We start from the raw sequence: 66,812 nt of genomic DNA on the forward strand, positions 1-66,812 counted from the left end.
GAGGATCCTCAGCGGATGTGATATTGTTAAGAACTCTGGTGAAACCTCATCAGTTGCTCGTCATCGTGGTTGAGGAGTCGACCGTAAGCGCCCTTCACAGAACCCTCAAAAGGTTTGCGACCGAATGCAGGCTCTTTCGTAATGCGGTGTACACTTTGTGCTTCACTGACGAGCGCCAGAAACTTCTCGGGATTTTACTCGGTATCGGAGATCGAGCGTGTCGCTTCCGCCTTCACTCACAGCGACCAATAGTCTTCGGGACATGGCCAGCGACCTGCGTAGCACCCGAATGTGTTTTATGGCGGCCCAATGCTCATCGATATTCCTAGGCAATTTACTCAGTGAATCTGCGGTCCGATAAGCATTCTCAAGCGACAGCTGGACGATACAAGCGATCGATGTTGAACTTGAGGGGTCACAGCTTTCCAATTCTGCGAGAAGTGGCTGACGAAACACGCAAGCAGTTATGCACCCTTTCCAGACAGATGTCAGCGGATCTTTTGTTACACACATTTTAGGAGACAGCTCCTAAATCTACTGCTGATCGCAAACTAGACGATCTGATTGCTCGTGTGATATCGGTTAGCTGAAACGCAATTGACCTTATAGCAGGCTCTGTGCGCAAACAAAGTGTCACCAATGACGAGGCGGTGGAAGCTGCAGAAAATCCACAAACCTCCCACCATTATTGTTACAGTCGCCAAAACTGTGCTTCCCCTTCACACGTCCGAGCAAAGTTTTGTCGGAGTTCACCTGGGCATTCAGATTATCCATCACGATCACAATGTCACTTTTAAGAAGCCTCTCTTGAACTTCGTGTAATTGCTCGTACAAAGCATACTTCTCCACTATATCAGAAGTCTCCGTTGGTGCTAAGAGAAAGCGCCTTGCGACACCGGATTCGCATCTGCTATCACTCGGTTTTCCAGAGCACAAAAGCACATTTTCATAAGTATCGCAAGAGGGAGATGAGTGCTCCCTAGATTCCCACCATATTACTTCGCTTAGGACCAGAACATCCAGCTTATATCGTTGGAATTACCACTGGAATTGCAAAAAGCGAGCATTCTGAAGACCTTCGCTACCATTTTCGAGGAGAATGCGCACATTCCAAGACTCCAAACATTCTTCGTTTTCGATACGCAAAGGTAAAAGCGTGAGGTCAGTCGTTATCCGTGGCATTATTGAAAATTCGGTAGCAGTAAAATTTTAAAATCTGCAGATTGCTAGCCCATAAATTTCTATCCCTTTTAGTCACCTCTCACGACAAGCTTTGAATGTATTCTTAGGCCCCAAATCACAGCCAGATGCTTTGAAGTGTTAAACAATTGCAATTTTATATTGAAATAATAATAATAATAATCGTTGGCACAACAATCCATGTTGGATCAGGGCCTTGAAGTGTGTTAGAGCACTTCATTCAAGACCGTAACGGTACACTAGGAGGCAATGTGGTCAGCATTGCGCTCGCCCGAGATTATTATCCTGATTTGACTCAGGTACTCATTCACAGCTGAGTCGACTGGTATCCGACGTCAAATCACGATACAAATTCCACTGCCACCAGTGAGATTTGAACCGCGGCCTTCCGTACGACAACCTTGCGCTCTAACCACTCAGCTATCCGGACACCACTATATTGAAAGGTTTGCAAAAACCGCCAATTCTCTCCCTCCCACTTCTCTCACCTGTTCTTGCGGATGGTTACCAAATTCCAACATTCTTGCGTCTGCGGAAAATACAAAAAAATTCATAGGGTAAGCAAATAGAGACGTTTCTTCTCTTGTCATTAATCTGATATTGTGAGTTGTGTTCACATCACAATCTTCCTTTCTTCCGCTCTTCCTGGGAGAGGTGGAATAGAATATTGTAGCAGGCCAGGTTTAGCCTATAGATATTTCTCCTTTGCGGCTGGAATCTCCTTTTTCAGAGCAGTTTACTTCCGAGTTTACTGGAATATTAGCCAACAGTGCCATCGACTGTCCAGCAGTAGTTGGATTTCCAATTCCTCTCATTGTAGGAGTTACTGTATTCTCTTTTCTGATTAATCGCGCCGTAGACACTATGTGCAATCTTTCCACTGAAGTGGAGAGTATGACTTGCACAGATTTCTCCACAGGGGAACATAAATGTGGTGAGGTCTGCAAAATTTGAGCCTCGGCCGCGACTTGATTACTCCAAGTCGAAGTTGGTTTCGAAATCTGTGACTGCTTACCACTTACTTCATCATCATCATCAACGGCGCAACACCCGGTATCCGGTCTAGGCCTGCCTTAATAAGGAACTCCCGGTTTTGCGCTGAAGTCCACCAATTCGATATCCCTAAAAGCTGTCTGGCGCCCTGGCCTACGCCATCGCTCCATCTTAGGCAGGGTCTGCCTCGTTTTCTTTTTCCACTTACTTGGAAGGTTAAAATCAGTAGTATCCATATTAAAGTGTTTTGGACACTCTTAATGTAGAAGCTACTTTCGTTACTTTCCTTACGGTTTTTTTGATTAGCATTGACCTGGTGGTTGTTCATTGCTCCAGAGAGTCAGTCAGTCAGTATATTGTTACATAAGTTTCATAAAAGTAATTCCTTTGTTTTCTACAGTTTTTAAGTAAAACTATTCAAAGTTTGCAGTTTAACTATAGATTTATTGTTGTCTTAAGAATTGCGGGCACGTGTTTCGGATACAACATGTGTCCTTCTTCAGTGCTGGCTTTGTAACAATTATTATTAATCATTAAACAAGTCGGAATACCGAAAGCTCGTGCTTCGGGTATTAAGGTTTTGTGTTCATCTTATGTAAGAAACTTCAACGGATATTTTTCTATCTGTATAAAGCTACAAATCCAAAATATTCCTTCATCATTCATTCGTTCATTCTTTTCCAAACTTCAAGATATACGTACATATTACAGCCATAGATATTATACTCACACTAAACAAACAAACTGTCTATTTCCGAATACTGTACATATATATGCACCTATAGAAATTTATCGTACCCATATTTCCGATTTACTTTGTGCAGAAAAGCATACATATTTACATATATATCATATTAAATACGGCAGGTTTTATGTATAAATATACCTTCTGAATTAGACACTACCCGTAAACTTCATTAGCACGCATATACAATATACCTACATACACACATGTCTGTTTGGAGTATGCATTTTGAGGCCCAGATTTAGTAGAGATGTGCCACTGTGATTTTTTTCAAATTTTTCGGTTGGGTAGGTTCTGAGAACGAGACCGTTTACACTTTTTGATGGTAATATTTTGCGCTCTCACTCCTCTATGTTTCAACCGATATCAAACATGGAACCAGTTTCGAAAATTACTAATTGAGCCCTTTCATTTGATACCCCACATGACCACATTTTATGAAAAAAAATTTCCATCCTCCATTCACATGTATGGGGAGTCCTCTCTTAAACTTAACACAAAATGGCGCCACTTACTGCGTGTAAAGGGAACAGCAGATCACATGCTCTTACCAATTTGTGACACAATTGGTCAAGCCATTTTCGAATAAATCGGGTGTGACCGGCACACAGACAGACATCGACTCGATTCTAATAAGGTTTTGTTTCACACAAAACCTTAAAAACCAGCACTGAAGGGCACATGTTGTGTCCGAAACACGTGTCTACAATTTTTAAAAAACAATAAATCTATAGTTGAACTGGAAACTTTTCCTTTGACTGGTTTTACTTAATTCTTACATAATATATAATAATATTTTTTTATTTACATGTTATTTGGTTTACTTTGCCAAAACGCGTTTCTCCTAACATTTTTATGAAAACTCAGCTCACTTTGGGTTCAGTATAAGGGTTAAAAAGGCTCCCCCATAAATGTCTACTTTTCTCACATTTTACAACCTTCATCATCAAAGGCTCCAACCCAACATTTCCCCGACAAAAAATTCCAGACATCACTATCAGCTGTTTTTTACCACCGTCAAGTCTGTCAAGCCCAGCGCCAAGCACGTCACCGCGACCCCGGCAACCAAAAACTACGTAACCCAAACAATCGAAAGGGAACTTTAAACTTTGTTGCTGCAGCTGAGGGTGGTGAGTGGTGCGATAACGGGATGAGTCGATCCAACTAGCTGCGCTCCGCCATCGATGTTGACCTTTGAAAACGAGTTGAGATTACTCTTATCGGCGGCGAAATTCGAGCGGACCACGTCCAAGAGTATCACATCCCAGTGAAATGACCGCAGCCGGTAGTACCGCTTGCTCCGGTTCCCTTGTCAAAAATTTGATTCCGCGTATTCGTTGAATGCCTTTGTTCGGTGCTTGTTGTCCGTGTCAGTGATTTTGGTATAAAGGATAGCGACAATGACTTTCATTGACTTCGTCCTGAACGTGATGGACCCCTTCGGGGTGATCCGCAACCGAATCCTCAAGCCGTTTTTCGAGTTTTCCCTGTCGATATACGACCATTACCGCAGCAGAACCAAGGAAGGCGTTCTAACAATTCGTGATTTGATATTTCGAATGGCCATCGTCGCCTTGGCAATCGCAATCATTATCTGGACAGCAGTTTTCATGTATGTCGCGTTCTATTACACCCACATGCCGGCAATTGCGCACACCCGTCCAGTGAACATGCAATTCGAGTAAGTAATTAATTTAGAAGGTATTATTGTATGCGAAAATGGGTGCCAAATCATTTTGCGAAATTGCCAGTGGAGCGCCGGAGCTCCATTTATATTTGCTTGTGTGGCAGACTGTTCTCCGGAGTAGGGAGCGATGTTGATTGACGCCCACAGGTTGGAAGTTGCTTATGCATTGATTTAACGACCACATATTATGGTCCCCATTTGCATATAACGTTTTTCACATATTCGATTTAAACTGTCCTGGCCGAATTTTAAGGAGTCGTGTCGCATACCCCATACTAGATCATCGAGCCATTTTCCTATTTACTAACAATTTTTTCCTAAAGGACATGCTCATACGACACCAGTGGCCTATGCTCGTTCCCGCATGCTCATGTTTCGCTAACGAAAAAGCAGCAGCTTCTGATGGTCGGCCAGTCGTACCGGATTTTCGTTTACATCGACATGCCTGAATCCCCCCAAAATCAAAAGCTGGGTGAGTCTTAATGTCTTTTGCACCAATTACCGAAAATGAATCAACAAGTTGTTTCCGAAGGAATGTTCCTGGTGTGTGCTGACCTTCGTGACGCCAGTTCTAAACTTCGCGGACATTCCTGTCGATCGGCCATGCTGCGCTACAAATCGCCGCTCCTACAACAAATTTCCACTTGGCTTCTGAGCCCACTCTTGATACTGGGCTTACGCGAAGAATATCAGAACATTCCAGTAGAATTGTTCTCGAATTACAACGAAGAACAGTTGCACCCCGTAACTGATGTCTACATCGAGGTGCAGTCAAAGGCGATTCAGTTCTATTCCGTCTCATTGCATATCATTGCCGACTTCACAGGACTCCGCTATGTCATGTTCCATTGGCCAACTGTATCTGCTATCATTGGTAAGTTTGTCTTCAAAACCTTCCCATTTTCATCAATTAACTAACGGCTTTACCCCTTCCTTACGTCTCCACCAACAGGTATCAGTTCGAACCTCTTCTTCATTTTGATGATCTTTCTACTAAGCTGGTATCACTGGTCTGATACCAAGTGGATTGTAGATGCCCGCGAACATTACCAAAAGTTCCGTAAAACAAAATCCGATCTTTCGACAACCACCATCGACGATAGCAACAACATCCTGGACGATGATGATTTGAGTATCTTAGAGGAGAAATCTTCGAACAAATCGGATGATATTGAAGAAGTGAGCGGAGCGAGTGGAGTGGAAGGCGGTGGCGAGGAGGAGGAAGTCGAAAGTGCCGAGATTAGACAGAGGAAGTTAACGCAGACTGAGTATGGATTTTAAATCTAGTGATCTAAGACACGAATTATATTTTTCCTAAAGATTGTGCTTGAGTAGCGAACCAAAGGTAACTTTAGTACTAATTTATATCTAAAATTTAGTTTTACAAGAAATAACTGCAATTCAATTGCTGGCAGCTCTGCATGCAGCTCCTGCAGAACAAAAAATCACTTTCAGCAATAACATCTCGCTCTATCCAAAAGAAAGATTTAAACCCTAAGATGGTCTTTTAATTTAAGTTTTTTGCCATGAATGTTTTTGATATTTTTACATGAATATGTTAATCTCTCTAGTGTAAGTTTACATTCTGCCGCTTCTTATTTAACCTCCACACCTAGAACTTTGCATGGAAATATACACAAAAATGTGGGCCAATGCCTACTTTAGAGGTGGAGCCAACTACTTCTTACTAAGTGTTTTTGATAGGATTCTTGGTTTATGATGTGCATCTTTGTGATTACTCGAACTCCGAGAAAATAAAAGTAGTAACGTGTAAATACGTTGTTTTACTACCATCAAATTGAATTATGATTTTCCTATGTATCCCAATACCGAAACGAAGGCAAGTCTACGGTATATGCCATTGGCGAATTGGAAATAATATGTAACATTTGGCTTGGTCAAAGGACACATGACCTAACGAAGCGAATAACGATGACCAAAGCCTTATCGACTTCGCCGGCAGTAAAAGCATAGTTTAGTTGGCTACTTGCCTGCTTGGAACCCAATAGCCAGACAAACACCACATTCTCGTCGATACTCTCCTCGGTGCGAATTGCATCAAGTCACTTCTTTTTTCTATCAAGCAAAGCCTGGCGGCCAAATGGCAGTATAGGTTCCAGGGCGAAAACATGGATTTGTACCTACAATGGATCTTCACATGGTGATCGGATGGTTCTTTCTAAACGAAAAGCTATAAAATGAGAAAGATGGAGGTGAGTATAGCGCGCGAAGCCATAAAAGGAGCCTCGGAGTAAATGAACCCGGCAACGGAAACGGACAAACAATTTACTCATTTTCTACGTACGCAACAACTGTGACCCCACGTTAGGCGCCAACGCTATTACGATGAGAGTCCAGCATTGCATCACCTTGACACCGGTTTGGTGACCTGTCAAACAACCAAACTCCCCTAGCAGGTTTGCCAATCGTGGACACTGACTGCGCGAGATAATATAAGGAACCAGACAGCTGGAGCTAACCCGAATGCTAGCAGTTCGGCGAGATGAGGGCCGAGGTTCTTGGTTAATTGTTTAATTTTATCAGATTTCAATGAAAATTCGATCGGCGGGTTCCACTTGTTCGCTATTTGTAACATGAATGGGTCGCCCACCACTGCCTTCAATAGTTAGTGATAATGAGTTCTTAGTTCGGCAGCCTTCGGCCGGAAATTAGCAAACACTCTCTATGATTTGCTTCCTGACAAACAAATTAGTCAAAAGTTCCGACAAATTCAATTCTTCCGGCTAATCGGCTTAGTTGTTTATCAGATTTACTGCACAGTTAGCTGCACTGCACTATTAAACGGTTTGACCCTGGTTGACAAGCGAAAAACAGACAAAAAATTCAGACCGAGACCGCGACATGGTGTTCACGAACACTTTACAACACTCGTTCTTCCATTTCTCTTCTTCTCCTCTCCAGCCCTGTATGGCGACAAAGGAGAAAAAGGCAGCCACAACAGTAAATTTCCCGAAGCTTGAAAACTCGAATTTGAAATATCCAAACCTCGAAAGTGGCTAGAAAAATTATATCGACATAACAAACACGCGCTTCCTGTTCATCAAAGTAGCTGATGTAACAGGATTACAAAAGATGCGCTGGACAGGGACCAGTTTCCTGAAGAAGAGCCACTACACCATATACTATAGGGGCCATCCTGTAAACCATATACTCGAAGTAGGTTTTTTAGTCAGCCAAAAAATGAAACCTGCTGCTGTCGGTTTTGAAAACATGAGCGAAAAGTATTGCATAACGGCGGCATAACGACCGATATCCGATGTAGGCCTGCTTTAATAAGGAACTCCAGACATCCCGATTTTTGCGCCGAGGTCTACCAATTCCATATCCCTAAAAGCTGTCTGGCGTCCTGACCTACGTCATCGCTCCATCTTAGGCAGGGTCTGCCTCGTCTTCTTTTTCTACCATAGATATTGCCCTTATAGATTTTCCGGGCTGGATCATCCTCATCATACGGATTAAGTGACCCGCCGACCGTAACCTATTGAGCCGGATTTTATCCACAACCAGACGGTCATGGTATCGCTCATAGATTTCGTCGTTATGTAGGCTACGGAATCGTCCATCCTCATGTAGGGGCCAAAAATTCTTCGGAGGATTCTTTTCTCGAACGCGGCCAAGAGTTCAGAGTTTTTTTGTTAAGAACCCAAATCTCCGGGGAATATATGAGGACTGGCAAGATCATTGTCTTGTACAGTAAGAGCTTTGACCCTATGGTGTGACGTTTCGAGCGAAACAGTTTTTGTAAGCTGAAATAGGCTCTGTTGGCTGACAACAACCGTGCGCGGATTTCATCATCGTAGCTGTTATCGGTTGTGATTTTCGACGCTAGATAGGAGACATTTTCAACGATCTCAAAGTTGTAGTCTCCTATCCTCATCGTTTTCGTTTGATCAGTCCGACTCGATGTTGTTCGTTCTTTCGGTTTTCACGCTGACGTTGCCACCAGGTACTTCATCTTGCCTGGATTAATGTGCAGCACAAGACCTCACGCCGCCTCCTCGTTCTGGATGAAAGTAGTCTCGGGTTGTTGTTCCCATGATGTTAATATCGTGAGCGTATGCCAGTAGTTGGGTGGACTTGAAGAGGGTGGTGCCTCTCGCATTTTCATCGGCATCGCGAATCACCTTCACCAGTGCCAGATTAAAGAGGCCGCATGATAGGGCATCCCTTTGTTTTAGACCGTTGATGTCGAATGGTCCCGCTAGCGATCCTGCTGCTTTTATCTGGCCTCGCACATTGGACAGGGTCAGCCTAGTCAGTCTTCTCAATTTCGCCGGGATATCAAATTCTCTCATGACCGTGTACAGTTTTACCCTGGCTGTGTTGTCCTAGGTAGCTTTAAAGTCGATGGAAAGATGATGCAACTGATGGCCATATTCCAACAGTTTTTCCATCTGTTACTGGGGTGAAATCTTTTTGGTATGGACCAATGATGTTCTGAGCTTATGAGGCTGTCTAACCTAGCAAGAGAGCTGAGAATATCTTATAGGTGGTACTCAGCAACGTGATACCCCTGTAATTGTTGCATTGCATGATATCCGCTATTCTATGTATGAGACAGATAATGCCCCGTTGCCAGTCCTCAGGCATTGATTCGCTGTCCCATACTTTGAGCATCAGTTGATGAACCCCTTGGTGTAATTGGTCGCCTCCATATTTAATCAATTCGGCTGTAATTCCGGCTCCTGGTGACTTATGAATTACACGGACTGTTTCTTCTATGCTTGGTGGTGGCAGCATTTGTCCATCGTCTTCAGTTGACGGGACCTCCAACTCGCCGATGAGCATCGAGGTGTATAATGCTTCATCCTGCTGACTTGTTGGTAAAACTCCCGCGCCTGGTACGGCTGCTCCCTGGACTTTTCTAGTTCACAGACTTGTTGGTTCTCCCAGGTTTCCATTTGCCATCGGTTAAGTTGCTTCTCCGCTCGATGGAGTTCGTGATAACTCCCTGCGCGGGCCCGCTTTCTTTGAGAATGCAACATTACTTGGTATGCGAAACCTTAAAAAGAATAAACAGACTTGTTCTTATTTTATCTCCACAACTACTGAATCTGCATCAAGACGTGGCTTAAAAACGATAGCAAGCTTTGAAATGCGAATCCTCTGGACGAATCCAGGATTGTATCGCCAATTGGTTTTTTTTCTATGACTCATAGTGAGCGTTCGCGTTCGATGTACACGGTCTTTTCCTTCGACCATAAACATTTTATTTATATTATTTTAGAGTGAAATCTTAGCTATGATCCAACGTTTATTTCAATACCCTAGCTATCATAGTATTTCAGTTATCGCGATTTTAGTATTTTAAAGAAGAATTTTTCCTCTAAATTAAAGTGCCTGTGGCAACTAAGGAGTTAAGAAATAAAAAAAATACTTTATATTTTTGCTTCAAATTACATGAGAAATCACCTGATATACCGTTTGTCCAGTTGTTTCGAACCATCCTGTATAACACATACACAATAGTTTTATTTACTTTAAAACGCTTGAAACAAAACGCATACAAATAAAGAAACTTTGATTCTCCCTAATACATGACCTAAACGCGAAAAATAAATTCTCAAAAAACAACGTCACGATAAAAGAATAGTTTTAAGTGGATGGAATATTTAATCTAAAAAGAGATCACGAAATTCGGCAAAGATCGATTCCCAAGATGAATTTTTAAGGACAAAACTCAAGGAGATCAACCACATGGAAAGCGATGGAATAGATAGAAGAACTCTACCGGCGAAGATCGCTTCAAAGATATAACCGGGAAATCAAAGCTCTATATATAGCTCCATCGCATACTAAATTATAACCTTTACCATGACAATCAGCGCAATAGGAACTAATTACAAATGGGAATAAGGAAAAATAATGTTGAATGAAACAAAAGCATATTTGACTTTTAATATTGTTGGTACAAATTTTCAGTTCGATTCTTCTGCAGCTAAGCCAACACCAACATCAAGCTGAGACAGGTCAATATCCTCTGTGGTACTACCATATGGTGGTAGCACACTGAAAATAACCCCAATCGGAATACTCTAGCCTAACACAAACCCATTGAAGAACTCCAAGGTAAGTCATACGAACAATAGACAAATTCCTGCAAATGATAGTTCTAAAAGCAGAGCGAAGTATTATCTTAGCCTGTTGATGCAAAATATAACCAAAAACCATTTACGCATGCAACGATTTCATATATTTTTCTCGTATAAAAACTTTTTCAAAATACAACGGAATTCCATTCCAATCTGGTAGTTTAAGATTATTGAAATTTACATGTTTATTGAAAGGAGTATATCTCAATTGTGCTCCGCGTTAATAAACAACTTAAAGTTGAACAACAGCACGAATGCTCTTTCCTTGGTGCATCAAATCAAAAGCTTCATTAATCTTATCCAATGGCATTGTATGCGTAACAAATTCATCGACCATCAGCTTTCCACTCAAGTACTCCTCAACCAATTTCGGTACAGAATCGATACTCTTCCATCCGCCAAAAGCTGTTCCTTTCCATGTGCGTCCAGTTACCAGTTGGAATGGTCGAGTGCTTATCTCTTGTCCTGCAGCAGCAACACCAATGATAACTGATGTTCCCCAACCTTTATGGCATGATTCCAAGGCGGCACGCATTGTGTTCACGTTGCCAATGCATTCAAATGTATAATCAAAGCCACCGTCGGTTAATTCAACAAGAACATCTTGAATTGGACGTCCCTCGTGATCTTTCGGATTAACGAAATCAGTGCATCCGAATTTCTTCGCCACTTCAAACTTATCTGGATTAAGGTCGATACCGTAAACTTTCGATGCACCTGCTGCACGGCAGCCCATGGCCACGGCTAAGCCAACGGCACCTAGACCCCAAACAGCACATACGCTTCCTGGTTCAACCTGAAATTAAAAATTGTAAGATTTCTGTAATGAATGTCATATTTCAAAGAGAATTTATGTTAAGTTTAGATTGTTGTCATGAACATTTCTGAAGTTGAGACAAAAGCTAAAATTATCGGGTTAAAGTTTGACGAGATGCCGCGTAGGCACCAATATTTACCCTTATAAATAAGTGGAAGGTGCTCTGCCCGATCAATTTTCCGCGGTCAAAAAAAAAAATATATTTTTTTCAGTTAGCTCCATTGTATAACTAGAGCGCAACAAAAAATATTGCTGGTCTCTATTGATAACCCAGATAGAATTTAACAATTATTTCCGACTCGTGACCAAAAGATACCCAAACCAGTAAATGAACCTATTAAGTATCAAAGTAATTGAGAAATGGGTACCAACTTCAATACTGACAGGGGAGACGCAGAAATACAAATTCATTATTATGAGCATCGAAAAGTAAACTGTAAGCTGAAACACCGAAGATCGTAGAGAAAGTCTTCAAGACTACTAACTCAGGAAGATGCCACCGGACCCGATAAGTATTAAATGTACCATCATGTTATGAGGAGCAGAAATCCATGGTCCTGTACTGAATAGCAACTGTTAGCAACTCAGACGGGCCTCAGTAATTGACACTGAAACTAGTAACCAAGCGGTCGCTCAATGCCTAGGCACCACGAGGAACGCTTCCTTCTAAGCATAAACATAACGATCCCTTAGTTATTATTTCATCTATTGGTTCATATTCCATAATATAAGGCCGTTCGAGAGACAGCTGGAATTTTTTTACTCGAGACAGACGTTTCAGTTATTTTTTATTAATGAAAAAACGGTCAAATCCATTTACACGTTTAGAGAGGAGGAGGAGGAGAGGATTCTTCCAATTCGAATGCTATGAGTCGGGTCACAGCAGTGAATAATTTCGAAACAGATAGAACTTACCATCATGTATTTGCAAAATTTGAGGAGAGCCCATATATCGCTTACAATTTGCGCTGATTTAAAGATGGTGACCGGGGGAAGGACACCCACTGCAGGTGAGATTGTTTTCATAATGTAATGAATTCGTTGAACTGATTTGATTGCGATGTGTATTACAAGTGAAGGAATTATATAATATGGATTTGAATAAATAGGAAAAACGAAGACACAACCAAACATTCTGTAAACGATTAATGACGTCAATGCTACATAGACTCGAATATTTCTTTTAAATGTTGCACCAAGCTCCTTATAGAAGTTTGTAGTTAACCATCGAGGTATTGAATGCTAAATTGCTCCTTACACATTGACACAGTTCGCCAAAATATGATTAAGACATATTTCTTTCAATGGGCAAATCGACAACGGAAAGAAGTTTTAAGTTGCCTGCAAAAGGCAGGGGAAATTTGATATAGAAAATCAATGTGATAATAATACGCTATGATATCATACGGTTAATACATTTATGCGAACGCGAGAGCTTTGACCCACTATAACTTTATTAACAATTGTAAGATTTACACCGAAATTTTCAGTATTATGTATCTATATTATGTATTTTGTTGTTTGGATGTATCTATGGCGATTTCTTCCCAAATATAAGAATATACTATTATTAATTTTACTTAAACAAATAGCGGAATGTCTCTCTCTCTCATAATAAAGCAGCATTACATTTTTTCTGTTTCTTTGGTCGAACAATTCCTGGGCATGAGTGGATGTTGAGAACTTATCTATATTTTAAACTATTTTTATACCTCTTCCCCTCTCTGAAAAGCCCCTTACATGCAGAGGAGTGTAGAACAGAGGTACAAATTAAGAAAACTCATAAATCCGCAGGGACATAAACAAGGCAGAAGAGCGGTGTCCGGATATGGATGAATAAATCCTGTTCGAATTCATAAAGGAAAAGTGTAATGTGCACGACCATCGAAAACATGGTTAAAGCCTCGTTAAACCTCGTTTTTTAGATTCCCTAACACGTAGAAATCATTTGGTTTGAGATGAGGACTTGGAGCAGGTTATGCAACCGATCCGTACTGTACAACCTTGCTTTGTCGCAACTGATTGCTTCCTGGTTTAAAATACGTTTGATTTGTTCCACGTCAAGACCACATTTCTTCCCATTTAATACGTAATCTAACATAATGGGACAACTTTATAGATTTATAAGTACCGTTACAATACATTTTGAAATTTAAATGAAAAATCGATTTTAAAATTCCGTTAAAATTTGAACAGTTTCGAAATAAGGGTGACCTTGGCAATTGGAATGGTGTCAAATCTCAAATTAAGTATTTGGGAGTGGAAAATTGTGATTTTGTTGGGCATGTCAAACTTTTTGACACAAAGAAACCCATAACTCTGTAACGATAGTAGATATGGTGGTCATTCCATGGAAAAATTTCATTCAAACGAGTATTGCAATCCACCATTAAAATTTGTACGATCATCGTCAACGGAACACCCTATATATCATAGTATTCATAGTGCCCACCAGTCAATTTTCCCCTAAATAAACTGTGAAGCTTGCCGAAGGGGTGGTTGTCGGGTTGGTTTTTCCAAGGGATTTTGAGGGTTATACGTTCACAGAGTTGTTGTCACAAGGCCACAATCTTAAAGGCGAGGTTGTAAGAGAGACAACAAATAACTTAACACATAATGGAGGCATTCAACGATGCTATGTCAAACGGCAAGTCCTCACCAATATGTAGTCAAAATGCTGGTTAAGCGATCGGGATAATAAAGTTCCCGATTACCATCCATTCTTAACATTCTTAATAGGCCAGACTGGTCAATCAATATGATTATGGTATGCATGGTGGAAGGAGTTTTCCAGGTTCAGTGGAGATACAGATACTAGTTTTTATCCACCGAAGCGCAATAGCCATCAGGAGCCCAATCTTCATATCGCCCGATCTACCTTATACACACAATAGAGTAAATCTTAAGAGAATTTTTCACAGAATATAGAGTGGGATTACAATTTACTTTTCGCCAAGCCCATTCTGCGGTTGACCCAATTGACATGGCATTGAAGTTAACTCGAAACACAAAAGACTTGAAAAAACGCAAAGGCACGTTAGGTGTCAAAAATACGTTCAGTTCCACGAGGTAGCGATGTACATACTGGAAGCTCATTGGCTAAAACGAGTGCGCCTGGTTACTTGATTGAGTGATCGGAAGTTGCCTATCAGTAAAGACATTTTAAAGGAGTAGACTACCATCGCGGAAATTCTACAGTGCTCAATTCTGACTCCTCTCTTGCACCTAAAAATGGATTCAAAGCTGGTTATCAAGCACCTAGGGATGATGAATCGTGTTAAGCTCAATTTCAAACATATCGATTACGCTCGAGAATAAGCAACAAATACTAACATATCATATGTGTGTATGCATAAGGTGGGGAACAGGTTCAGCTTTTCAGCCATCAGTATAAAGAACTCTGCCGGGCATTGTTCAGGTCTATCACAGTTTTCGCTATGCTTGAGGCTAACTTTATAATATAATGACCCCTAACATCGACGAAGCCGATCATTTAGAGGAAGGTAAACATAAACTACTGCTTAGTGGCATTAAGAGTGGTCTCTGTGGATCTCCCGGTGAGGCGCGTTGTCGAGTAAAAGAAAATGTATATATTTGAAAAAGGCGAAGAGTATATAGAGGATAGCTGCAAGACAAGAATTATTGAAAAATCGACAGCAGCGGTGGAATAGCTGACAAAGGAATCGCTGGATGCGCACACTGATCATTCGTAATCCAGCGTCAGAACGGCGAAATTAACTATCACTTAACACATTTATTGATGGAATGCACGTTCAATTTAGTAAGGTTTTTACTCTACATAAAAAAAATGAAAACAAGACTGAATAAAAGAGGGAGACCTGTGAAATCACTCACGATGGCAAAAAGGAAGCCGAAAGATAACAATTGAAGGCAGTCATCCCACACTAGGCAAGGCAGAAATCAGCAGAGGATAGGAGACTATACGATTGGAGTTTAGAATTAATGAGGGAGTAGTTTAAAGTCTCAGGAGATTTCATAGCAAAGTTCGTAACTCTAACAAATTGATGACAGTCGAGCCCCGACACTGAAATCCATATTACTTTTTTATAATTGTGTGTCCAAAACAAGCAGAAATTCTTTTCTTTTACCGTACTTTTCAAGAATTATAATCATTGGAAGTTTTCGGCTAACATAACATCAACTTTTTTGTGTAGTGGAATAACACGGGCTTCTCTTCCACATATTTGGGAAAATACCGCCAGAAGGACTTTCGTTGTTGAAGGGAACAGATATGTATTAAGATTTTCTTGAAAAAAATCAACATAGTGTGCGCCGTGACAAAAAGGTAAAAATTTGGTATTGCACTAGACAGGAACGCGGAAACTCACGCAGATCGCAATGATGTCAGAAGTGTATTCCGCATCACAACAGAACTTGCATGTAATTGTAAATCTTTCGATGACTAATCCACAATGATGAACAGCTGAAGAGGCGGAAGAAACACTTCTCCTCAATTCTAAACTTTCCCAGAAGATGGAAGAAGGCAATGATGGTTAAGACTCCAAAGAAGGGCACCAGTTTTGTTTGCCACAACTGGACGGGTATCTGCGTCCTTCCTGCCATCGCAAAGATAAGAGCTAAAATAATCCTAGAACGCATCAAAGAACATCTTGAAAGCGCGATCGACAGAGAGTAAGCTAGTTTGCGCTCTGGGTTCTTCTGCGTTAACTACATCAACACCCTATGGATCACTTTAGTACAATACGTGGAATTTAGATATTCGCTTAACCTGCCTTTCATCGATTTCGAGAAGGCTTTCGACAGCGTGAACAGTGAGTGTATCTGGCAAACTCTGCGCAGGAAGGACATTCCCAAGAAATTACCACTGAGGTAAAATCTCGGAGGATTTTGAGGTCAAAGCAGCGGTTATCGGCGACGTTCTTCATGCTGCCTTATCCGGAAGACGTGGAGGAGTTAAATGAACAATCACATCTTTCATCAAACACCTCGATTACACTAATCACATCTGTTTGTTTTTTCATCAGGTCAAATGGTCCTCGATTTGGGAAAAAAAGCCAAAATCTGAAAAAGCATTTATCTCAACATTAAGATCAAGCTAAGACCTAAACTGTTACTCAAAAGTTCCAAATCTGGATCGGCAATGGATAGATCACACATTAGGGAAGACCGACAATTGCATTGCTGATTACCCCATACAGTGCAACCCACTCTCTCAAGATGGCCGAGGAGTGAATCCATCCCAAGGGCACATGGTGCTAAACAGTAGAAGAGCAATGTGGATGTCTCGGGAAGTCCTGTAAGGGGTTGAAGCACATTACAGCGCACCGTGTATGATGCCGGGTAGGTGTAGTTGACGACAACCATATTAGGGAACGATTTAGAAATTAATGGGGATCACAACCGGAGTTAGCCACTAATATTGTCAGTAAGAAATTCAAAAATAGAAAAGTTTAGAAAAAGGGGATGGTCAGAGGCACTAGGTGAAAAATATTCACAGCAGTAGACATAGAAGCAGAACAAAGCGGAAAATTGATTGTGAAGTGTGATTGAGAATCGAAAATCAGCTCAGCAAAGGGGGAAGTTAACAAGAAATGATAGGGGCGGATATGTTATCTTAGAGAAAAAATAACTAAAATTCATGTTTGAGAGGACCTTTAAAACTCATTAAATATTGCGCATGGAATTGTTTCATTTAAATATTCGCAGAACCCGCAAAAAGATGAAATTAGAAAAGTAGTTGGAGCAACGGAAATAGTAGACAAGATTTCTAGGGTGAATCAGGCAGGGTATTTTTACACGTGTGGATGAGAGTGAGAAACACGAATTGAAAGGAGACAGTATGTGCCCAATATTACTGCTATCCTTTAGCCCGAAACTTTAAAAGTTGAAAGTTCATAATCAATTTTTTTCTGGAAGCACTTAAACTCTTATCAACAAATTGATAAGGTTGAGAACCGAAACTGTATTGCGCAACGTCACTAAAGCAAAAACAGATACTAACCTTGGCTGTATTTAGAGCTGCTCCGTAACCAGTGGGGATTCCACATCCAAGGAGGCAAATTTTATCCAAAGGCGCCTTTTCGTTCACCTGAAAGGAAGGAAGGTATGAAAAATCATTCTATGTCCTCTTGAACTCATATCAGTGAAATATGCGTCTTACCTTAGCCAGTGAAATAGCACAAACCACTGTATATTCTGAAAACGTGGATGTCCCCATGAAGTGGAAAACTTGCTTTCCTTTGCACTTGAAACGTGTTGTTCCATCGGGCATGACTCCTCGGCCCTGAGTGGTTCGAACCTTTTGGCAAAGATTCGTCTTTGGGTTCTTGCAGAATTTACACTCTCTGCATTGGGGAACATACAACGGGACGACATGATCGCCAGGCTTGAAGCCGGTGACACCATCCCCAACACTTTCCACAATTCCAGCGCCCTCGTGTCCTAGGATAACAGGAAAGACTCCTTCCGAATCGAAACCTCCCAATGTGTAGGCATCTGTGTGACATACACCGGTTGCGGTGATACGGATACGGACCTCACCCGCAGCTGGGGGTGCAACTTCAACCTCTTCGATTGAAAGGGGTTTCTTGGGTTCCCAAGCAACTGCTGCTTTGCATTTGATTACCTGCAATGGAAAATTACCAAAATTGTTGGACAAAATTTATTGAAAAGAACTGAGCTGGTTTCTTGCCTGTCCGAAAGTTGACATTTCTAATGGAAAATTTTACAACGAGCTGGGAATGATGACTTGAACCTTCCTGACCGGGATCAGAACAACTTTTAACACCCGCTAACCAATTCAAGATTATAGTAACGTAATAGAACTTACCGGCATGTGTTGCGCGCTCTCTTTCAAAGTGCTGCCATTTAGAATTTCGACAATAACGATAGAATTCAAATTTCGCCATTATTAACCAATTTTCAAAAAGGATCTATTTACCTTGTCTTCATAAAATAGTTCATTACATTTCTCATCGTTCTGAAGAAGATTCTTTTCATTTTCTGTTCTAAATTATTAGTGAAAGCGGTAAATTTCATAGACTACTTTCATAGCTAACTATAACTCATCCAAATAGTGTTGAGGCACAGTGTAGGGTGTAGTTGAAATGTCCTCTCCATAGTCTCTGTTTGGAAGCTCGAAGAAGAAGCGATGCGTGTGCAAAAACGTATAACAGTTCCGCGTATTTTGAACGTACCCTTCTGGCCTAGCATTGAATTCACTTATAGGAAAGTTGTAATTTGACAGTCTAATTGGATTGTGTTGATGTTATTCATATTGACAATTCAACTACAAAGTGCTCGCCTTGTTGTGGTCCACGCCGGTTGCAGCTGTTGTTTTTTGTGGTCAATACTAGACAACGTCGTAGAAATAGTGCCGTGAATTTATCCAGACTGAGTGCAGATAATCCGAAATAGTGAAATGGTCCAGTGTGAAGAATTGAAAGATGACGATCGGCCGTCAAACACGCTGGAATATTTCTCCGAGCTATCGGAAGTTCTGGGTATGATTGACGGCCTCAAGGAGTGTTCGGATTCGTCCTTTGAGAAAGAATACGAGAAATTTTCGGAAATACTATCTAGGTAATGGTCAACTTTTTCTTTAACTCTTTCACTAATGAGGGTGGTATTTGATGATTCATCCCTGATTGCACAACCTCATCTGGATTTGGTTAAAAGTCAATTTAAAAGTTGAAAAAAAAATAAACCTCATTCCAGGAGAAGATTTGGAGTATTCACGTTACCTAGATATGAGCTATGGAGTTTGTCGTGACGGGATCCACAGGCAATATTATTAAGTTTGTTGTTTGTTAAGATTTAGGGTTAGCTGACGGTATTTAGGTGAGACAATAAGAGTAGATCAGTCCCACAAGGTCGGCTGGTAGGCAGTACCTATAAGCGCTGTATTCGCTTTAGTTAGTTAATGACTTCCTTGTTTGTCTTCTTTTCTGATCATTTCGGTGCTGATTTCAGCTAATCATCATCATCACCAAAGTTGCAACAACCAGTTTCCGGTCTAGGCGTGCCTTAATAAGGAACTCCAGACATACCAGTTTTGCGCCGGGGTCCATCAATTCTATATCCCTAAAAGCTGTCTGTCGTCCTGACCTACGCCATTGCTCCAACTCAGGCAGGGTCTGCCCCGTTTTCTTTTTCTACCATGGGTATTGCCCTTATAAACTTTCCGGGTTGGATCATCCTCTCCCATATGGATTAGGTGGCCTCCCCACCGCAGCCTATTGAGCCGGGTTTTATCCACAACCGGACGGTCATGGTATCGCTCACAGATTTCGTCATTCTGAGCATTTGTGCTGAGATTCGATTCACTCTTTTTAAATATTATATTCCTTTGTAAGCTTCTGGATATTGCAAGGGTGCCTATTCCACAGTGAGAAATTGACCATTTATTGGATATTGGGAAATTATTTCGTTTCAAGAATATGGAACCGATAAACTTTTGCCACCTTTCTGACTAATTTTTAATTTGGGAGTTATAAAGCCTTTCATCGCTCTCGTTCGCACTAGGTCGGCTGGGTTAAGCTCCCGAAATGTCTGTCAGTCTCAAGTGATTGAAATGCTTCCTTTTTCCCACAGCCTCCAAAAATCCCACCTTCAGAGGTTAACTTCGCGGTTGTCCTCGCTCTTTCATCATCATCATCAATGGCGCAACAACCGATATCCGGTCTAGGCCTGCCTTAATAAGGAACTCCAGACATCCCGTTTTTGCGCCGAGGTCCACCAATTCGATATCCCTAAAACCTGTCTGGCGTCCTGGCCTACGCCATCGCTCCATCTTAGGCAGATCTGCCTCGTCTTCTTTTTCTACCATAGATATTGCCCTTATAGACTTTCTGGGCTGGATCATCCTCATCCATACGGATTAAGTGACCAGCCCGCCGTAACCTATTGAGCCGGATTTTATTCACAACCTGACGGTCATGATATCGCTCATAGATTTCGTCATTGTGTAGGCTTCGAAATCATGTAGGGGGCCAAAAATTCTTCGGAGGATTCTTCTCTCGAACGCGGCCAAGAGTTCAGAGTTTTTTTGTTAAGAACCCAAGTCTCCGGGGAATACATAAGGACTGGCAAGATCATTGTCTTGTACAGTAAGAGCTTTGACCCTATGGTGTGACGTTTCGAGCGAAACAGTTTTTGTAAGCTGAAATAGGCTCTGTTGGCAGCCAACAACCGTGCGTGAATTTGGGAATTTAGTCATCGTAACTGTTATCGGTTCTGGTTTTCGACCCTAGATAGGAGAAATTATCAACGGTCTCAAAGTTGTAGTCTTCTATCTTTATTCTTCCCGTTTGACCAGTGCGGTTTGATGTTCGTTTGTTGGTTTTTGGCGCTGACGTTGCCATTATATACTTTGTCTTACCTTCAATGATGTGCAGCCCAAAATCTCGCGCTGCCTGCTCGATCTGGATGAAGGTAGTTTGTACGTCTCGGGTCGTTCTTCCCATGATGTCGATATCGTCAGCATACGCCCGTAGTGGGGTGAACTTAAAGAGGATCGTACCTTTTGCATTTGCCTCAGCATCACGGACCACTTTCTCGTGGGCCAAGTTAAAGAGGACGCATGATAAGGTATCCCCTTGTCGTAGACAGTTGTTGATATCGAACGGTCTCGAGAGTGATCCTGCTGCTTTTATCTGGCCTCGCACATTGGTCAGGGTCATCCTAGTCAGTCTTATCAATTTCTCTCGGGATACCGAATTCTCTCATTCCCACACCTTGAGCACAAGTTGATAAGCCACTTGGTGTAATTGGTCGCCTCCATAATTTTAATATATATATATTTATTTAACCAATTCTGCTTCCATCCGTTCCATCGGCTCCTGACGACTTATGGTTTTTAAGCCGATGAATTGCACGGACTGTTTCTCCTAAACTTGTTGGTGGCAGTATTTATCCGTCGTCTTCAGTTGGCGGGACCTCCAACTCGCCGATGTTCTGGTTGTTCAGTAGCTCATCAAAGTACTCAACCCATCGCTCCAATATGTCCATTCTGCCGGAAATCAGATTTCCCTCTTTGTCTCGGCAGGATGAGCATCGAGGTGTATAAGGCTTCATCCTGCTGACTTGTTAGTAAAACTTCCACGCCTGGTGTAGTGGCTCCCTGTACTTTTCGAGTTCACAGACTTGTTGGTTCTCCCGGGCTTCCTTTTTCCGTCTGTGAAGTCGCTTCTCCGTTCGACGGAGTTCGTGATAAGTCTCTGCGCGTGCCCACGTTCTTTGAGAATGCAACATTACTCGGTATGCAGCATTCTTCCGTTCTGTTGCTAGCTTAAATTCATCGTCAAACCAGCTGTTCCGACTCTTTTGCGGCTGGGTACTTGGCTGTGTTTATGATAACGTTCTTCAGGTGATTGTGAAGATCTTTTGTTGATGCTTCATCTCCAGGATCTCTGTTGACTGCGGCTATTGCAGCATCCATTTCCTTCTTACAGGTGTTGCGGAGGTCTGTGTTGTGAATGGCTTAAGTGTTAACTCTCACCTGTTTGTCAGAGGGCATTCTCGGTGGTGTTGTTATTCGAGCTCGGAGCACCATGCCAACGAGATAGTGACCCGAGTCTATATTGCCTATATTGCCCCCCGCGTATGCTGCCCCAGCCATCGATACGGTTTTTCCTAACCAGAATCTTACTAAGTCTCATAGATTCATTGGTGCTTTCAACGTTTTGACAATAGTCCAATCTTCAGGCAGCCCTTGCATGCCTGCTAGTATTGTGCTTGCAGTAGATGTTGCAGAACTCTCTGGTCACCTTCCGGTTGGACCGGCCTCAAGGAGATGTTGAAAATGGCACTTGAGGTGTTCTAAATGCTCAGATTCAGTGGAAGACGCAACCAGAAGATCATCCAACAACAAAAGTGGAAGTTTCGCAGCACAGAGAAAATTATTCTCTGAAAGGTTTGCATTGCATTAGGTTTAGGGACCATATGCAATTACGAAGACCAACAGCTGTCTAAAGGTCTACAATTATCTTGGTTAAGAAATTCTTCGAATTCTCTCCGCGCAACTTTGGACTAAAAATATTAATGTGGTGCTGAACATCGTGATTAATGGGCTCAGAGAGACTACACTTGATTTTGCGGAATTTTTGTAGAAGTGGGTGAATACGGCGTTCGATAAAATGTTCCAAAACATTAAAGAAGAGTGTTAAGCGCGTACGATGAGATACTCCCTAATGGCCTATGGAAAGTTTCGAGGTCAATGAGGGACGTGTTGTGTGGATCCAATAGCAATTCATAGTGGCACAGGAAGTCTGCGCCTAAGATGGGAATACCGATACTTGCGATAATAACATACCAAGGAAGCGCATGTCGAAGCTTTACACCCATGTCTCCCTGTAGCCATACGTGCGAATTCCGGCGGCAACGCCTGTATCTGTAGTGGTGCCGACTCAAGGGGTAGTAAATCGTCAGGCGGCGTGGTGTTGCATTTCGAGTAGCCGTCACCAGAGCTCCCGGCGAGGCTAGCAGTGTAAAGAAGCAGTAAAAGGGCTGGTATATTTTGTGGCCTTTTCGGCGAACTTGTGGTGGTACAAGTACGTCCGGGTACTTGCCGAAGGTCTTGACGACCAATTCAATCGCCCTTTTAAAAAGATCATGATCTATTCCGTCTCCCCTAATGCAAAACACCTACTGCCTCTGTCAATTTAGAACCGATGGTTATCAATGCTGCCACCGACTGCTGCATCTGAGCCAGGTCGTGGACCTGATGGATTTTGCCTGCGGTGTCGGCCAACGTGTCCAGAGTCCTCCAATTCACTCATATCAGAATGGCCTGTGTCCTATTCACGTTTTTTCATTCGTACATAGTTAAAATTTCAAAATATTCCTTGACATATTCAACTACGCCGTTCATATTAGTTCACTTCAAATCATGATGAAATCATTCACGTTGACGTAAAATACTACTTTCCTCAAACATTTCGAAATTTTGTATTATGTTATTACTTACAACGGCTCTAGGATGAACTTAAGAGGCGCTTTCGGGTAAATTTTTAAAATAGGTAATATGCTATTATTAACTTTATTTGAGTAGATATCGTAATAGGATGCATTTTGAGGCCTAGATTTGTGATTTTTTTCAGATTATGCGATCCGATAAGTTCTAAGAAAAAGAGCCGTTAGACTTTTCAGGGCCTACGTTTTACATCCTCACACCTCATATTTCACTCAATGTCAGAAATAAGACTAGTTTCGAAAAGCGGTAATTAAGCCCTTTCATTTAATACCCCACATGACTATATTCTGTGAAAAAAATGTTATAGCCCCTCCTTTCGAATGTATCCTCCTCCCCTTAAACTCAACAGAAAATGGCGCACTTGCTGTAGGCACAAAGATTGACAAGCCACATATTCCCTCGAAAACCATTCGACAAAAAAAATAATAACGAACACTAACGATATGGAACGCCACCATTACATGTTGTATGCATTGCTTTTCTAAAAAAAGCGAAATCATTTCTGCCATCAATGCGCTCAAGTGAAGCAAAGTCGGCTTGTTCCTTGCAGCCTCTGCAGTTACCGTATATTTGCTACTTTCACTTATGCCTAAATCCTGTAAATCTGAGATCTTTCCCAAGGAATGGGAGGAAGGAATGATTGTTAAGATTGCAAAGGGCACCTGTCTTGAGTGTGGCTACTTACCATCGCGAAGATAATGATTAAAATAATCCTGGAATTCTTCAAAGAACACTCCAAAGCTTGATTCCCAGAGTGCAGGGTGGTATCCGCTCTGGATCCTCCTGCACTGACGATTCCTTCAGATCATCATGGGGTAGTGTGCAGAGTTTATATCCCCACCCCATTTCTTCTTTATCGATTTGGATTGGACTTTTAATAGCGTCAATAATTGTGTACCTGCAGGGCCCTACGCAGAAGGACATTCCTGAAAAACTAATACCTATTATCAGAGCTTCATACGATGGAATATTAAATTAAAATCTGGGAGGAATTTGAAGTCCAAAGTCCTCCACCGTATTCGTCGGCGGCAGTGAAATTAATATCACTAACCCATTAAATCTACCTTCGCTGGTTTGCCCAAAAAGTTGAAAATGCAGGTATCTCAACACCAACATTAATTGAGGCTGTCCCGCGCAAATGTTCTCTTTGTGCTCCAAGCTCCAAGCTTTCATCAGTTCATGTCCTGCCATCGCGGCATCCTCTACCGACATAATCTCAAATGGAAAACTTCCTTTGTCATACAGGCCAGACACCCGAAGACATGTTGATGAGAAGGCTGAAGTAGCAGCAAATAGCTTACAACATTAAAAAAGCATCAATGCCATTGTTGACTATGTTATACAATGAAGCCCATTGCTCAGGATGCCCGACGGGTGGATCTCCCTAGAGTCACATGGTGTGGAACATTTGAAGAAGAGTCCGCGCTTCTCGGAAAGTGGAAGAAGCTCAAGCGCGGCTAATGGGTTGCTACAAGGGCATTTGGCGCAAAACAGTAAAGGAGGAGTGCGAGCGTCTCGGGAAGATGGGATGGTGGGGAGGCTGTAGGATATTTCAGGTTACCGCGAAGGATAGCGCGTAGGTGTGGTCGACGCGTTATACCCCACCAAGTTGTCAATGGCAACCATATATATATAAGTTCGTTTCTCTAAATATTATCTATCTTATTGTTTAAAAATTATCTAATTCTAATGAAAATGAATTTTACGTCCTAACAGGTATCAAGAACAGCCCCATTTACTAGATGCCCACTTAGACGTCCTTATCCAAAAGCTTCTGGATTTAGTGCGATCTCCTCAAAGCCCAGAATCTCTTGTTCATCGAAGTTTCAAATATTTGTATACAATTTCGAAAGTTCGCACCTACAAAGCTTTGGTTAAGTTCTTGCCTCACGAACTAACTGATTTAGAATTCGCCTTAGATCTGCTTGAACGCCAGGATCGCAATGATTCGGAAAACTGGGAGACACGATACATGCTCATAGTTTGGATGTCAATATTAGTTCTCAATCCATTCCATATGTCACGACTGGATGCTTTCCCCAATTTATCTGAAACTAAAGGATTAGATCAACCAAAGTCAAAAATGGAACGAATCTTCGATCTGTGCAAAGAGTACGCCGAACTTAACGATACTTGTTCGTCAGTTGCAGCATTTCTTGCGGCGAAGTATTTCATTCGAGCTGATATTAAGGATATTTTCTTGGAGAAATATTTGAACTGGGTAATGGAAAATCATAAACCATCCACGATAGATGCAAAATATGGTGCACTTGCTTCAGTTGCAACAATATTGAAACATGGAAAACGAGAGGATTTGCTTCCATATGCAGATCCGATCCTTAAATGGATTCTACTCTGCAATTACAAAACAAGTTCTGACTTTCTTAAATATAAATATTATGTGAAAATTGTTCAGAGGTTGGGTTTGGTCTATTTGAAGCCAAGATTGGCTGCCTGGCGATATAAGAGAGGAAAGCGATCGTTAGAAGCCAATTTGATGCGTAACAGCAACAGCACACATCAACTTGAATTCAGCAATGAAATTATTGAGGAAGAAGGTGAATACGGCTGATGTGTTCATAAATATAGAAAAATACTACTTTTAGCTTTTACTTGGCAGGAGACGAGGAAGAGATTTTTGTACCCGATACAATTGAAGAGATTATCGAGGAGTTATTACAAGGTTTGCGTAGCGCCAGTAGTGATATAAGGTAAGCACTTCCATACGATTTTATAAACAGTACCAATCAAAGCTTGTTGGCTCTTAATATAAGCATATCATTTTGCACCCTACTACATAAGAGATTTTAACAATGCTGATGTGGAAAAATAATTTCCAGATGGAGTTCTGCAAAAGGACTAGGACGTGTCACAAATCGTTTACCAAAAACTCTTGGCGATGAAGTCGTTGGGTCTGTAATCGACATTTTCGATCCGTTAGAGCCGCACGAAGCTTGGCATGGAGCCTGCCTTGCTATTGCTGAACTGGCAAAACGTGGTTTACTGCTGCCTTATCGGTTAAAAACAATGGTACCAATATTAATGCAGGCACTGGTTTATGACGAGATGAGAGGTTACATGTCGGTAGGACAACACATACGCGATGCATCTTGCTACATGTGCTGGGCGTTTGCACGGGCTTATGATGTTTCTGATTTGCAACCGTTCATAAATCAAATCGCTACGGGATTGCTAACGACAGCTGTATTTGATCGTGAAATAAATTGTAGACGAGCCGCAGCGGCTGCTTTCCAGGAAAGTGTGGGAAGATTAGGAAATTTTCCGCATGGAATTGATATATCCACAACTACGGACTTTTATACAGTTGGCCTACGTTCGAATTCATTTCTGCAAATCAGTGATTTTATTGCACAATATGAAGAGTATACGAAACCATTGATTAACCATCTCGTTGACAAGAAAATAAATCATTGGGATACAGCTATTCGAGAGTTGACTGCGAAAGCATTACACAATTTGACAAAGAGGGTACGTATTAGGACATTATAGAGAATGAAACAAAATAAAGTTTTATTGAGATTTATATTTGCCCGATAGAGTACAATATGTAGTATTATCATAGCGTAATTCTAAAAGTCTGAATTTCAATTGAATTTTTATTCCAGGCGCCTGAATTCATGGCATTAGAGATTTTGCCGAAATTATTTTCTGCCACAGATGCGATAAATATCAACACCCGGCATGGTGCTGTTCTGGCCATAGGGGAAATAGCTTTAGCATTAAAGAATTTAGAAATAGAACATGCCACGCCGAATAAATACCTATCCAATGTCATAGTAAATGATCTTAACAACTTGGTTGCAAAGTTTCAAGAACGTGATCAATTCAGAGGTGCTGTTTCAAAACAATTTACTTAAAAATTCTAAATCCATTTTTTTCTAGGAATGAGTGGAGAAATTATGAAACAATGCTGTATTGATTTCATAGCGAATTGCAGTCGCGCAATAATTCCTGCCAGTGATAAATGCATTGGTAAGTTAAAAGTAATTATTTTTAAATTTCTTTTATCTAATATGTTTGCAAATGGCTTTTTTATATTGATTGGGATTGCGTTTCTAGCAGTATAGTCAGAAACTGCTGGTTACAGCACGGTGCATATTTCTATAATTTTTTTTCGATTTGATTCTTGAGATGGACAATTGAGCTATGGGTTCAGATGTTTGACACAAATATCATTTAAGTCTCTCCAAATAAAAGGTATTAAAATTGGACAATGCCTATAAGATCATATTGTTATTACTTCAGTTTAGTTTCAAGTTAAATCACATTAGGGGTGTATCATCGTCCACTTTTAAGGCTTCTTTTATAGTGGCTAAATTATCCTAAATAAAGCAAAGCGCATATGCGGCTTATATTTTCACGGAGAACTTGATATTACGTGCGCCATGAGCATATGGTGCCTAATCCTATGCCTTCCTGCAAAGGTCATATTGTTGCATTTGCCAAAATTTAGTGATAGCATAAGTTTGTCACACAAAAGGCTGAACTTTGATGTCTTGTATTAAACATTTCCTGTTACTTTTTTCATTCACTTTGATTAAAAAACAATAGTCATCTGCAGCCTTGAAAATAGCAACAGGCTGGTGGTATATAGGTTGAACAAAATTGAGTTGGAATTGGGTGAGTCTATATTTTGTTATAGTGGAATTGCAGCTTAAGAAACCGATTACATTTTAAAATCCACAGGAAGGTCTCCATGGAGATAATATATTTACTCAATATTAGTTTCAGAATGGTTCTCCACTTTTTCGTTGGCATTTTGAATTTTTCAATGCCAGGTCTGGACCTTTTCTAATCATAACTTCTGTTTGGACGACAATTTATTTGCTCCACAGAGATCCAGTCTGTACTATACTATTTTATAGTGAGTGCGAGATGTTTTGAATTCATGGGATAGCGTTAGTATACAGATGGTTGCGGTAAAGCTTTAGGATTGTACTGCGCTTTAGGGAGATTAAGATTAAATCCCTTTTAGAGCCATTCATTATGTTATGTTAAAGTTTTAGACGCAGGTGCTGAATACAAAGACTTAACCGGTGTTATAGCTGCTCAGGCAACTTAGAAGCCACTTCACCCTCTCAGTTTAACTGCTCGTGGAATGTCAATTTTATTTACTGATTTGCAGACGAAGCATAACGAAAAAATCGCTTGGAGTGGCCATCATGTATTAAATAAACTTGTGTCAATGCTAAGAAAATGTTTGCGCGTCTCGAACACATTTTCCGGAATGTTTTTTAGAAACTAGGTATTTTCAGTGGTCTCCCTATTTTTCTCTTGAGCTAGAAACAAAAATGTCTAGAGAAGCCAGATCAGGATCGCGCTAAAGTTTCACATGTTTTTTTGATGTCGTTTTGACAATGCAAGACCCTCATTTGCCGTCTTTTGAAGATTTCCTAACAGGATCCTGAGTTCATAGTAATCCCGGTAGGTACGATCTCATGGTGGGCAATGACCTGACGTCAAAGAAATCAATAGACACGGTGTTTAAATCTTCGATTATAGTGTGCAACTGAATTGTTTACAACTTATTGCCCCTCTCGTTCTTTTTTAATCATTCAGGTGTGATGTATATATTGCCACGTAGAATTATGGACTGACAGCCGCTAAAATAACTTTAAATCATTTTGTTAAGTTTAAACTGTTTATTTTACAGAATCCTGGCAACAAATCATCGACAAATGCATCATTAATAAGAGCGCACAAATTCGCGAACCCTCCACAATAGCTCTCGGTTTATTTTGCAATGCTTACTACACTCCAGATCAAAAAATCATTCAAAGAGAGCAAATAGTTGAAAATTACATTCAAGGATCTGTAAATGATCTCGAAGAACATATCCGCATGGGATACCTCAGTGGGTTAGGAGCATTCCCTGACTTCATGATCAAACCGAAACTTGAATTAGTAATAAATACATTAATCGCCCATTCATTGCTCCCATCCGATGTTCCACGTGTCCTCGATCCAACGGATAAGTTTGTTAAAATAGAGAATGAAAATCCTATTACGAACGGATGGTCGGAATCAAGACGAGATAGTATTAAGGCACTATCAAACGTTGTTCAAACCATTGGATTTGCGTTGAATGATCCACACTCAATTGCAAATTCAAAACTTCTGGATAAAATTTTTGCATGCTACCTTCGAGCTCTCGAAGAGTATACAATTGATGACCGCGGTGATATTGGGGCGTGGGTTCGAGAGGCGTCTATGTGTGGTAAGTAATTATTAAAAAAATGTGGTTTTAGCCCAGCCTTGGTAATCAAATATTATCTATCGACAGCACTCTCTAATTTGGTAACAAATTGTCCACACAACTTGTTAGAATCAAATTTGGTCCATGAAGTCATGACAAAATTCGCACAACTTGCGGTTGAGAAAATAGATCGTACTCGAGGATTGGCTGGAAAATTATTCTGTAATTTAGTTCATGCAAAACCCGAAATTCCATACATTCGCAATCATGATAAGCTGCGGGAGATTATGCCAGAGGATAGCTCGAACGTCTTATGGCTTTTCGCAGATCACACTTTTCCGTTGTTTTGTTCAATGTTAGCATTACCTGAATATTCGCAGCGGATACTTTTAGGACTTAGTGCTAGTATCGGACAATTGACAGAATCTTTGGTAAGTGATATACTGGCAACAAATTTTATAACAATTTTCATCTTGTCGTACCCTAATAATGGCATTTGTCTCCCTCTCCAAATTTCAGATAAAATACTCATCCACATCACTATTCCAATTTTTACGATCTCATCCGAATGAAATCCCGCGAATTTGTAAAGAAATAATTAAAGTATTTGAGGAAAACTCTATGAATGAACGTGTTACCTATCCAATGCTTAATTTCCTAGACATCCTATTAAGTTCAGGAACCATAAATTCCGTCCTTATGGACGACAATTCAAACTTCGCAGATGAAATATTCCGTTTAGTCAACATCGAAGTGAAGGGACATAAGAAACTCTACAAAATGATATCAAGTATAAATGTGTTTGCACAACTAATTCAAGTACCACGTTTATGTACGAAGGTTTTCTCGAAAATGTCCTTATTTTTGGGGTTAACTCATGTTCACATTCGAAAAACCACGGCAACGAAATTGTATGAAGGTTTAGTTTTACATGGTGATGCTTGTGGGATATCCGAGGAAAATTTGGATCAAGCGTTGGCGCTGCTTTCGGAGGTTGACTGGGGTCAGTCATTGAATGAAATTCGTCCAATACGAAATGAATTGTGTAACTTAATCGGAATCAAAGCTCCAGTCAGCGCTGCTACAGTAGCTGCAGGAACAGCTAAGTAATTTATTGGTCGAATGTTTGTGATAATTTTACTATAAGTGCTGAATTGAATCTTTGATCAAAATTTTTTTTACACGCCCTAGACATAAAGCATTTAATTTCACATTTAAGAAATTCGTATGTATTTTATATTGTTATCCTAAACATTATAATAAAGTATTTAATAGAGCTTCAAATTTTTGGGGGTTTTTATATTCCTAGAAAACGAAAATGTCCCGATCATCTCAAAGTTGAAATTTAATTTATGACCGATTTGTTATAATGAAAATATTGTTTTGGTTCATATTCGTCCAATGCTGAGTTGAATAATATCCGGATATTGGTGGAAGAAAATCAATTTTATGTGGTGGACAGGAAGAATCCTTCTAGGTACACGTCCATTATCTAGTATCGAACCTCGAAAGAGTCTCCTTCGGACATGCATCATTTATTTGAAAGACTTACCATTCCTCTGATTGAAGTTGAAATTATTGAAAAATATAAGTTCCGTCATATTACAGTTAAATTGAATGCAATAATCAATTGTGTATTGGAAAACTCGAAAGCATGTTTGTTGTTTGCCTTGAAGTAAATAAAACCCCACAAGTCCAGTCCTAACTGACCCCTATGGTTCCTTATTTGATACCCCTGATACCCTGTAGAGTTAATTCGTTCAGCATCATCTGAGTTATAATCCTATGGAGGAAGTATTCTGCAGAGTTGAGAGCTCCCTACTTTAATTCAAATATGATACATAAGCACATGTCAGCTAAAGATGCGATAGATATCCTTCTGAAATACAATAAGATCCTGCCTATATGTGATTTTGGACATTGGTTTAGAGGAGCTTGACTTTATCAATTTTTCCATCTCGTCACCAATGCTACAACTATTGTGTTGGCATTGATAAGATCTCCATGAAATTAAGACCTCTATGAATGAAAGGCAGGACTGATAAAGAAAGGAGTAGCTCCTACAATCAAGTATGTCCCAACACTGCACATATTAGTCAGCGATTTTAATCCGGAAAACTGGCCTTTATTAATTCTTTTAGAAGCGAGAGTAGAAACAAACACAACGCCACCTAGAACTCAACAAAGGGGGAGACCCATAACCAAATAAATGGCTTCCCAATGAGATCTTGACATGCCCTTGATCATGATCATCGTCAACGACGCAACAACCGGTATCCGGTCTAGGTCAGCCTTAGTAAGGAACTCAAGACATTCCGGTTTTGTGCCGAGGTCCAGCAATTCCATATCCCTAAAAGCTGTCTGGCGTCCTGACCTACGCCATCGCTCCATCTCAGGCAGGGTCTGCATCGTCTTCTTTTTCTACCATAGATATTGCCTTTATAGACTCACCTATATGGATTAGGTGACCCGCCCCACCCCACCGTAACCTGTTGAGTCGGATTTTATCCACAAGCAGACGGCCGTAGTATCGCTTATAGATTTCGTCGTTATGTAGACCAGGGAATCATCCATCCTCATGTAGGGGAACAAAAATTCTTCGGAGGAATCTTCTCTCGAACGCGGCCAAGGAAGGAAACTTTAAAAGAAAATTCAACCCTGAGCTACTGAAAAAAAAGATAAGATTTTCAAGATACAAAGTAAATGCTCAACTATCAATCGATGAAACGATAGGGCCAAACCCATGGCTTAAGGAGGAAGGTCACGGTTCAAGTCAAGCGCAATCAGCATTCAACGAAAAAGAGATTACCACCTAACGAAAAGGATAAGATGCTAGTATGATGGATAAAAAATACCAACGAAGGAGCTCAACTTATGTTAAACTTCCATGGAGTTGTAAGACAGCAAGCATGAGAACATCTGGAAGGCTCCGCACGATTTTCACGCCAAGTCCGGATTTTCTTCCTATGACCCTTCTAAGAGATAGTTAATCTGTTTAATGAAGCGTATAAAATAATTCTCTATGGAAGACTTTAGCAAGTTTTTTCTTTGGGATATGAGCGATCCTAAGTCCACATCTACTTGATGTTGGACCAGACCAGATGAAGAGCAACTTATTCTCTGGTCCACGGACTCCTCGTTTTGGGCATAGCATCCAAGTATTCAAAATAGGCTTCTTGTTCGACTAACGATTTCGTCCAGGGCAGAGGCAACTCATCAGGCGCTGCGTCACCTCTGTCCTGGGAGCATCGCCGCCGATAGTAGCAATAAAAGGAAATCGCTCCTTTGTGTTTGCGATTGTACAAAAAGGAGCGATTTCCATCTGTTGCCACTTTCGGTGCCGCTGCCCCTACTGCAGAGGTGAGGCAGCATCTGATAACTTATCATATGCCCTAAATGAAACCATTAGTCGTTTTCCCTTTTTGAATAATTGCGTACTATGCCCGTTAGTCGTCTTTCTTGATTTTCAGCAAGTTGTCAAATACAAAAGTTGAATTTGTCAACCCCATCCCCGGAGGCCCTCTTCATAACACCTTACTCGCCTCTTGGGACAGGGTTGAGAATTCAACCCTTACCGTAATTGATTATCAGTGGATTCGACCAAATTTTTGATTTTTTTTATTGGAAAACTCGAGAGGTTCATAAATATATGTTCCACATGTTCGTAAAAGTTATATGCGATTTGATACGAAGAGCAGGAGCAGCTTAAGGGAAATTAGTGTCCTAGGCGAATGTAAAGCGCCTTCAACGTCCTTAAATGCTAAAGACAACATAAAATATCCCAGTATATTTTCATCGCGTCGTCATACTTTCTCGGCTGTACAGATACCTCCTGTGTATGTAGACTATTTCAGCTGCACCAGATATCGACAATGGACAGTCCCTAGGTGTACCTAATTGCTGCTGTGCCTTTTAGATAACTAGCTTTAAAACTGGCCAGATAATCGTTTACGCCGCTTAGTACTTAATTAGCCCTGCTGTTTGGTAAGCATTTGGCAAAAAAAACTTGTTATTGTTTATATCGAGGTTGACAAACTGGCTCACCAATGGTCTGAATTCACAATGATAGGCCCAGAGCAAAAGACTATATACAGAAGATTTAACCCCCACAACTCGCACATTTTTTGAAATTTTATGGAGACGAAAAATCATCGCACATGTCCGACCGCGATGAAAGTTGCGCAACCAAAATTCTGCGCATAAGGGCTGATGTTAATGCCGTGTGTGTGAAGTAGTGGATCAGTTTGCGCCCGTGGTTGTGAGCACATGCTGCGAGTTCTTGCGAGCATGTGGCACTATCTGTCATAACAATATATATTATACGGTTTATGGGTTCGCACATCCCAACGGGAACCAAAAGTAGAGAATGACGCTTCAAAATTCCTCTATGGGAAGCTTGATGAGAGCAAACACGGGAAATGTTCTCGCAATTGGTCAATATTTGCTCTCCTAGGCAGTGCGGAGGAAAAAAGTAGATGTTTCCTGCTGGGATATAATGGGGGAACAAACACAAGAAAGCCCTCTAGGCGATATCGACACACCAACAAATTAACCACATGGGTCACGGGCTACTTACATACATTGTTCCTACGCTAGATTTTCTCGTCCTGTATATAGTCTTTTTGGGCCAGAGGTAGCGTTTGGCACACAGCCATCCACTGTCAAGTCTACTCTGAAGGTTGAAATTACAACGATTCACGCAACAGAATGGAAAAATTTTGGGTTCTAGCGAAAGTATCAAAAGGATCTTTGTGACTAACACGGAACCTTTAAACGGGTATTTTTATTGAGATGGTAGTCTCGATTATATGTAGACAATGTTGAAAATTTTAAAAGAGGGAGTTTAGTGCGTCAGTCTGAAAGTCGATTTTCAAGGAAGACGAGTGATTGTAAGGATAGGGTTGTTTCGAATATCTCAGCGCAATCGTCTTAAAGCTTAAATAATTCTGGTGTATCAAGTAAATTCAATGACTTCCTCCAATTTTTCAATATTATTGGATTTATAACGATGTATATGTCGGGGTTCTTTGGGTGAGGGTGTGCCCGAGCAATCGATCTACATTTGGACTACCAAAGCGGACGAGTATATAGTCGTTTTTGGTGCATGCATGTTCTAGTTCGCAGCTTTTGGCTTCCTCATTTCTCGCCATACCGCATTGACTAAGATGGTGTTTAATTTTCATTATCATCACACTCAACGTCACAAGCTTGAGGTGCAGAAAAGATACTAACACGTCGGATTCGATCCCAGCCCAACGAAATCAAAAAACAGGCATTTAACAAACTTGACCATCGTAACAGCCACCCGTTTTTTGCCTAGAGTAATTTGAAAATATCTACAGAATATCTACAGAAATTGACTAACAGTGAAATTTCACAAAAGAAGCGACTTTACTCTTATTTCAATTTTATTACCTATAATGAACGCTTTCTATGATTTGGTAGAAAAAACTAGCAAACGCCAAAAATTCAGATGTCAATAATTACATTATAATACTAAAAAAACCAGGCAAATTGCAAAAGCTTTTCAAATAACAACTAACAATGTTTGAAATCGGGGATTCTCAAGAGACTGTAAATGTAAGTATTACGAAGAAGTTTGCTATTGGGTTTGCAAGTTTTGAAACCCTTAAAGATAGTGTAAAACAAGGGCCTCAAGAATCCCTTGAAGAGAGTATTCGTCAAGAAAAAGCAGAAGGAACATCTGAAAGCGGTACAATATATAAACAAAATGTAGAAGCTTCTGAGAGAAGTATAAAACAAGAGCCTCAGCGAAGTATGAAAGAAGAAACACCACAGCGAAGTCTTCTGGGGAGTATCAAACAACAAATACACGAACGGATGCCCACAGGAAGTATCAGACAAGAAATATCTCAACAGAACTTTAGGAAGAGTATTGCACAAGTAATTTCAGAACGAAACCTTGCCGGGAGTATCGAAAAAGAAATTCCCTTACGAAGCCTTGCGGGGAGTGTAAGACAGGAAATACCTCAACAAAGTCTTAGGGAGAGTATTAAACAAAGAGAATCTCACGGAATGTTTGCAGGAAGTATGAAGCAAGGGATCAGCACTTCTGGCGGACTTCAAGGAACTTCAGAATTAAGTATAAATCAAGAGAAGCTTCAACAAACTCCTGCTGGAAGTATCAAACGCGAGAAGATTCAAGTAACTCTTGAAGGGAGTATAAAACTAGCACAATCACAAAGAGGAAGTCTAAGACAAGCAACAATTCAAGCAAGTGCTGAAGGAAGTATAAAAGAAGAGAAATCTCAACGTATCACTATGGGATTAGCAAAATCAGCAGGAGCTCAAAAAACCCCTGGAGGTAGCATAAAACAGAAAAAACTTGAACGAAGCATTGCCGGGAGCATAAAACCAGAAAAGTCTAGAATAATTTCTCAAGAAGGTTTGAAACAAGGCAGGTTTCAAGACTTACCTCATGTCAGTGTAAAAGAAGAAAATAGTCAACGACTCCTTGCGGGTAGTATAACCCAGTCCCAAGAATTGGAAGAAAGTGTATTTCCTCAAGAACAATCTAAACAATCCGATGAAGCTCAGGAGCAGACCAAAGAATCGCTAATGGATGTAGAAGAATCGTACGGAGAAGTAGACGAAAGATTCGAAGAAATGCAAAACATACATGAGAAAAGCGAGGAAAAGTTTGATGAAATGCTACAGATTTCTGATGAATCCCTCAAAGTCTTTAAAAAATCAAAATCTGAAGAAGTTGTTTTTGAACTGCTCCCATCTCCTGATGACACGAGTGGCGAACATTCTGGAGAGGCATCGTCTTCTACAATGGCTGAAGAACACATCTCGGAAGAGTCAAAGATTACCAAATCTTCAAAATATTCGAAAAGTTCAAAACCTTCCAAGGCGACAATATATTCAAGGCCTTCACGGAAAACCCACACATCGGAGAAAAGCCGTCTAAGCAGTAAACCAGATGACGAATATTGGATATACGAAGATGATTTTCCACAATTTGCCATTGAAGGAGCCCCCGAGGAAACATTAGGTCTAGACGAAGCGTCTAGTGCGCGCGGAAGTATTCTCACGGAAGACAAGTCGTCAGTACAGTTTGATAGATCTTCTGGACCCTCGATATCATTTGAAGAGAAATTCAGTCGGGAGAAGCTTCTGGAAGCAATTCACGAAATGTTCGCTATTCGTCAGAAAGAAGAAAGAAAAAATTTCCTTCTAAACAAGAAAGTTGTTGAGTATTTTCGAAGAAAGAAGTCATCGCGAGCTTTGCATGAAGATAATGTCGAGATTGTGTATGAGTTCATAAATAAGTATCGCAACTTATTATTGAAGCTAGATCTATTGAAAGGACAAGAGGAAGCACTAAAAAAGGAAAGTGAACAAAAGCTAAGTGAACTAAGGCAGGAGCATGAAAGTCTTTTTCAGGAAACGAACAAGAGCATAACTGAATTTAATAAATTGCTGAGGGATGTCGGTATAACATGTCAAAGTTCTAAGACCGGACTTCTGCTTTCTGAAAAGGTTACCTGTAGTAATTCTAGGTATTCCTGTTTTGCTAAAATTTTGCTCTTTAACAGGTTGTAGAAAAATATGTTCGGAAGATGAATTTACTTCGAGATCAAATTTCCTTAGTTCGCTTAGAACTATTGAAAACCCAAGATAGGATGACATTGGTTTTATTGGTAATTTAATTTAAAATTTGCGAATATTATTTGTTGCTTCTTTCTAAACAAACGTATGCTGAATAGAAGTCGTTTAATTCAATTCGACGTCCACGTTTCATTCTAAGTTACTTTCACTGCATGACATCGGAAAATAATGAAAACTAGCTTAGGCACTTGTCAAATGTAGAGGAGGAAGTAACCGTTGTAATACGACGCAAATAAAAACTGATGGAAGCTTTCGAGTTGTAGTAACCCTCGTCTATGCTACTCCATCGTCCGCCCCTTGTTATTAAAATTTTTCGACGCATTAAATTCGCTTCCCACCGATTATTTTCAGTGCGACTCTGCTTGTCTCCTTTTCGTGACACATTTGCCAAGTTCCATGACCCGCCAATAGAGCAAGTAAATACCATCAACATAATTAAGGCTTTTTTAAGGATTGTGGGGTCCTAAGTCCGCATCCACTTGATGTCAGACCGGACCAAAGGGGGAGCAACTTACTCCACCTTATTTTGGTCCATGCACTCATTATTTATGGCTTAGTACCCAAACTTCAAAATATTAGGCGAAGACGGCTTTACGATTTCTTACCAGGGCAGAGACAAATCGTCAGACGCTGCCTCACCTCTGCCCTAAATGCAGCGTGACCAAAGCGGCTCGCGCTTTCCTTTATATGAACATTTAACATTTGCGAGTCGCAGCATCTGACGATTCGCCTCTGCTCTGGTAAGAAACAGTAAAGCCGTCTTCGCCTAATAGTAGTTAACGTGTTTGAGGAAAGATGTCATTGGGGATAGTATGGATAACGTCACTGATACCGAAAAGAAATATAATAGCATGAGTCATAGAATGCAACACTGCCAGACACGCCTTTGATTTCACATTCCTGCCTGTGATACAGCCTGCGATATTTCAGCGTCATCATATATTGCCCTTCCGTAAGACCACTCCTGCGTAGAAAACACCAAGTGTTACTCTGGAAATCACATATGTATCATCATCATCATAATGATGCAACAACCGGCATCCGCTCTAGGCCTGCCTTAGTAAGGAACTCAAGACATTTTGTTTTTGCGCCGAGGTCCACCACGTTGATATCCTTCCGTCGCTCCGTCTGAGGCAAGGTCTGCCACGCTACCTTCTTTTGAAGTGGGGGTGGGGCGATGTATAATAGTTCGGTTCGGTATTTAGATATCAAAATACTCTTCAAATCGGTATCTGTTCAAATAACCTAAATAACAGTGAATTACTATATTTTTTACACATTAACTAAAAACCTTCTTAAATTATATTAATATGGAGCCAGATAGTGAAAAATTTGGTGGAACTCCTAACAAAGTTTCAAAAGGTTTCAAAATTTCAAATTTTCAAAGAGTTAAAGTTGCCTTCTTTGCACAAATTCACCGCAATCGAAGCCAAAGGATGTCAATATCACATTTATGGGAGAACTTTAATATATTAAATACATACACATTATGAATTCTGTCCAAATGAAATAGCCATGCACCCAAATATTCTTACATATGAAGTACATAAAATATTTCATATCCGAAGCGACTAGCTTCCGGTTTTCGACTTATTTCGAGACTTGAGAGGGCAGAGCATTGACTTATGCGCTTATTCGCTATTACCTAAGTCTGAATTTCCACCGTATAAGGATCATTATAATTCTTGAAATTTTTTAATCTTATAATTACAGCCGAGCAACAGAGACGTTGAATAGTCATGTATATGTATCATGTGACATAGAAAATCCCTTCACCATTTTAAATGTGGTAAGGTCGTAATTAGGAGTTTTTATTTGGGTATGAGGATCTGTTCCATGATTTAAAGTGTATTGATAAATTTTGTGAAATCTGCATTTAGAGCAGCTAAATAACCTACTCCTCTGAACCTAACAAAGATTTCTATTAATGTGTCTTTATATTTCCAGTAAAGCGAACGTGGGGAGAAAAAAGTTGTCATTCAACCCCCGGGGTGTAGCACATCAACCACACCTACGAGCCATCGTGCACGGTTCACTGAAATGCTCATCAACTGCCACCCAGGACTTCCCGAGACGCCTTCATTCCTCCTCTAATGTTCTGCGCAAAGTGCTCTTGGGGCGACCCACTCGTTGGCCATCTTAAGGGAGTGGATTCTATTACATGCGCAGCCGTCTTAATGTGTGACCTATCCATTGCCGCTTTCGCCACCGATCACATCGCCCACGGATAACTGGTCTGTGCGCCGACAAAGCTTTTTGTTTGAAATAGTATCAATGCGATAATACGACGCAGAAAGATGTTGACGGAAGCTTGGAAATTGTTATTGACCGCGGGATCACTTTCGATAAGCTATTTTCATAAGCAACACAGGACGAACACTAGCCTCGAAAAGCCTGGTATTGAAATAACAGCCTTTTCAGATTTTTACATGGCAACGAAATTGGATCTAGCACAGTAAATGCGTCGAGCGACATCCTGCTCGGTGCCTCTCCTTCCAAATCCGGAGCCATTTGACCAAGGTCCTTGACCCGAGGAGAGAGCAGAAAGATTTCATCGACGCATTCGAGGTGTTTGAGGAAAAATGTCATAATCCATTCAACTCTTCCGCGTCCTCCAGACAAGCATGAAGCATGCAGAACGTTACCATTAATAAGATGAAATAATATCGGTGGCGAGATGTAATCTTGTAGACTTTGCTTAAGACCAAAAATTCCTCTGATATATATATTAGTTATTTATTAATATTCGAAATCGAGCTCTCCAATCCCGCGAGAGATGGCGGGCACAGAAAGCAGCGAACGTAACCAACCGTCAGATGGGGACCAATTTCAAGGCCGATGTCAGCGCCTCTGTTGATTACTGCTGATCAGAAGTTGGTTAATTTGATTGTTTGTACGGTGTTGGTCAATTGAAACCCAACTGACCTTATGCCAGGCTCTGTGCTCGAACACTATGATGCCACCAATGACAAAGCGATGGAAGCTGCAGAAATCCATAAACCCTTCACCGTTATCGTCAGCCGTGCTTCTCCATCACACACACATGTTGTCAGAGTCCATTTGACATTTAGATCACCCATCACGATCACAATGTTGCAGTTAGGAAGACTCTCCTAAACTGCGTGTCATTGCTCGTAGAAAGCATCCTTATCCACTATATCGAAAGTCTCCTCTGGCCCATAGCCCTATACAACTATAGGGCTTCTTAACCTGTACCGAAATCTGCAATCAGCATTCTGTCAGAAACCGGCTTGCGGGTCAAGAGAGCATTTTGCAATAGCCGTCAGTAACAATCCGATACCGGATTGGTTGCTACCACTTGGTTTTCCAAAGTGCTAAAACAAATTGCCGCAAGAGGGAGAGGACTACTCTCTAGAGTCCCACCATCTTATATGGTTGGAATTTTCGCTTCACTTACGGAAAGCGAAATCAACCCTTATCCGGGACATTTCGATAGCGGCAAAGTTTGGAAATTTATAGATCGCTAGCCCCCAAATTTCTATCCCTTTTAATCATCTTTGCGAAAAGCAACTCACAAAACAGAGAGGACTTGAATGTAATAGTCACCAATGTCAGGAACAGAAACACTTTCTGGGGCAGATTCCTAGGGTCCATACTTAGCATCTAATGTAGTACGTGCCATGCCTCATGGGAAGGGTCGTTTGGCATTTTAGTAAATACTATACTGACGGTGGCCGCCACGCAATCCGTATGCAGATCAAAAGTGAGTTAAGCGATATGTAACTAGAGAGTCCATATTCATCTGGACAACATTGCCGTGAAGCACGAAAGGGATTAGTTATTGTCGAAGTAATGGTATGATTATGATTGGGTATGGTATACAAGATTGAAACAAAACAGAAAAAGAGAATTCTTAATTCCCAACTCATAGGAGGAGTGAATTCAATCTATGTATAATGATCGATCTTTCCTCCACTCTTAAATGGGACTGAGACCGTATTTGGCATAGGATACGGAGGTTTTTGTGATGGAAATTCAGAGAATGATGGGGTCCTCCAGGTGTTAGTTTGACCTTGGAGAAGAAAAGACGAAAACCGTCATACTCTGGAATCACAGGAAAAAAGACCCCTTGCAAAGTGGACTACAGTCTTCCCTTAGCCGAATATCAAGTATCTGGACACTAGCATGAAAGTTGCAGAATATCGCTGAGCCGAAACAGCCAAAAATTACTCATAGTTCATAGAATCCGAGAAAGAAAAATCTGCTTCTTTGCTTGATGATACTGAGCGTTTACAGTGTCTTGGAAACAATATCTGACGACTCAAGATTGTGACTAGATTGAAGTTGTGTAGAGCGTGTGGCAGCAGATGGGACGAATCACCGATGGGTCGGTGAATGTACAAACTCATCCCTAATATCAGGAAATCGGTTTTTTTTTTCAAGCTGTTCCTGGAAATTGTCCGAAGTGCGGTAGCGCGTGACAAACCCCAGATTAAGTACTGTTCCCCCAGTTGCTCGAAGTTGGAAAACTGAATGTCGCTCTGAAAATAAACTTTTGTTCTGAGAAAATTCATAAAAAGCCAAATTTTTGAGCGTCTAACGACAAGCAAATCCGAAAAAATTATACTTGAATGGTGATCCTGTAAGGTAGGAACTGTCTATTTTTACACCTCCTTTGCATGAATAAAAATTATTCACTTTCGTACCCTATTTCCTGAGATTCTGCTATTGTCCTGTCTCACTGCCATGAGATGAACATGACGACTTGATTTAATAGTGAAGGATTTTCGTTCGTTTTAAAGAAAAAAATACTGATTGAAACCCCTCAGTCCTTCAATACCCGAAAACATCTTCCACAAAAATACATAGCTAATAAATATTTTTCCCCAATTTGTTTTCCAGAAAACTAGGCAGCTTGAAGATCTGGGAGACGGCCTAAAAGTTATAAATTTCGAACAATTGAGAGCTGAAACCCAAAGTCTCAGCGATAAAATCGAAGAGCGTAATAACGAGCTATCTAAGCTTCGACGACGTTGCAACTCAGATATTCATATTCTGGCCCATGTTCGTGAAAAGCAATTCATGCTGACAAATACTATTTTGGTACAAGAGGGTGTATTGCGCGATCTTCAAAGTGAAGAAAATTCCTGTCGTAACTATCTGAACTATATTAAATTGGAGCGAGACTTGTTACGGAAGAAGCTAAAGGAGATGAGTTTCGACTGCGGTCTTCTAGACAAACCAGCTTTACTGCGTGATTACGACCGTACTATTGAAAAAATTGCCAAGGCTAAGCTCGCAATCGGGAAATTGAAAGAAGAGAAAGAGGAAATCTTGGAAGAACTAAGGGCGGCAGCAGTACGAGCAGAATCTAAGTTGGTCATCAAATCTGATACACAAAAATTCGATGAAGCCTTGAACCGGGAATTGGCTAATCTAGATAAACTTCCATATCCTAGAATCAGAGGTAATGTGAAACCAGCTCGAAGTTTTGACCTGTCTCGATATCGAGTCAAATGGAAAAATTAACAAAAAAACGCCCATTTAGAATTCATCTTGATGAACTTTTTATTTTGATATTATCTTCTGTTATTGTTACATTTAATATACTTTTTGGATATATTGTCGAATAAAATCGTTTGGGATAGTTTTAGAAAGAGCAAAAGCAACCAGTTGTTACTGTTACCTTATCGAATTTCCAAAACGGTCGAAGAGAATCTGGTACCAAGGTGTCGTCATGGGAATCACTACGCAGACGTGGTGTCAGGACGTGAACTATGTACTCTACTGGTTTGCATTGTGACCCTCGCCAAAATTTCCGCGATTGGAGTTTCTTCTGTCTATCATCTTGGCACAGAGCTGTTATAATGTATCGTGGATAGTGCATTTGCCCCAAGTCCTTGTAGTCATTCTGTAGGGGAAAAAAATAGCTTTTGTATACTTTTCGAAATGTGAAAACTTAAAAAGGCAATAGGTAGAGTCGTAGGGAGAAAATCTGACGCCGGGCAGAAAACCCTGTGTGGCTTCTCGAAATTGCACAATTAATCTAATTTTATTAAAATGTATTTATTCCGGGCCCGGGGATAACAATTTCTTTCTCCTCCTTCTCCCGACGGGCCTGGCTGTAGCTGACGAGCTGCAGTGATTTGCAAGTACTACCCGAAGTATGAAAATGTATCCACCCTTAAATGTTAGATATCGCCTTCTGTTTGTAGTTAAGTCTAAAATTAATAGACCATTAGCTTAATCCCAACTACAATTTTATTTTATTATCTATATATATAATTAGCTTTGCACTGATGAAGGGAGTAAGTTGCTCCCGAAATATATATATACATAATAAAATAAAATTGTAGTTGGGATTAAGCTAATGGTCTATTAATTTTGTATCCACCCTTACCAAAAGCTTCTGAAGTAATATCCTAACTCAAGTTAATTCTAAATTAAGTTGCATGCATAGACATTTAAGGGTGTTTAGGTTTAAAACATAAAGTCAGTCGAATAATAAATGGCAAGGCATTTTTCTAGATTTCACTTACCTTCACTTGGCAATCACAATCAGAATTCATTGTTGTTAGGCTCCGTTTTTCACTAACTTGAAAATCACTTGGTATCACTCCAGTATTATCAGCTTCTACTTTTCGCATATCATCGCCACTATCGTCCGCAATAGAATTTGGGTCAAATCCAAAAAGGCGATTCCTGAAACTTGAAGAAACCAAATTGATTCTTTATAGAACGGACATCACTAAAGAAGCAAGTTTACCTCCTTTCTGGTTGATTTGATAGATAATCACTGAAACATTTGGAGTTGAAATAGGTATTCCAACATTGAACCTCATTCTCCTCCAAATGAATCCTGGTGTCTGACTGAGATGTTACCCGGTTATCCTTTTTTCCCACAATCAATCCGATTGCGAGTGATGCAAATATGAATAAAATCTGAAATTGAGAGTATTTTAAGCTCTAAATCAATTGATTCCAATAGCGATACTCGTATACTGACTTACCCAAGGCCTCATTTTGAACGCAACTAACAAAGCTCTGAACTGTATCAACCCTTTTATATCCTTCGTGGATGATTCTTGCGGTAGCTTAAGATGGACGTCGTTTTCTATTGTTTAGTAAGATAAAGGCAAAATTTCCACCTTCGCACGGGACGCTATGAAACACTGATGAGATCATATTACAAATGCATTAAAGGTGGAAAATGAAACGATGCTTTGCCAATAAGGACAATGTTGAGGTGTTCCGAGGACAAAAGGATTCAGTTATTTTTGAATCAATATGATGGAAAATACGTTTATTTATGGTCTGCCATTATTCTTCGAATTCGGCCGGCAGTAATTGATCTGATCTGCACACACACATATGAATATTGAATATGAAAGTATCATCTATTCACCTATGCATATACGGATTTCCACCGAATCTATTAGGACGGCCTCATATGTTTGATGTAACTCGAATTGGCCCAATTGATTTGGATACTTCATTAAGGAAATGTATAATGGATAACTGATTTGAATGGGAGATTTCGTGGGAAAACGATCAATATTATCGATTTCCAGTAGACAAGTATTGATTTATTGTTGTTGCAAGACGTGATTTTTCCACTAAGATTATACGTTCTGAATTTTTCCCCTTATAATATGATGCCAGCTTAAATAATCTGACTAATCCATGGTTTTGGGAAAGAGGAATAACTGGATCAAATATCATCTTCTCTGACGCTGCAACCTTCCTCCTTTTTGTCCTCTATTCATCCCGCTCGGGGAACCACGTGCTCCAATTCAGTAACCCTGCGAGCTGGGGTTGAAGAAAGTGTTAACCACATCTACTTGCCGTCGTTCACGGTTCGCTGCAATGCGTTTCAACTCCATCCATAAAAAGAAAATTACCCCAGTTTCGGCTGGCTTAGGCCAGAATTTGTATGGGGTTTTTAATGTTGAATATAAATCGCACCCATGGCATGTTTGCGAATTAATATAAAAGAGCAAACAATACCGTTGAACCAGAGAGGTAAGGTAGCGTCTGATGAGTTGCCTCTGCCCTGGACGAAACCGTAGCCGCCCGATTTTTTTTTAAATTTTGGGTGTCAGCTCAGAGAGAGGAGTCCATGGACTAGAGAGAGGAGGGAGAAAGCCGTTCTCCCATGGTTTGGTCCGCCATCAAGTGGATGAAGCACTAAGGGCTTCTTTCATTCTTAGCAAAACATAACAAAATCCCTTTTATTATGGCGCACACTACGTTGAGGTTTTCGCATGGTATAATAGTTCGAGCGTGTCACACCCACCATTATTCAAAGTAGTCAATAGAGACTTTAATCCCCTCCATTCATCGATCCGCTTTCACGATTATACAGTCAACCAAATTTTGTGACGTCCTTTCGAGAAGTGGCCGCCGACCTGCACAACACCCGAGAAACGAGTATTTCCTTTGGGGGCCAAATGCTCATCGATATTCTGAAGCGAGTTACTCAGGGTACCCGCGGCCCAATCAGCAAAATAGTCATCAGCTGATGGTCGATCACCTTCACTTATCTGCCGCTACTGTTGCTTTCTTCCAGGAGATTTTGAGTCTAAGTTAAGTGAGGGGATGGTACTCTGGAGAGTACTCCTCACCCTCTTGGGAACCTGTGGCTTTGTACTCTGGCAAACCAAGTGGTAGCAGAAGCGAATTCGGTATCAGACTACTAAAAACCTGGAAGCCGGTTTCTGACAGGATTTTGACCACAAAATTTTGGTTTAGGGCATGGAGCGTCATAATTGTCTAGTGCTAAGAACCAATATAGTGAGGAAAGGTGCTTTCTATGAACACACGCAGTTCAGAAGAAGCATCCTAAAGGTGACATTGTAATCGTAATCTGAATGCCATGACCTTTGGTATATGGTATTAATGACGGTAACAACAACAGTGAAAGACTTCTGCACCGCCTCATTATCAGTGTCATTAAGGACACACTGTTCGGGCATAGAGCCTGCCATAAGGCATGTTGGGCCACGAACATATAATCAGATTGCCCATACCGCGATCAGCAATAGATTTACGAGTTGCCTTACCAGTTATGTGCAACAAAAAAGATGCTAAAGCCGGCTCCGAAATCATCCATCATCTGATGGTCGCTTACCTTCGTTTGCGGGTTCCTACTGCACTTATTCGTGGGGGAAAAGAGCGTATGTTTTCCAAACTCAATACGGGCAGCATCCGTGATCCGGTTTTTGGTCACCTATGGAAAAACTTCTTACTGCACAAATGGCACCAATTGTAAACAATCCAATCGTAAATATCCATTTTTCGTTTCTCACATTTGTGATTGTTGTCCCTAAGTACAAGAAACTATCGTCTTGTTGGAAACTTCCGGCTTTGTCACCATCAGATGCTACCTACACAGAAAAAGCGCAGGACTACCACATCAATATTTTCCCCGGGGATCAATACCTTGCCGAAGTGTCTGTAGAAAAAAATGTTAACCAAAGACAAGGTTTCCGTAATAGACTCCTTTATTTGAAGAGCACTGGTGGGACAAGGCAAAGTATGTCGGATGTTGGAAGGCAAGGGATACCTTTCGCATGCTTGGTGAACAGAAACCGAGCATTCATCACCGGCAGTGGAGGGTAAAGCTTATGATTATTAAGAATAATAAACCTACAAATGTGGCGAATTTCTATTTGGTGTTCGAACTGGACCAGAAGAGCTTCAAGGTGTCCAGCACTCACTTTTTCCTGGAAAGATAGAAATTGAATCATATTAGAAAACTGTAGAGTGTTCCTTATTATTCTGAAAGGGAAGACCGATTATGGTCTTTGACTCATTTAAAATTGTAACACCCTCAATCTGCTTTTCCATAATAAATTTTGCACTGAGGATGGAGCATACATTGACAGAATCCCCGTATGGAGGATCCATGGGTGAAGGAACTATAAGCTAAAGTCTGTCTATTCCTAATCCGAAAAAAGGAAGCTAGTGACCTGGACGGAACTGGCGTGATTCTAGTTTGTGGAATCAGATCTGTGCTGGCCAGACACCACGAGCCACAAAAGGCACTAAAAGGGAAATAGAAGGATACTTTGCGTGAAGAGACGAGATCCATTGTGAATGGCGATAAGAGCATTAATAAAGCGTTGTCGCAACAATCCAATTGGATCTGAGTCCTGAAGCGTGTTAGAGCACTTCATTCAAAATCGTTATGGTACTCTACAAGACTACAGTACACTGTACGGAGCAATGAGGCTAGCATTGCGCTCGCTCGTGATTATTACCCTGATTTGACTCAGGTACTCATTCACAGCTGAGTCGACATCCTGTCACGATACAAACCACTTTGCAAACAATGAGGTTTGAACCACGACCTTCCGCTACGACAACCTAGCGCCCTAACCGTTGAGCCATCGGGATACATCATCTAATGCGACTAAGCTATATAAAGATAGGTCGAGAAACCGGAAGCTAGTCGCTTCAGGTATGAAGGGTTTTGTGTTTCTCTAAGTGGGGAACGATATTCCGTGTGTACATAGTTAAAAATTCAATTACCCTCTATTTTTTAAAAAGCCATTTACACAAATAATTTGATTTGGAAAGCATTGTATTTATAATAGTCAAAATGATACGCTTAACACTAGGAATTCCATACTATTAGCAACTGTGAAGAAGTTCATTTCCACCAAACTTGGTAGAACCATGCTCTATGTTATAGCCTACATTGCTGCTGAGGAAGAACTGAAGGGGGTTTGTAGTTAATTACTAAAAATTATAGGGATATACAATTATTATTAACAAATGTCAAAATTAAGGGTGGTTTCGGAATGTACTAAACGAGACCTTTCATTTGATACCCCACATGACTATATTTGGTGAAAAAATTTACACCCCCTGTTTTTCATGTACGGAGTAAATGTGATGGAACTCACTGCATGCGTGAGCGTTCATAGTTTCCGCCTTACCACCAAATTTGGTATCAATCGCTAAACCATTTCCGAGAAAATGTGTGTGATAGGCAGACAGTAAACCGATTTTAATAAGGTTTTATTTTACACAAAGGGCTGGGAAGAAATAGATTCTTCATGAATGGAATTTTAATATTTCATTCAAAATCAATTATTGTCAATAATTGTGGCGTCAGCTCTTATTTGCATAGCTTAAGATGAAGTAAATTTTAGTGAAATTTATAAGTTGCTATAACTTTGACACTAATCTCTAGATTTCCATGAAAGTTGGCATGCGTATGCGTGATATTGTCCTCTATGCTAGTATTACTAGAACGAACTTATGGGGGGTATTTGAGCAAGTTTCTAATAGTTGGCACTATATTATTAGCAAGTTTATTTGAGCAGAATTGGGAATGGGACATATTTTGAGACCTAGATTTTATATAAGCACACTGCCCTGATTTATTTTCAGATTTTTGAATTGGGTAGTTTCCGAAAATGACTCCTGTCTCGCTTTAAATGTGCCCATTTCGACGCCTTACTCGTGCATTTTGCAATCCACCATATTTCATTCGGGTCGGTTTAGCCGTTCTGGAGAAAAGTGCGGCTCAATTAGAAACTCTGAGTAGCACACTTTCAGATTTCTTGGAAGAAGCTTGTCCCATTTGCCGAGGTAAACTTAGAAAAATTGATCCCCGTTGAAACTGGGAACTGCTAAGCTCAGAAAATGAATCAGAAAGCTTCTGATTCACGCTTGTAAAAACAATGAGACTGCTTAAATTTCAGGAGCTCCCACCGTGAATAAAAATAACTCATAAGAGGTTCGAAGTTAGGCTCTTTAAAACATACAGTCAGGAACTGAAAGAGAGACTTCAAAGCTGTGCAGTGTCCTGGATGGTATTTTCATAAATTTCAAAGTTCAAGTTCAAAGTCGAAGTACATCATCCGGAATCGTCCATCCTCATATAAGGAGCCAAAAATTCTTCAGAGGATTCTTCTCTCGAACGCGGCCAGGAGCTCACAGGAGGAGGAACATATAAGGACTGGCAAGATCATATTTATAAGAGCTTTGACCCTATGGTGAGACGTTTCGAGCGAAACTGTTTTTGTAAGCCTGAAATAGGCTGCCAACAACCGTGCGCGGATTTCATCGTCATAGCTGTTATTGGTTGTGATTTTCGACCATATATAGGAGAAATTATTAACGGTCTCAAAGATGTAGTCTCCTATCTTTATTCTTCCCGTTTGACCAACGCGATTTGATATTATTGGCTGGTTAGTTTTTGGTGCTGACGTTGCCGCCATATATTCGCGTATTGATGTCATTTATCCAGCAATGCTGGAGAAGGTATAGAACAGATTTCAGATTTATTTATTGAGCAAAGAAAAGAAATACATGTGCTGTACAAAGGAATAATAACTTAAAAGCTTAAGCGTGACTAATTAAGTATGTAACGCTAACCTACGGAGATATCCGGCCTAGCCGGTTACATGTTATAAAGTGAGAAGGTGGTGCATGTCAGTGCTCATTTGACATAGCATGTGCTTAAACCTAGTAATAATTTATAACTTACGACCAAACAAACTAAACAAACATAACACAAAATAGTACTCCGTACTGGGAAACGGGAGAAAGGGAGTTTTTAGGCACCGGTGGACATGATTGATTAACGGAATTGGAGTAAAGCGCAGTCCTTTCTCAATGATGTTAGCATTCTGAGAAAGGGCTACCTTTTACTCGTTTTGGGCCTATGCGAGGACAGTGACCCAAGGGGGGAGGGATGAAAGGGGCTGTGGGATTGCGGGGTATGTATTGTGGGGCTAAATTGGTAGAAAGAGGGACCTTAATTTAGGGAAGAAATTGAGGAATTAATGCTTGGCGATATTACATTATGTATAGGCTAATTAGTGTCTATTGTCTTAATCTGTACTAAGTAAAAAAAAAAAACAAAAAAAAAATTATAGGAGGTGATCTACATTTGCGCGGGGGATTGACTGCCAGAACAATGGGTTTACGCGGTTAGCCTCTGTGAAAGTCCGGGGAGGAGTTTTGATAGAAGGGGGGGATGAAGGCGGAAGGGGAGACGTGGTGGTTGAGAGGAGAGTTACTGTCCGAGAGGAGAGTCAGCCCTGACACGTAGCACCTATGCTCGCGTAATAGTGCATTGCGTTTAGCGACATTTTTTATCAGCGGGTTATGGTGGGACAGCCACTTTTTCAGTCTGACGCGCGACAGCTTGATCATGTGCGGAATTATGGGGCAAACCCCGGAAAGGTCGTACAGAAGAGAGTTTTGGTGGAATTTTAGGTTTGGCCTTCTGTATTTGGCCGTGCATTTCCTGAGTATCGTCCTTTCAAAGCGTTGGAGGGCTTCTGCTACGTTCGGAGACATGGTAGCCCATGCTGGGAAACCGTAGGTCAGGGTTGGACGAATGAGAGTCTTGTATAAAAGGGTTTTCGTCGCAGGGTACAGGGCCCGGGATGAGAGGAGGTTTTTTAGGGCAGCTGAGGCCTTAGAGGCCTTGGCGATAGCAGATCTGACGTGGGGGTTGGATTTGAGTTTATTGTTGAGGGAGATTCCCAGGTATTTGATATTTGATTTCGGCTTGAGAGTGTGGTTAGCAATGCGTACTGCAGGTTTTTGCTTTCTGGAACTGTGCGCCAGTGGCACTTCCCACTGGGGTTTCTGAAGCAAATAACCTCAGACTTAAGGGAATTAACGGTGAGGGCCCACCGGTTGAAATAAGCGATGACCCTATTGGTTAGGATATTGAGAGAGAGGGAGGCTATTGAGGGCCTGAGACCACTCGCATATAGGATGGTGTCATCGGCGAAGAGGATCCCTCCTGACGCGGGAGGATCATTGTCGTTGGAGGAAGAGGGCGGGAGAAGGGCTGCCTGAGTTGCCGTTGTCGTGAGGGATAAGTTTACGGGAGGAAGGGGAATATCGTGGAGGAAGATGTTAAAAAGTTTGGGGCCTAGAATAGATCCCTGAGGGACTCCTGAGTTTACCGGGAAGTCGCTGGAGCGTAGTCCATCGAAACGCACGTGGCAAGTTCTGTTGGAGATGAAATCTGCGAGGATTCTGAATAAGGGGAGGGGGCAATTGGACTGGATTAGTTTGTAGAGCAATCCCTCTTTCCAAACAGAATCAAACGTCTTTTCGAGGTCTAAGGCGCAGGCTACGGTGCAATGCAAGGTATAGAACACCTGGAGCGGCTTCTAAGAAATATTTTTCTAGAATATGTTGCTCTCGGCTACGTGCCTACCTCTTGGTAGAAAGCTAAGGTAGTGTTCATACCGAAGCCCAGGAAAGATGACTATTCAAGCCCGCAGAACTTCACCTTAACATAATTCTTTCTAAAATGTTTGGAGAAACTACTCGAGCGTAACATTCGCAGGAAGGCGCTAAGGCCACTCCCGCTATATCAAAAACAATATGCTTACCAGCATAGTAGGTCATGTAAGTCTGCTCTACATTCTTTGGTTACAAAAAGAGAGGATGCGGTTCTGAAAGGTGAGTATGCGCGGTGGATGCTCGTGGATATGGAAGGTACCTTTGACCGTGTACTACAAAATCTGCAAATACATGCCCACGCTTATGCGAATGACTTCAATTTACTGTGTGCAGAGGTATAGAATGCGTCTTTCGTTTGATTGACAATTGGTGTCTCAGATACGGGGTTTTAGTAATTCAAATGAAACCACATTGGTATTATTTACAAAAAGGAGGAAACTGTACAATCTTTGCTTTCCAAAAATAAGGGAAATAACTCGTCAGCTCTATGGAGAAGAGAAATATCTAGAAATTGTTTTACATAAATAATAAGTTTCTTTGGAGCAAATATATGGAGGTAGAGATGAAGCGAGTTCACATAACTTATGGATTATGGAGACGGACGTCGCTGCCTCAACGTAGGCAAAATTGAAATCTGGACAAAGCTATTTAAACGGAATAAGGACATTAAAAATTCAAAAAAAAAAAAGAGTAGCCAATACTCCGTATGAAGATCTTTAGCATTATATATAGCCTTCAGGAATCGACCAAATGTTGAACATACTCGGCTAGAATTTTCTTCCATTATTCGAGAAAAGGTTCCATCAAATATGTTTTGCTCGAAATAGGAAGTTCGCAAAGCCTAACGTCGACATAATCCCACAGGTCCTCAATAATATTGCAGTTAGAGGATAATGGAGAGATTTTGAGGACAATGAACACTACCACCTGTGTGTTTTCATGCTTCATTTTCAGGTCACTATCTCAGCATATCTTGAAAGTTTGACAAATACCCAATTTCTCACTACTAGCATGCAGATTTTTTTTTAATTTCGATGTACATTCGTTATCTTGTTTTGTATACAGGTCTATAGATTTTAATTTCTAAAGTTGAAAAGTTTTCCGTTGTTCAACTCCCCTTTTTTTCAAACTTGAATGCATACATACTCTTAATCAATTAATGTAATCAAATATGTGCAAATATCATTCAAAAAAAATCTTAAAGCATTTAGAAAACCCCAATTTTTCAAATTCTCTAACTGGGAAACCCCGAAAATGCATCAACATACGGGTCCATTTACGTCAGAAACATCTAATTAGGACCCAAGTTGCTATCGAATTTTAAAAATTCTATCCTTCTAATGATTTCAGGAATCTCATGTTCATAAACATGTTAAGCCCACCTTAATGCTGCTGAACTGCGATAACACTTCTAACGGACCCACAAAGAAGAAGAACGGAAACACATATACTTGTCAAACTTGCAACAGATGTAAATAATTCGCACTGAGCATCATAAGTTCTCGCAGAAAACCATGGAAGAAGAAATTGTCGAAAACCCGACTCTGCTGTGTCGAATTTGCTTGAACACAGGAAACTATGAACTATCAAGTTTAATGACCTTGGAGAATGAAAGGGTATTGCTTGAGGACATGTTGATGGAGTTCTCATCAATCGTGGTAAGATTTCTAAATATCGCAATCCACATTTCATTAATCGTGCATTCCCTTAGGGAGGCGGAAATATCCCTTCCATGCTCTGTTCAAATTGCCTTTCACAACTGGGTGATAGCTACATGTTCCTGAAGAAGGTTAAACGCGCTGATGAGTATATAAAACACTTGTTCGACCCCACATCCCAAGTAAATGCAACATCGAAATATACTCCAAATATTGATGCTCAGTCCGTGGATGGTTCTAATCCCGAAGAGAATAACGTGCCTGTCATCAAAGAAGAACCGGAAGAATTAGACTTCATTACTCCGATGTTAGAGGACGCATACGGAGAGGCAATTGAACCAGCAATTGAAGATGACATTAATTTGGAAAGTGTCGAAGATATTGAACAGTGTAGACCCCAGAAACGGCCTGTACGAGCGCCTAAAAAGCCAATGATTGTTCTAACGGAAAATGTCTCTAACATCCTTTCCCGGGTAAGAAGATCGTCTGTGGACGATTTGATTGAAGAAATGACCGACGAACTGCCATTGGAAGGAGAACCACCCAACAAGAAGCACAAAACTTCCGATAACAATTCAATCATTGTCACGAAGTTTGTGCTGCAACCATTTTCTGTTTTCGAAAACGCAACAAATACCGCTGGGAATAGCACAGAAGGTCGCAACCGAGAAATAGGAGGAGATAATGACGACAATGAGAATAATTCCGGGACTACTGCGAACCAGATTCAGACAATTGACATGGCAGCGGTGGAAGTCGACCCTACTTCGAAAATAAGCGCCGAAGTAATCGACGACGAAACCAACATTGAAGACCCCAACAGAATATATATGTGTAAATACTGTCCGAAGGCGTTTTCTACATCTCACCACTTACTCATGCACTCACGGAAGTCCCATATTTGCCACTTTTGCACACAGAGTTTTGTGAAAGTGGAAGATTTGCATCGCCACTCAAAAGAGGCACATACATCCTTCAAGTGCTCTTTATGCGAAAAGCAGTTCAGTAGCAACAGCAATCTGAGGCAGCACTTGAAACGGGTCCATAGAATAGACTTGCCGGCGTTCGTATCGTTGTTATCTGTGAAGCGAAAGGAGGACACCAGCTGAGGCGGTGGTAGAACGAAGTTCAAAGCACCACAAACTAAAGTTGTAGTTATAAGTCGATTATTCTAAGTAAGAACAATTAGGTACGAAGTTAAGCTTACACTGACGTGTAAATAAACGTTCAGTCATGCGTTTTTAGCATGAATCGTTATTTTAATTTTTCATTTCAAAAGTCAAATCTTCGATTGTTACATGTATCCACATTTCTGTTTTAGCTATAGATAACCCCCTCACCGCCGCCCTAACTAAGCCAGTTCTAGCGCTATAAACGAGTCCAGGAACGTAGAGATCGATGTGGAAACAACGCTAATATTGCAAAATAGGGAAATTGATCATTAATGTAAACAGGAAAAGTGCGATGACCGATGACTGAGAATCTTGTTATTTTTAGCGTTTGTCTTTCAGTTAAACTCTGCTTGCCTCCTTCTCCAAAACCAAAACTGTTTGGCCAAAATCCATGACTCGGTCAAAGAGCAAGCAAGTAGAATCACCCGTCCAACTACTCCATGTCCGCCCGCCAACCAAATGGATGATAAACAGTTGAGCAGGGATCTAAACTCCGCATATTGCTCCACAGTGATCCGGATGGTGTTAAAATGGTCAGGAGGATCCAAAGCAGCAGCAAATCTAGCCTCTTTCGGTCAAGCTTTCGAGGTATTCTTCGATGCGTTCCGAGTTGATTTTTGGTAATATGTTCGTGACAATAGGGAACACTCAAATTACAACTTTTGAGAGTCTTGGTTAAAATTATGCAGATGTAGCGAAATATATTCATTGGTTTGTAGCTGACCAGAAGGACCAAGGTCAGCATTGGGGTCCAAGTTGATGAAGTGCTCGGCCGAAAAAGGGTGAGGAGACAGAAGATGGCGCTAGACGTTACCTAACCAGGGGGAAAACATGAAGGAGGAGAGGAATAATATGCCGAGGCAAAGTGATTAAGGAATTAGTTACTCCATGATTGAGACGAATTTTATGAGAATCGTAGAGGGGTTAAGCTGTGGTTGCGAGTGTTCTTCATCTTCTTCAGGGTTTGCTCTTTTTAAAAGCGGGGTCGGCTCTTCTTGATCGCCATTTCGCTCGGTCACAGGCCTGATCTGGATGTAGTCGCGAAGCGTGCAAATCACCCTCCAACATATCGAGCCACCGTTGCTGCAACGAGTTTTAGAGATGTGAAACCATAAGGGCTTGGAGTTTCCATGGACTAATGCGGTCTTAACACTGGCCAGATAGTCCTCCAAGCATTTACTTAGGCGCAACATTGCCGAAGTTCACAAAATCAGTGTAGTTTCTTTGCTGCGAATTTCAGATCTCAGTGGTGAACCAGATGTGCAACAGCACATGGATTTAGTGGAGGAAGGGAGGTAATAAAGAAGCAGGTTAAATAGAATGGTATAAAAAGAGCCAAGGACTTGGTCCGATGTTGAGAGAGTGATTTTCATTGTCGATTGAATTCAGAGCTTCAAAATGGCCCTATGTAAGTTACAAATACGCAAAACACTTGCCACTTTATAATCATAAATTATAAATTGAATTTGCTGCTGTTCTGTAAGTTCTATCAACCGCAGATGCATTTTGATTGAACTGTAACGCTGCATTAGCAATATTCTAAATTTATAAACCTAATTCCTTCAGTCGGCAAAATAAAATTGTCAGTCGTTTGAACTACAGTAAATAAATCTGATTATTCAAATCGGACATCCTTTTTTTTATTAGTAGTAGACAGTACAATCTCAATGGACAATGAGCACGCTACGCATCCGACTCAATGAGTCGCCTCAATTGGTGAGGCAGTATCAAAGAGTAGTATAGATCCCAAGACGAAACGTGGATTGGTACCCACGATGGAGCATAAAACCTGAGAAACCCCTACTGAACCAACACCAACAGCTCTACTACCAAAGCCTTTCTTAATGAAAAGCTGCAGACGGAGAAGGATGAAGGCGAGTCTCTCGCGCCTAAAAGCGGGACAAATGGTACCAATTGGCCCTCCAGGTTGGAGGTGGAGTAGGGCTGACAGCCCTACATGGAAAACAAACTGTTACGATGCCACGGAAGGAGCCTCGGACTGGATTGACAACACAGCGACGAACCAGGAAACCAAAACGGAATAACGATTTGCGCATTTTCTCATGGAACGTGCGCTCCCTGTACAAATATGGAGCTGCCAAACAGCTAACCGATATAGCGTTGCAGGATATGCGTTGGACAGGCACCGGTTTCCTAGTGAAAAGCCACTACACCATATATTATAGTGGCCATTCAATAAACCATGTGCTCGGAGTAGGTTTCTTAGTTAGCCAAAAAATGAAACCTGCTATTATTAGTATTGAAAACATAAGCGAACGGCTATGCACTCTGCGCTTGCGAGGCAAATTTAGAAATATAAGCCTCATTAACCTTCACGCCCCTACAGAGAAGACTGGAGAGTCGGAGAAGGATACCTTCTACGAAGCAGTAGAAAGAACCCTCGAAGCCTGTCCCGGATATGATATCAAAATCATACTTGGGGATTGGGGATTTTAAAAGCCAAGTAGGGACGGAGCCCGCTGATAATCAGGAGAGAGCTAACACTGAAGCCATCCACAGCACAGCCCTTCGCAACACCTATAAGGGGGAAATGGATGGCGCAATAACCGCAGTCAACAGAGATCCTGGAGAGAAAGTACCAACAAATGATCTTCATAACACCTGAAGAACGGCCACAATCATACTTGGCCCCAGCTGCAGAAAGAGTCGGAACGGCTCCTTTGACGATGAATGGAAGAATGCCGCATACCGAGTAATGTCGCATTTTCAAAGGACGCGGTACTTATCACGAACTCCGGCGAGCGAAGAAGCGACTCCACAGACGGAAAAAGGAAGCCTGGTAGAACCAACAGCTCTGCGGACTCGAAAAGTACAGGGAGCAGCAGCACTAGGCGCAGGAAGTTTTACCAACAAGTCAGTGCCTTATACACCTCGATGCTCTTCCTGCCGAGACAAAGAGGGAAATCTGATTTCCGACAGAATGGGCATATTGCAGCGATGGATTGACTACTTTAATGAACTGCTGAACAACCAGAACATCAGCAAATTGGAGGGACCCCCAACTGAACAGACGGACAAACGTTGCCCCACCGACAAAAGAAGCAGTCCGTACAATTCATCGGCTTAAAAATCATAAGTCGCCAGGAGCCGATGGAATTACAGCCGAATTCGTTAAATATGGAGACGATCAATTACAACAAGCGGCCATGAGAGAATTCGGTATTCCGATGAAATTGATTAGACTGACTAGACTGACCCTGACCAATGTCTGAGGCCAGATAAAAGCAGCAGGATCACTCTCGAGACCATTCAACGTCAACAACGGTCTAAGATGCCTTATCATGTGTCCTCTTTAACCTGGCCCTGGAAAAAGTGATCTGTGTTGCTACGGTAAATGCGAGGCCACGATCCTCTTTAAGTCCACCCAATTACTGGCTTATGCTGACGATATCAACATCATGGAAAGATCGAGCAGGCGGCGATCACCACGAGATCTTCGGCTGTCCATCAATGAAGGCAAAACAAAATATATGGTGGTAACGTCAGCATCAAAAGCCAACCAACCAACAATATCAAATCGCACTGGTCAAACGGGAAGAATAAAGATAGGAAACTACAACTTTAAGACCGTTGATAATTTCTCCTATCTAAGGTCGAAAATCACAACCGATAATAGCTATGACGATGATCCTATTTCCGCTTATAAAAACTGTTCCGCTCGAAACGTCTCACCATAGGGTCAAAGAATCCTCCGAAGAATTTTTGGCCCCCTACATGAGGATGGACGATTCCGTAGCCTACATAACGACGAAATCTATGAGCGATGCCATGATCGTCCGGTTGTGGATCAAATCCGGCTCAATAGGTTACGGTGGGCGGGTCACTTAACCCAGCCCGGAAAGTCTATAAGGGCAATATCTATGGTAGAAAAAGAAGATAAGGTAGACCCTGCCGCCAGACAGCTTTTAGGGATATCGAATTGGTGGACCTCGATGCAAAACCGGGGTGTCTGGAGTTCCTTATTAAGGCAGAATTAGACCAGATACCGGTTGTTGCGCCGTTGATGATGATGATTCAAACTGTGAATAAAAAAAGATTCAATTCTGGAATTCAAGTTGTTTCATTCGAGACTCCATAACTTACACCACAGTTTGAATGCAACTAATTAATTGCTTGTTAAATGAAATGTTACCTCGCAGCGGAAATGCACAGATGTGCAATGTTAGATTTTAGGTAAATTTGATGACCTAGGCGTTATTCGATTGCGGGGAAAGATCTTTAGGCAAATTCGCCTGAATCTTACAGTCTTTGGAGTAGGAAATTGGATCGGATGATGTGTATGAGGGTAGAATTGGGAAATATTATTCTGGGAATTGAGAAATGCGTTTCTTGAGTTTATGGTGCGAATTACAGATAAGTGTTTACCTGAGAAGTACGTTTGTTGCGTCAGAGATAGGAATGTGTTAACTTTTATATAACCCCAGCACATCTAATCTTTTGTATATAAACGAATAAATCTATTGCTCCAAAACTTCTTTCTAATTTGTGAATGTCAAATACCAGAAAACAGAAACTACAATATATTAGGCAAACTGTATATTCTGAAATTAATTTAGATGTGTTTTATTTTTTTAAGCTGATTTTTAAGTTTCCGACACGAAATTTTCCTAATAGAGCTATAGGCGAAGTGAAAATGATTGGGCACCCTAGCTTTACGAATGCATTTGGTAAGCAAGGTTTTTCCTTTGTCGCAAATGATTCTCATTCTCGTTTTCCTTCCTGTCCGCGTTTATTTTCATTTCTATTTCATTTCTTCTCCTTTTTATCTTGTTGTTGGCCTTTGTTTCTATTAATGTTTTCCTTTTATTACTAGTTGCTTGTCCGGCTTCTCGGTTATTGTTGTTCTGTGTGGGGGATATTTATGATAAAGTTCCATTAAATTGCAACAATTTAAGGTAACTCTTATCTGAAAGCGGAGGTGAAACCGAATGTGAAGTGTTTGCCTCTGCTCTGGTTGAAACCCTCATCTATTTTTGATTATATTACCACTTATTTTATTTGGAGGCAGCGAGTTGATGAAAGCTCCGCGTTTATTTTCATTTCTATTTCATTTCTTCTCCTTTTTATCTTGTTGTTGGCCTTTGTTTCTATTAATGTTTTCCTTTTATTGCTAGTTGCTTGTCCGGCTTCTCGGTTATTGTTGTTCTGTGTGGGGGATATTTATGATAAAGTTCCATTAAATTGCAACAATTTAAGGTAACTCTTATCTGAAAGCGGAGGTGAAACCGAATGTGAAGTGTTTGCCTCTGCTCTGGTTGAAACCCTCATCTATTTTTGATTATATTACGACTTATTTTATTTGGAGGCAGCGAGTTGATGAAAGCTTGGAGCGCTCGAGTGACTGTGCCAGAAGCAAAGAAAGAACGTTGTTTGGAAGAGATGTAATTTGAAACGGGCGAAGGGGGTTTAACGCTGGAAATGCATGGTCGGCAGAAACAACACTACACATATGTACAAATTATTTGTCAACTTTGAGGTTCTGTCTAATAGTACAGATAGGGAGAATACGATGATCCATCCGGTTGAAAATCTAAGCCTTGATAGTATTTATTTTTAGTTCAACTCTCTGTATCTCCTTTTCAAAATCCAGAAAATTTATTCGTGGTCCATGACAGATTTGAAAAAGATATCATTCGCAAATGAACCTCGCGTGCGGCGCGTGAAATTTTGTGCCATAATAATTCGCTCGATAACAGTTTTTATTTATTTTTTCAAGACTTCACCTCCTGCGTATAGCACACGCGATACACATACATGTAACTATGAAAGCCCTAAGTCAATAGTTGCCCAAGATGAAGCGCATCAACCGGGATACTATATTTATTAGTTAATTAAATGATTGCCCTAAGTTTAAGAAGAACGTAAAGAAATTATGTCAACATATTAACTCAAATTCAAACGAATAGTGCGTGAGGCCAACTCAGATAATAAGAACGAGGTTTATAGAAATATAGAAAATAAGAGGGAGAACTATACAATATCACGCAATCTACTTTCTCAATATCATGTGTCATTTCAGAAAGGCAAGTCACAAGTTAGTCATGTTACAACTGAGAACGTGGGTCTGGAGATGTGAACTTTGAATTCAAGGACGCTCATCTTGCTTGGAAATAAAATAATTGTTCGTATTTAAATTACATTTACTTAAAACTTTTCACTATTTTAAAAATTATACTTTATCGGATGTTCATAAAAGTATTTCTGGCTTTTAAACAATTGCTTGGCAATCTTCTGGTTATTTTGGTCACTTGTCATATATGGTCCGTTTACAATATCCGTAACTAGTTCTTTCACTCGCAAAGATCCCTCAATTGCCAGAATCGTTGTAATTAATAATTCGTAGTCTGAGTGCCTTAAGCCAATGCAATAAGAACGGGACGAACGTGCCAAGCTTGCAAATGTTGCATAAATCAGAGTCATACACTCGGAAATTCGAATAGCTTCAACCGACTCTTCCACAATTTCACTGCCAAATCTGCTAAGTAAGGTCTCCGTGGCCTCTCGCAAGCGCAATACGGATTGCTCTAAACATTTTGCTGCCAAGTCCAATGAAGGATGAACTTCGGCCTCCAAATGCAGTGTCAATTTAGGTGATTCTATTGACTGTTTTTCGAAAAGACGACCCAATACGTGCATTGGATAGAAAAGTGGATTGCGATCTTTTCGTATGACTTCGTGGATATTCATCTATTTCAATAGTGTAATCAATTAAATTGATCAAATAGGACAAGTAGATGATGCTTACCCCAGCGTATTGGATGCCACTCAGACCAATGTATATTCTCAAAGAGTCAAGCGGTTCGTTTTGTGTACACAACTGAGCTGCATTCCGAAGATGTAATTCCGAAGGTTGCCCAGCCTCCAGACACTTTGGTCCCAAGTAGTTCATACAATTAGTTGCTCCTTTCCAAAGACTCTCCAAGGCGTAAAGCTGTAACCATAAAATATAATTAAGTCCAAATATTTGGAAGAATGAAATATTACTTTCAATATTGCTGCTTCCAGTTCCACATCTTGATTTTGGAACTCATCCAGGAGACCTGTTGTTAGATATGACATACTTTCGATTGCATATGTGCTGCAAACAAGTCTCGCCAGCCGGTCACTTATGTGCTTCATATCCCTGCAAGAGAAAGCGTTTTCGTAAGTTTGTTAATGTCCAAAACTAGCTCGAAATACCCACTTTAAATAGATTCCATTCTGTTTTGTAAACGTGGCATGATGGGTCATATCTTTGATTATGTTCTTCAGCATTCCAGTACACAGAAGTCCGGATTTCAGTCGATTCAGCTTTAGTAAAGATTGGGTTACCATTCCAGATTCGCTCACTTCGCCTAGCATATTTTCTGAAAAGGAAGACATGCGATATTAGCGTATCTTCTCGTTGGACGGCAGGAGGTTTACCTTCTGGCACTGTAACTTTGCGTAACTGGACCGTTCCTTGACGAGCACCTTGAATTCCAAACGATTTCTTTGCTTCAACTTTAACTCCGGGCAAAGTAGAATCCACAAGAAAAACTGCAACACCATCTTCCATATTGCCCGACCTGTTCAACGTATTCACCTGAGCCACGACTAAGAATAAATTTGCATCCTGAGCGTTAATAACAAATGATTTTTCCCCATTCAGAGTCCACACTTTATCTGATTCGTTATATTCAGCAGTGGTTCCGAAAAACTGGTTTTCCGTAGGTTGTGATTCGAAAATAGCTTCAGAAGCAACGATTGAGCCTGGGGACCGCGAAATGCATATCAAGGAAACATTTCAAATGGATCTATTTAGACAACTTACCATCTACCATTCTGGGCAAGTACGTCTCTCTGATATTATCAGTTCCAAATTGCGCTATTACTTCTGATACCACCCTATGGGCCATCAGGGAAGTTGCTATGTCCACACTAATTTGTTCCGGTTCCGAAGCAACCGAGAGCTCAGAGGTCGTGTAACCTCTACCTCCATAAGTTTTCGGTACGCTGAAACTATACAGTCCTAGATTCTTCAGATTATCCTTTACTTCCCTGGGGATGTCTAGGGAGAATTCTTGAAATTTCGGAGCAATAGTGTCGCTGAAATATGATTTTACGGAAGCGATTTCCTCATCTAGTTTCGAGGTGTCATCACGAGATATTACTTCTGGGTATCGAAGCAGTTCCTTGTCTACAACGCCCAACATCAAGTTTTTGACGAGAGGCTTCCTTTGGGGGAGCTTGGCCTTAGACCCTGTGGAATCCGCAACCTCTTGCCGGCTGCCGTCATTGAAAGTTTCTGCAACCGGACTTCCTTTGGCGCTACTGCTTTTGCATTGCTTCTGGATGGATGGCAAGATGGAATCTCGTCGAAGGATGTTTCTTAAATTGTATTGTACACATAATCTTATCATTTTCACTAGCCGTCCTTTTTCTCCTAGTAAATTTTCACCGAACCGCGAACCAAAGAAACATAACCGCACTTGTCACTTTTGACAAAAAGAAATAGGGGGGGCAGTCAGCTGGTCCATATGAGGGTAAGTTGCTGAGTTCATAATTTATGGCTGAATGGCTCCATAAGCCATCAACAAATTTGACCGTTAACAATGTTACGAAGTTTCAGCATATATTTTGTCTGGTTTTCAGTGATGAAAGGATTAATTGTAAAAGAAAGTGCTTAGTAATAATAATCAATAATCTGATAAAAAGAATTTTATGGCTGACTCTGAAAAAATGAAATAAAAAAATAAAAACCTGTCCAACAGCAAGCTGGTCTGGGAGGTCTACGACACCTGCTACAAGAACAAATACTGGCAGCAGTACAAGAACAGCTCGAAGAGGTACAAGCCGATCATCAAGACTGCCAAGAAGCGGCCGTGGCTAGACTATTGTCAGAGGATTCAGTGAGATTCTAGTCAAGAAACATAGGTCGGAAGACCCATGAACAGAATCTTCTGTCTTTTGGCCAATTAGCCGCACCTCTTTCGTTTTGAAAACCATAGAGCGCGCTTTGGAGATCTACTTAAGGACGATCATGGAAAGAACGCAATCCAAACCTTAGCACGGTTGAAAGGCACAAACAAAATAGGGTAAAGCTGCCTTCCTGTATATAGGGAGAACGTTTAACAACGCAGCAATCAAGTAAGCTCTAATTAGAATGGTAGTGGAAGGATGTCTTACGCGTTGGATAGTACCGATGCTAAGAACCAGAACTTGGTGATATTGTTGTCGTGGATGTTTCTCCCCGTTATGAGTGAAATCATAGACAACGTATTGGGGAAGGTATGCCTGTGAGCTGCAAAATGCGGACTCGCGTAAATCCAACCAAAATGGAGTTGATGATATTTGCTATCAATAAAAGGGTGCCTGAATTCCGAATCCCACGAAACAAAGATTGACTCCTTATTCCAATGTAAAGTGTCTATTTGTGCTCGCGGATCCTAAGTTGCATTAGATACTAAACATGTAATGATGTCTTTGGCCGAAGAAGGTTTCTTTTGATGAACACCGCCGTAATATGTCGTAATAGAATTCAAAAAGTATGTAGTAATAAGACTCGAAAACGCGATCTGCCACCCTTCCTCCTCGACCTTCGTATTAAATACGCTATACGGTGCAATATTGTCAGACTATCTGAGTCCGAATATTGGACAGAGAAGTCCCACGGCAATAGTGACATCCTAGACTAAGTACCTCGTGATCTCTCTGCATTCCCAGTGACCTACACTACATGCAAGTCAAGCTTCACGAGTAACTTTGCTGTATGGGGGCTTCCCAATCAGCAGATCAGCAGAAAGGAGAATTGGCGACGGGTTGTAAGATTATTCTTCATCGATGGATCGAAGATGTTCTGTGAAGTCGCAGCGGCGATTTTCTTGGATACTCGGTACCCGGTGGTGACATCACAGGAACACGCTGGCTTAATGGAGGGACATGCTCAAAGTCAATTTCCTATAGGGGGACATTGAGAAGGAATGAGTGGGCAAACTATCAGGCGGAGGTCTGCTTTTAGCAATTTCTCAGTGGGAACAGTCTGCGTTTAGCTGCAACTATGAAGGATGGAATCAAGTCGCGTTTGCTGACTTTAGATAGCGAAGGCTCACTCCCTGTGCCAAGTCATGGAGGATTCGGCCCGCCTATAACAAGACTCGATCGTGAGAGCTTTTGTGTCAGACGCATGTACTGGCCTATGTGGGACCATGCCGCCAAACTTGGCACAGTCTACAATTCGCATTGCAGACGCTGCATAAAGGAGGGAGAAACCCCAATACTTTCTTTTCGATTGCTCAGTTCTACGTAGAGCCATCCTGAGGACGCTAGGTTAAATATACTTCGGGGCCCTCAAGGAAACCTCTAGTTGAAGGGTGTTAGAGCTCCTTCCTTTCGCGAATGGTACTACCTGACACTGAAGATCTGAGCTGGCTGGACATTGCTCCGTTGCTCTTTCCACAGCACTCATGATCTTAGGAGTTCGTGACATCAAAACGGCGCACCCCAGCGCTAATTGTGCTCCGCAGAGCACTTATACTTACCCACCTTCCTGGAAAAATGCAAATTGTTTGGTCTTCTGAAAAAATATTTTGTTCAAAACGGACGATGTGTGATAAAAGTTTCAGCTCATTTGCACATTTGGGGTACACTAAGGCTATACATGAGGCCTCAGAAAAAATTCCAACAACTCCACAAATATGTGCAGCTTCGACTTAACAACGAGATTAAGGGCTTTTTGTTTGGTAAATTTGCACCTGTTCTCCTGAGGAAGCAAACCTGAATAATAATCAGGAGATGATCTGCGCATGTAATTTGAAAAGCTGGTTGACTCTTGAATTTCCACATTATAACATTGTAGGTGCTTCCCCGTATCCGTCTCTTCACAGAGTTGTTTAAAGTAGTTAGTCTTGCTTCGTTATATAGTTAGCTTGAGATTTCTTCAGGATTCGTTTCAGACACGCTGCTTTACCTCATGGTGAGTTCTACTCAGTACTCTCCGGGCCGATCTTCTGACCCGATGACACACCGATCGAATATCAGGCAGTTTACTGTTCCAAAAGCACTCAGACCTTCTATTGGGGAAAGTATATTGTCTCGGGATCAATAAATAATATAGAACGTTTTCGTTGAGAGTGTATCCGGTATAGTGTATTGGTCCAACCACATATTTAAAAATGTCAATTGCTTTCACATACTAACCTGATGTTGTCCACACACGGTATCTATTAAACGGATCGTTAGCTAATATGATTTCTAACTGCGCGGAGCCTCAAAAAAATGCCATCTTGTATTCGTCACAGAACTTGCCATTCTGTAACCCATACATTAAAGTCACCGGCATTGACTTTCGGTCTCCGTCCTCCAAGATCAATCTGTCCAACATGTCTTAGAAATCAGCCAACGTCAAGCTTGGTGGAAGCAACTAGCGACGTACAGGGCGTGATTGAGTTAGCGCCTCTTTTAACTCCTTTTCATCGCAGAGCATGCACTTAGCATCCTTCCCCCATTCCCTGGCGATGTGACTTTTTCCCCCACACCGTCTGGTGGGATGGTCGCCGTCTGCTTGCCTCCATACGTCTTTCTGAGGTTTACAAGTTATGCAGCTCGAACGGCTCCGCTAAGGTAGTGCGGGTTTCTGCCTTAGAAATGATCTCATTTAAGTCCTTGCACTGTATATCGATTTCAGGCTTTTGAGCACGCAGCACTCCCTCCAAGTAGATTGTTGACTTGGCTACGGAAACCTTCGGTTTTGTTCTCGTCGGGCATTTTCAGCTCTAGACGCTGACGACATTTCCTTCCATGTCTTTAAGATCAGGGTCAGTTTTCACCTTCCTTAGAATGTCTGGGTAGTGCTAGAAATGGTGATCACCTCATGGCAGATCGTAATTTTTTCCTTCTTCTTTTTAGCTTATTTTGGTTCAATCTTAGCCTGTCTGTTCTGTTCACCCAGTGTGCGAGGGCCAGGTTACCAACAATAGACGTGTTCCGTCCTGCTCAACTCGGTATTCACAATGGTAAACATGGGTCGACTGCCAGAAGTTAAAGTTGGGCATACTTGCTGAAGCCGCTTTAAGCCTCATTAGTGCATCCAAATAGAGGAGCCCATTTGGCTACCTTCCGGCGCAATGGCCCGTATCAACACTAAGTGTGAAAGTATGCCGCTTCGTTTTATTTTCACATACCGGCGTTTGAACAATAGCGTCTACGTCAGCAGCTTCTCTTTCTTTCGGTCTTCCTAGTAACGGTGAAGAAGAGGATTCTGACAGGCCTTGGGCTGTTTCCCCCTTTGTTAGTGACAAAATTTTTTTTGCCGACATTTCATCTCCCGCTTACGGGTCGATTTAGGAAGTAGTACGACGGACCGGCCATCCGTAGTCAAATTTTCAGCTTTCCCAAAAGTGTCGTATTTTCCTTTCTGGCTGGCTTTTCATTGGTATAAAGTTTGTGTTCCGCAGA

The 66,812-nt window shown here is 41.1% G+C and overlaps 7 protein-coding genes across 7 annotated transcripts; 4 read left to right on the forward strand and 3 right to left on the reverse strand.

Moving 5' to 3' along the window:
* The first annotated feature begins 3,962 nt into the window (after positions 1–3,962).
* Positions 3,963–6,402, forward strand: LOC119657778 (seipin). Its single transcript, XM_038064846.1, has 4 exons — positions 3,963–4,619; positions 4,949–5,097; positions 5,158–5,499; positions 5,578–6,402. The coding sequence occupies exons 1-4, from the start codon at positions 4,339–4,341 to the stop codon at positions 5,904–5,906; spliced, it is 1,101 nt and encodes a 366-aa protein (XP_037920774.1). The 5' UTR covers positions 3,963–4,338; the 3' UTR covers positions 5,907–6,402.
* A 4,556-nt stretch (positions 6,403–10,958) lies between these two features.
* On the reverse strand, positions 10,959–18,380 carry LOC119656700 (alcohol dehydrogenase class-3). Its single transcript, XM_038063207.1, has 4 exons — positions 18,229–18,380; positions 17,698–18,162; positions 17,539–17,625; positions 10,959–11,534 (listed from the first exon to the last, which is right to left on the reverse strand). Exons 1-4 carry the CDS (start codon positions 18,244–18,246, stop codon positions 10,971–10,973), a joined length of 1,134 nt encoding a protein of 377 aa, XP_037919135.1. The 5' UTR covers positions 18,247–18,380; the 3' UTR covers positions 10,959–10,970.
* A 414-nt stretch (positions 18,381–18,794) lies between these two features.
* LOC119656699 (tubulin-specific chaperone D) lies at positions 18,795–31,009 on the forward strand. The gene is made up of 9 exons (XM_038063205.1): positions 18,795–19,118; positions 25,225–26,066; positions 26,129–26,219; positions 26,349–26,997; positions 27,135–27,360; positions 27,412–27,501; positions 29,183–29,746; positions 29,813–30,156; positions 30,245–31,009. Exons 1-9 carry the CDS (start codon positions 18,958–18,960, stop codon positions 30,833–30,835), a joined length of 3,558 nt encoding a protein of 1,185 aa, XP_037919133.1. The 5' UTR covers positions 18,795–18,957; the 3' UTR covers positions 30,836–31,009.
* Positions 31,010–35,269: 4,260 nt separating this feature from the next.
* On the forward strand, positions 35,270–42,976 carry LOC119658085 (coiled-coil domain-containing protein 96-like). The gene is made up of 3 exons (XM_038065348.1): positions 35,270–37,231; positions 37,288–37,392; positions 42,224–42,976. The coding sequence occupies exons 1-3, from the start codon at positions 35,270–35,272 to the stop codon at positions 42,848–42,850; spliced, it is 2,694 nt and encodes an 897-aa protein (XP_037921276.1). The 3' UTR covers positions 42,851–42,976.
* LOC119657571 (prothoracicotropic hormone) lies at positions 42,904–44,343 on the reverse strand. The gene is made up of 4 exons (XM_038064536.1): positions 44,332–44,343; positions 44,088–44,263; positions 43,861–44,023; positions 42,904–43,232 (listed from the first exon to the last, which is right to left on the reverse strand). Exons 1-4 carry the CDS (start codon positions 44,341–44,343, stop codon positions 42,972–42,974), a joined length of 612 nt encoding a protein of 203 aa, XP_037920464.1. The 3' UTR covers positions 42,904–42,971.
* An 8,645-nt stretch (positions 44,344–52,988) lies between these two features.
* LOC119657324 (zinc finger and BTB domain-containing protein 14) lies at positions 52,989–54,347 on the forward strand. Its single transcript, XM_038064186.1, has 2 exons — positions 52,989–53,205; positions 53,259–54,347. The coding sequence occupies exons 1-2, from the start codon at positions 53,062–53,064 to the stop codon at positions 54,312–54,314; spliced, it is 1,200 nt and encodes a 399-aa protein (XP_037920114.1). The 5' UTR covers positions 52,989–53,061; the 3' UTR covers positions 54,315–54,347.
* A 6,164-nt stretch (positions 54,348–60,511) lies between these two features.
* On the reverse strand, positions 60,512–62,849 carry LOC119658054 (complex I assembly factor ACAD9, mitochondrial). Its single transcript, XM_038065299.1, has 6 exons — positions 62,191–62,849; positions 61,803–62,129; positions 61,582–61,744; positions 61,383–61,521; positions 61,144–61,329; positions 60,512–61,085 (listed from the first exon to the last, which is right to left on the reverse strand). Exons 1-6 carry the CDS (start codon positions 62,777–62,779, stop codon positions 60,561–60,563), a joined length of 1,929 nt encoding a protein of 642 aa, XP_037921227.1. The 5' UTR covers positions 62,780–62,849; the 3' UTR covers positions 60,512–60,560.
* Between the last annotated feature and the right edge of the window lie 3,963 nt (positions 62,850–66,812).

This window comes from Hermetia illucens, chromosome 5 (assembly GCF_905115235.1).
Source record: "Hermetia illucens chromosome 5, iHerIll2.2.curated.20191125, whole genome shotgun sequence".
Classification (NCBI taxonomy): Eukaryota; Metazoa; Arthropoda; class Insecta; order Diptera; family Stratiomyidae; genus Hermetia; species Hermetia illucens.

Coding starts and splice junctions, on each gene's coding strand:
- LOC119657778 (XM_038064846.1), top strand. CDS start 4,339: ATGACTTTCATTGACTTCGTCCTGAACGTGATGGACCCCTTCGGGGTG. Junction 4,620..4,948: donor CCAGTGAACATGCAATTCGA/GTAAGTAATTAA, acceptor TTTTTCCTAAAG/GACATGCTCATACGACACCA. Junction 5,500..5,577: donor AACTGTATCTGCTATCATTG/GTAAGTTTGTCT, acceptor CTCCACCAACAG/GTATCAGTTCGAACCTCTTC.
- LOC119656700 (XM_038063207.1), bottom strand. Junction 17,626..17,697: donor GTGCTATTTCACTGGCTAAG/GTAAGACGCATA, acceptor CCTTCCTTTCAG/GTGAACGAAAAGGCGCCTTT. Junction 11,535..17,538: donor CAGCTCTAAATACAGCCAAG/GTTAGTATCTGT, acceptor TTTTAATTTCAG/GTTGAACCAGGAAGCGTATG.
- LOC119656699 (XM_038063205.1), top strand. CDS start 18,958: ATGGTCCAGTGTGAAGAATTGAAAGATGACGATCGGCCGTCAAACACG. Junction 26,220..26,348: donor AGCGCCAGTAGTGATATAAG/GTAAGCACTTCC, acceptor AATAATTTCCAG/ATGGAGTTCTGCAAAAGGAC. Junction 29,747..29,812: donor TCGAGAGGCGTCTATGTGTG/GTAAGTAATTAT, acceptor ATCTATCGACAG/CACTCTCTAATTTGGTAACA.
- LOC119658085 (XM_038065348.1), top strand. CDS start 35,270: ATGTTTGAAATCGGGGATTCTCAAGAGACTGTAAATGTAAGTATTACG. Junction 37,232..37,287: donor GACTTCTGCTTTCTGAAAAG/GTTACCTGTAGT, acceptor GCTCTTTAACAG/GTTGTAGAAAAATATGTTCG. Junction 37,393..42,223: donor GGATGACATTGGTTTTATTG/GTAATTTAATTT, acceptor TTTGTTTTCCAG/AAAACTAGGCAGCTTGAAGA.
- LOC119657571 (XM_038064536.1), bottom strand. Junction 44,024..44,087: donor TCAAATCAACCAGAAAGGAG/GTAAACTTGCTT, acceptor TTCAAGTTTCAG/GAATCGCCTTTTTGGATTTG. Junction 43,233..43,860: donor ATTGTGATTGCCAAGTGAAG/GTAAGTGAAATC, acceptor TTTCCCCTACAG/AATGACTACAAGGACTTGGG.
- LOC119657324 (XM_038064186.1), top strand. CDS start 53,062: ATGGAAGAAGAAATTGTCGAAAACCCGACTCTGCTGTGTCGAATTTGC. Junction 53,206..53,258: donor TGGAGTTCTCATCAATCGTG/GTAAGATTTCTA, acceptor GCATTCCCTTAG/GGAGGCGGAAATATCCCTTC.
- LOC119658054 (XM_038065299.1), bottom strand. CDS start 62,779: ATGATAAGATTATGTGTACAATACAATTTAAGAAACATCCTTCGACGA. Junction 62,130..62,190: donor CTTGCCCAGAATGGTAGATG/GTAAGTTGTCTA, acceptor CGCGGTCCCCAG/GCTCAATCGTTGCTTCTGAA. Junction 61,745..61,802: donor CAAAGTTACAGTGCCAGAAG/GTAAACCTCCTG, acceptor CTTCCTTTTCAG/AAAATATGCTAGGCGAAGTG.